The following is a 72,089-nucleotide window of genomic DNA, read 5'->3' as shown; positions in this document are numbered from 1 at the left end:
AGTTCTTCGAGCCACATCCAACCGAGAGAATTATCTTTTCGGAAATTTTGCTATTAGAATAAACTATAGGCTAGAACTTCTTTAGACTTCTTGTGTTTTCTGACCTATTTATCTAAAAAGTTTTAATTTATTAGGAACATTATGTAACTCTCCCTATTTAATGAATGATGATTTTAAAATTGTTTGGGGTTTGGATGATATTGTAATGGGTAGAACACACTCGGGATGGTGAAGGATAGTAAGGGAAACTTGAACCAACGCCCCATGCACAAAAACAGAGCCTCCCGACAATTTTTCTTCGTTACAGCAAGTTCGGCACGGGCTGTGCCCAGCCAACACGGCCCCGTGCTGAACAATCTGCAGGAAATCGCCCAGTTCAGGTAACTGGACATGGGGCGTGTTCGCTGAACACGCCCCCGTTCACAGGCTTCTGTTACTTTCTTATAATTTCTGTTACTGACAACCTGAACACGGGGCCGTGCCCGGACACCACGGGACCGTGTCCAGCTGCCCAGTAACATAAAAAATTGTTTTTAACACACCTTTTACACATTCAATTAACCTAAAAACTTATTTTTGGAACACATTGAGGACAACATGTAATTTAAGTGTGGGGGGGGGGATGCTAAAACCTTGAATTCTGCAAGTCCTAATTACAAGCCTTACACAAAACTCTATTGGAACCGCTAAACACCCCAAATTTTTTCAAAAACTTTTCATTTTTTTACTTGTCTTGGTTTAATTTGGGAATTACAAGTTCTAAGAAGGTTATATTTTTACAAATTTACAACCGATAGCATCATGATAAAAAGAACTAACATAAGAAAATTATGAAAAGGCATGACAAATCTAGTTAAAATTTGATTATATATACTTGATCACATTAAAAACCCATTCCCACAAAAAGTGAGTTTTGAGCCTTTATTGAGCATACAAATACACATCTTTAAAACTAAATGCTCATTTTTCGTTTCTTGTGTGAATAGCCGCTTGGTTCCTTACGACTCGAGAACTTGCCATAACGATACATTCCCGGTCCTTACCAACTTAAACCCAAGTAAGTAAATGATGGAGGCATTCGGACTAACCCTTTTTCTTTCAACACCATTATTATTCTTTTTTTTTACCACATACCCAAAATCCCCCTAGTTAACCCATTTGAGCCTAAGCCTTTTCATTTCTAAACCCACAAAACAAACACCATTTACCCACCAAAACCCTTTTTCATTTGAAACCTTTTATTTTAGTAAGAAGCTCGGTTTTTCATATGACGTTCCTTATCAAAAAAGAAAAAAATAAAATAAATTTGATGATGAAGCCAAGAAATAAACAAACAAGTTCATCAAAAAGAACTTTGTTTAAAGAATTGCTTCATTAGAATAAAAAGTCATAAAAATAAAAAGTCTTACGAAAACCGACGCTTTTTACGCCTTTCGCCCTTTCTACTAACCACTAACCCAACCACCTACCTTTAACCCAAGCCTAACCCTCCCCAAAGTCCTCTTGATATTTACAAAGATGTATAGTTAAAAAGGAGGAGGATTGATTGCTTGGCAAGCATATGGTAGAAGTAAGTTCCATGCCGCTCTCGAGTGTTTCACAAAAATACATCTTCGGCCGAGTGTTGAGTGATCTCCCGTGAGGTATGTGAACTTGTATATAAATGGAATTTTAAAGAGGCATTTTATGCCCAAATAAGTAATTTTTCTTATGTAATATTCTAAATAAATCATGACGAATAGGATTGTAAATAACATAAAATAAAACCTAATAAAAATCTTGGAATCCCGACACTCAAGACAAGCCCAAAACCTTCTCTTCTACCCATTCCATTAGGGAGTGTAAGCCACATTATAAAGAGTTTTGCTTGAGAACAAGCAAAGATTCAAGTGTGGGGGTATTTGATGTGTGTAAAATGCAACATATAAATTACATCAAATGTGGCATAAAACTAACCCTTTTTTAGTACTAATGTTGGAAAAGTGTGCTTTTGCCTTCCTTTTGTATTTTCAGGATTAAATGAGGTCAAATGAACAAAAGAAGCAAAAATGCAGCCAAATCCAACAATAATACAAGGAAAGGAATAAACGTAGCATGCCCGACCCCTCGACATCATCTTCCCAAGCAAAAACAAGAGAACATAAGGCTGAACACGCCCCGTGCTCAATGAGCACGGGGGCGTGCCCAAGTGTTTGCAGAAAAGAAAAAGTTGTAGAAGCTTCTATCACCCAACACCGGGGAGTGTCCAGCGGACACGGGGCCATGGTCAAAGCTAAGATTCGCAGAATCCAAGCAAATCTTGATAGTACATATACGCTTCTGCACACGGGGTCGTGCCGAGCGGACACGGGGGCGTGCCGAGCGGACACGGGGGCGTGGTCAACTAATGCAAACAAACTGCATTTAATGAAGAAAGAGAAGATGGGTGGACACGGGGCCATGCCCAATGGACACGGGGCCGTGTCCGAGCTTCTGTGCATGCTATAAATAGGGGTGCTTGGCTCACTTGCAACTCATCCCTTGACAAACCACCTCTCTCACACTTCACCTACCCACCACCACCATCACAACCCACATCCACCACCATCATCCATCATCCACCATAGAGTGTGTGTAGTAGTCTCGGGATCCAAGATTGATAGTAAGAGTTCTTGACAATCAAAGGCCATGTTTGCCTAAGTCTCTTACATCACTTGGTGAAGACAAGCATTTAGTGTAATACTTTTTATTTTTAATTTTTTCGCACTTTTTATTTGGTTATGTATTAATGACTTTAATAACTAGTTTCTTATGTTGAAGGTGAATCATCCTTATCATTTGTTCGTGGTGTCTTGGCGTTATTTTACTGTCTATATAAAATAAAAGATTTACACCATTCATAAATCCACGGTCTATAAGGAGATATGTTGGCTACCTGGTCGGGGGTTAAGGGAATAGTTTGGTAAGAGTCTTGTCTTGTTTAGTGTATAGATCCTGCAAGGACCTAGGTCAAGCTTGGTAGGATCTCCTTCAATACCCACTGGTATTGGATGGCGGGGGTCCGAATTTCTTGATCCCCTCATATGTAAACTACTACTAAAACATTAACCCGGCTACTTAGAATTATATCCCTGCTGACTCAAACTACTTAGCCGAGGGTAACATCACCTTCAAAAGAGGGGCCTACCACATTACGCATTAATAACTTAATTAATTATCTTTCAATAATCCAACCCTTTAGGATTGTATCCTTGCTGACTCAAACTACTGGGTTGAGGGCAACGTTACCTTCAAAAGAGGGGCCTACTACTATAACTAAGATAATCTCTTAAATAGTGCAAAAGTGCGGGAATAATCAAAGGTTACACTAAAGGCGTTGGATCCAAGTGATTCATCTAGTCTACCTGTTTTTATTTTTATTTTTATTTTCAGTATTTTTAGTTTTTATTTTTATGTTTAAACCTTTTTCTAAAATTTTGATTTGATTAGACGTTGAGGATAAACCAGTACTAAAAGCTCTTGTGTCCTTGGAGGACCTCGGTATCTTACCAACACTATACTACGCTCACGATGGGTGCACTTGCCCATATGTGTGTTTGGTGTTAGTAAAATATCGTGTTTTATAAATTTAAAACTTGACTAAAGTGTAAAAGGGGCTAAAAATATACATAAAAAGATATTACACCGCACGCACATCAAGTTTTTGGCGCCGTTGCCAGGGACACAAGGATTTTAAGAAAGTTAGGAATCAACGGCCTAATCGTTTTTTCTTATTTTTCTGTTTTTTTAGTATTTTTCTTAATTTTTCAGCTTCTGCAGAACTCAGCACGGGCCGTGCCCGCTGAACACGCCCCGTGCCCAATCTTTGGTACTAGCAATCCTGTTTTAAGTCAGACAGTAGCTGAACACGGGGCCGCGCCCAACCAACACGCCCCGTGCCCAAGTATCAGATACTGAAAACAGAACCGTAAGATCCTGACGGTTGGTAATTTCTGACACAAACATGAGCGATACTGATTTTTTTTTACTATAGGCCCTCTTATGGTACGTGGTGTCAAATATGTGGTTGCAATCATAAAGATTTAGAATGTTATTTTTTAAATTATAAGCCCCACTATATAGACCCATTGTTTTCCTATGGCCTTCAGAGGGGCGAAAGTAAAAATAATCCTTATCTCTCCCTCGAATGCTCTCAATCGACCCTTCCAGGAGACATGCTTCTTAATGAATTATTTCAAATGGAAGATCTAATTCTTAATTGGGTAAAAGAACTTGAGATGGATATCATTAATTCATCTCAAGACGATACCCAAGAAGAATTATTGAGATCGCATTCGAATAAAAAAAACTTCGTTGTTCCCGATATCACCTCCAACTCTGGCGAAGACTTTAGCGATAGTCATCCCTGTGTCGATTGTGCCGTGACGGACTCCCTCATCGACTTCTTTCGATGCATACATAGACCTGAGCAATTCGATATACACGTTCTTTAACGAGAGCCCGGGAAAGGGTTGGACTTGTCCACCTACATTTAGCATAGGGATCACCCTCACCGATAACCTCTTGCGTTCTCGTCTAAATCTAGAGCAATTAAGGTATCTCAGGCACTTCGGTGTTGTTTCGTCCAGTAAGGAACCACCCGATCCAGATAAATTCCTTAAAGATAGACGGAACTTCATAAACAACCTCTAGACACGGGGCCGTGTCCAGGTCAGCACGCCCCCGTGTCCACCAAAAGATTCCCGTCTGACTTTTTGTCAGAATATGGACAAAATGTGTCAGGCTCTTCTCTGCACATGGGGCCGTTTCCAGCCGACACGGGGCCGTGTGCAGCTTGCTGTCGTTTTCTATAAATGCAACCAAGATTCCTACACATTTGGACCACTCCAAAAGACAGAGATTTTGTGGATCTTCACACATACCATCCTAGGTATACTCTAAAGAAGGTTCCCAACAACCATCTTGTCTTTTCTACTTTTGTCTATTGCCTTCTTCTTCATTTTTACCTCAAAACACCTCCATTAAAGCTTGCAATCAACATGGTCTCAAACTTTATTGTGATGTTTGTTAGATTTTTATTCAAGGAATCTAGTTAAAAATAAGTGCTACAACATTGTTTTAAGTTATTTCTTCTTAAAAATGATTTAACAATCAGAAAAATAATTTAAAACTCCAAGATTCCTTATTCCAAAAATCTGTAGACAGGTGAACACGGGGCCGTGCTCATTGAGCACGGGGCCATGTCTGAGGTTACTGTTTCATTAAAATAAACTCTTTTCAGTTTATTTTCGTAGAATGTCGAGCCAAAACAGTAGAACTTCGTCAGCACATTCCAGAAACAGTCGAAGAGAACGGAGGTCCTCAATCGAAGCAACTCTCGTACGCTACGTGATGGCATTACGTGAAGCTCTTGATGAGATGACATCGGTAGAGGAGGTCGTGATAGAAATGGCATTACACCGCACGCACATCATTTGAACTTTGAAGTTTTCGTTGTAGCATTCTGAAAAATGTGAAATGTTCCTAAATGTCAGGTCATCCGGACGGATGACCATTCGATCGGATGGCTATTCGTTTGAAACTAATATTCCTTGAAGTTTTGTAAAATAGTTTAAGTGTTGAAGTTACCAATCACTTGGTCGAATAGCCGTTCGATCGGATGGTCATTCGATCGGAGGGCGATTCGATCGAGCAACTGATTCTTTTGAAAACTTTTAAAATTAGTTAAGTTGAAAAGTTGCGTTTAACCGAGACGGTATGAAGATGTGTTAAACAATGGAAACCACACCAAGTTTAGCTCATCCGCTCAGACGGGAATCACCCCATTCGGTCAGACTTAACTGTTCAAGATGAAGTTTCATGTTCAACCCGTGAATCGGTCGTCTTCTTCAATAGTAATACGTTCTCAGACCGACACTTTACTAGGGAATGAGTAGAAGGCCCGAACGAGTTCATATTCTAACGATTTTGAGTTGAAAAGTTAGGAATGTTGAAGAAAAGTTTGAAAACGGTTGTTAGATGTTTAGATTCAGCTGAAATCAGTGTAAAATCATATGGAAATCTTTTAGATCCGAACGGTTCTTGATGAGATGAGGCCACAGTTCAGTGTTCATACGAACCCCATGATGATGTCACCTTATAACAGCCCAAATCGAAGGATTTCACGGTGAGATTGTGAGATTTGTTGGAGAAGATGATGAGAAAGTGTGTAATGAGTGTGAAAGTACAAGATTTAGAGTGAAAACTTACAAAAATCTCAAGGAAACGAGAGAAAAGTGGCTGAGAGTGCACTGGTCGGAGGGAGCTGTCACATCAATGAACAGTGATGTGACAGGAGGGGTATTTATAGTGTGAGAGGTGGAGAGGCGGTGGAGGTTTAAGTGGGTCGGACGGCCTTTCGATCGGATGGTCATCCGATCGGATGTCGGATGACCATTCGATCGAATGGTCGTTCGATCGGACGGCGCGAGGGGTTAGTTTTCTGAGTTTCGTTTCGTGCGTTGGGCGTTGCATTTAAGCGAGTTGCGATTAAGCGATGCGATGGTATTAAACAATAGTTACACAACTAACATAACTCCTAATAATTATAAAAGTAAATCTTAAATTTTGAGTTCGCGATGAGATCGCGTTGCGATAGAGTTGCGATTGCGTTTGTGATTAACATTTAGTAGATTACCACATAATAACACACACACATAGAGCAATGCCAATAACTGCGATTCGAGTTGTGATAGCGATGTGATTAGCATTTACTAGATTAGCGTTTAGTTACGTTTATTGCTTTGTTACTTCTCATATTACAATCGTAGCATAAAATAGCGTCAACTAAAGTATCGATTATCGAGGTTCGAGAGTACAAGCAATAATTAAGTAAGAAATGACAGATCTGAATAGCAATCTGATCTTCCTTTGACTTTGACTTGTACTTTGACTTTAAAAGTCGGGTTGTTACATGTACTAACATGCCCCGTGGTGTCATAGCACGGCCTCGTGGTTAGTGTACATGTTGTACTATCACAGATTCTGCGAATCCTAGAATTGACCATGGCCCCATTTTGGTTTGTCTTTTGTTGTTGTCTTTTTCTGCAGGGAATCTTGACTGGGCACGGCCCCCATGCCTGGTGGGCACGGCCCCGGGCCTAAGCTTCTGTTTTTTTGTTATTTTTTTGTTTTGGATGTGGATGGGGGTTTAGCAGGTCGTGTCAATCCTTCTTCTACGTATTTGTGTTGGTTTCTACTGTTAATTTGTTTATTTTATTCGTTTAAGCTCTTTTGATCCTATAAATTAAAAGTAAACAAAGAAACATGTTTTTCCAACATTAGTACCGAAAAAGGGTCGATTTTATGCCATGTTTGATGTAATGTACATGTTGCATTTTGCGCACATCAAAGACCCCCACACATGAATCTTTGTTTGTCCTCACGCAAAACTCTATAATTTGGCTTACACACCCAAATGAAATTGTTAGAAGAGAAGTTTTGGGTTTATCTTTAGAGTGTCGGGAATCCAAGTTCTAAATTTTGTTGGTGCATCCGTCTGTCGACTACGTCTTGTATCGAGTCTTGTGGTGTATAGGTTAGAACAGGGCACGAAATCCAAGAAACATATGTTAGTTAGTGATTTCGCCCATGTGTCAAGCTAGGGTTTCGCTTATATGTCAAGTGATAGGTTTCGCTTATATGTTAAGAGATAGGTTTGCTCATATGTCATGTACGTAAGAGCGAAACCTGATCTCCTATATATAGGTTGTAAGAGCGAAATCACAACATAGTTGTAGGTGTTGTCTTCCAGTGAGCCACGAAGTGCTGCCGAAGTGTTGTCAGAGCTTGTAATCGTTATCAAGATCAATACAACAACAGTTTAAAGTGAATCCAGCTGAAATAGCACCAAAGCATTAGTTTCCGCCTCTTGTTTTGGATAGGAATTCTTCTGATCGACTCAATCAGGGCCAAAAACGATCCTACAAGTGGTATCAGAGCTCAGGAGGAAGAGTTCTTGCCATTTCAGCTGCTTATTCTGATTTTCTACACCTTCTTTGTCATTTTGGAAAAATTTTCACGGTAAAACCAGCTCAATTTCACACACAGCACTCGTTATCAAGTATTAATAAACCCTTGAAAGTTTCACAATTAAAATCGACTTAAAATTCAGTATTTTTAGGGTTTCGCTTTTAGTGACTCGTACAAAAAGTGACGTCATCAGTTGATTTCGCTCATAGGACACTGGTTGATTTCGCTCTTGAGGACCACTAAACTTGAGGTTTCGCTCCAGTGACATTTGAGGTTTCGCTCTTGTGACAACTCAGGGTTTCGCTTATTGTGACAACTCAGGGTTTCGCTTTTTGTGACAACTCAGGGTTTCGCTTATTGTGACAACTCAGGGTTTCGCTTTTTGTGACAACTAGGGTTTCGCTCATTGTGACATTTAGTGTTTCGCTCTAAGGAACAAGTCTGATTTCGCCTTTGTGGAACTTTGGGATTTCGCTCCAAGGATCAATTTTGCCTAAGCTTGGAAATTTGTGAACTTGTGAATTTTGAACAATGGACACTGAATTCTATAACGCTTTTGCTAGCCCGATTACAATTACACAAAATGCTTTACTTGAAAATGAAACCGGGACATCTCAGAAACCACCTAAGCTCATGGATATTGATGATTACAATGCGTGGTCCGAACGGTTTGGAAACTGGGTGGAGGCTTATCACTTGGATGTGTGGGAACACACTGAAGAACCATATGTTAGACCCACAAAGAATAATGCTCAGTTAACACTTAGAGAAATGAGTACTGAAGATAAAAAGAAATATAGAGATGAGAAATTGATGGTGAGTCTGCTTCAGCAAGCGATAAAAGAAGACATTTTGATACTTCAACATGATGGAACTGCTTATTCAATTTGGACAGAATTGGAAGCAAAATTTGTTGGAAGTGATGATATGCTCAAAAATAAAATGTCTCTCATGAAGAAAGAATTTGATCTGTTTCGTGGTTTGAAATCTGAGAACACCAAGCAAATTATCGAAAGATATTGTAACCATAGTGAGAAATATGACGAAACTTGGTATTAAGAAAGATACTAATGAATTGATTGAAAAACTTGCAGATGCACTACCACACGAAACATGGGGAACGTTTCTGATGATGCTGAGATCCAACAGAAAGGATTATAAAAATTTGACACTGGGAGACTTCATTAAACATCTGGAAGCTCAAGAGATGGAGCAGAGAAAGATTGCCAGGATGAAGAACTATGATGGAGAACAGGACATTAGCTTGTACTACAAGAGTGGTGTTACTGGAACAACAAATCTTTCTCCAAAAGTTGAAACTGCTTACAGTGCAAAAGATTCGTCTGAAAAGAAATCATCTCAGGGATCAAGCAGCACAAGATTCTCATCATTTGATCCAAACATTTCAGTAACAAAGAATGGAAGAAAACTTCAGTGCAATATTTTTCTAAGTCTTGAAAATGATCAAGATTATACTGAAGAGGTTGCTAAAAATCAAATGTCTTTGTTGGGAATGATTTTAGAATCCTATAGTAGTTTTGTGGCCGGAAAGATCGGTAATCCAATGCTCACGAAAGAGGATTACGATCAAATAGATGCTGAGGAAATGGAATTGATGGACATTAAATGGTGCATGGCTAGTGTGTTGAGACGAGCTGAGAAGTTTAAACAAATTACGGGAAGAGATGATTTTCGTGATGCAAATGTTTCAACTTTAGGCTTTGATAAATCTAAAGTTACATGTTTTCGTTGCAGTGAAAAGGGGCATTTCAAGAGGGAGTGCAAAAATCGTGAAGCTAGTGGAGCCCAGAATCCTTTTGGAAACAACGATTATCACAAAAAGGCGATTTATCATCAAGTCACACCACCAGCACCGCATCAGGCACAAACTGCACACGGAAGAGATGTGATTGAAGGATCAAAAAGAGCATGTCTAGTTAATCAGGGAAAATATGATAATTTTACCTGGGATAAATATCTTCCAACAAACAGCAAAGTGTGTTTGGCAGAACAAGGTGATGAAAAGTTGGCTGAAGGTTTCTGTTGGGACAATTTTTGCCCAGATCAAGAACTCATGGCCAAAGAGATGTCCAAAAACACTTCAAATGTTAACGCTTTCATTGCAAATGCCTACGATTTGAAATGTGCCGAAAAGTGCAGAAAAGTAATGGAAGCTGCTGAAGCAAGACGGAGAAAGCTTGAAGAAGAAGAAGAAGAAGAAGAAGAAGAAGAGGAAGAGAGATTAAAGCTGAAGCTGAAGCCGAGAAAAAGAGAAGAGCTGAATTTTTACGATCAAACAGAACAGTCAAGGATGTTCCGGAATTTGAAGTCAAAGTTGATGCAGAACCTGTCAAAGTTCCGAAAAAGTGCATGAACTGTGATTCTTTAATCAAGCAGAACAATGAGTTGCTGCACAATATAAACAGATTGAAAGAATCCTATCATACAATGAACAGAGAAATCAACAAGTATACTGATTCAAACGGTGAACAAGTTGTTGCAATGAATACACTGAAGAGAGTTTACATAGGACAGCTTGATAATGTCAATTTTCACATAAAGAAGTGTGCTGAGCTGGAATTAAAACTGGAAACACAAAGAATCGAAACTGAAAGAGTCAACAAGTTATTAGAAAGTTACTCATGTTCTACTTTTGTTGTTGACAGGATTTATCCAATTGTGGAGGAATTGAAGACTTTTGAAGAAGTAAAGATTTCAAAAGAAGAGAAATCTGTGATAAAAGACGAAGATAAAGTGAAGATTTCTGGTAAGAAACCAAGTGTGGCCTACAATAGATGTCCGCCCCCGGTCGAAAATGGATATTCACCTCGAAATCCAAATTCCGAAAGAGTCGAAAAGGCAATAAACTTACAATGGGAGTCTGGGCCATCGGATAACTTGCCAGAAAATATTGATGTCACATACACGTCATCCGACACTGATCATGAGTCAAAGTTGATAAAAAGTGTGGTCGATCAGGTGTTAGATAAAGATGACAGTGAGAAGTCAAATATGGAGTCCAAACCCGAGTCAAAGTCTGAGTCCGATGCGTCAAAGCCAACAATCAAAAAGGACAAACGGGTTTATGACAAACAATTTTTGTTATCAAAATCAAATTTGAATGATGAATCGGTCAAAGTAGCATATACTTTGAAAGGTTCTGACAAATTATATTCTGATGAGAGTTTTCCAATAAGAAGTGTCAGACTTGAAATGATTCAAAAGGTTTTCAAAATTACAGAAATTAATATTTCTGAAATAAAAGATTTAAATCTTATCAGAAAACCTAAACAATACACTTCAAGAGAACAACAAAGAATTAACAAGAAAATGGGTTACAATTGTGGTTACAGTTTCCAAAAGAAACCAACCCATAATCATAATTTCAAAAAGAAAGGATTAGGTTTTGTTCCACCGAAAAACTATAAAAATGAAAAAATATATAAACAAAAAACTATGTTTGTTTCAGGAAAAACATCTGAGGCTGAGAAAGAACAAATGTTCAGAAAGCAGACAAATCGAGAATTCCTTGCCAAGAAGCAAGAAGATTTGATGAAGAATGATTTTCAGAAAAAGATTGAAAAGAGAACCTGTTTTCAGTGTAAAACTGTTGGTCATGTTGCTAGGGAGTGTCCGAAGACATTCAAACCAAAACAGGAAGTCTCTGGTAAACTGAAAGAGAAAGTTGTTGAGAACACTGAACTGAAAACCCGAAAGTTTACAGGCTTTGAAAATTCAACTTTTGAAAAAGGAGAATGTTCAAAGAGTGCTTTGAAAAGAAAAGAAAAAGTAACAAATCAAAAATGGGTTGTGAAAGGTTCAGGTAACAGTTCTGGTGATGAATCTGATTCCACAAATCCAGAGGAGACACGTGTTGAGAAAAAGTTTGAAAAATCAGTTCCAACTCTGAATGATAAAAATTTTCAACCTTTGCGTGCTGAAAATTTTATGAAGAAAGTTGGAAAAGTTGAAATTTCAAATCAATTTTATTCTGACAAGAAGAAATTCGATGTTGAAAAGACTTTCAACGGAAATGTGAAACGTATTTTTGGACAAATGGTCAATGGTAAGGCCAAAAGTGTCAAAGAATTTTATGCTTCTAAAAGACGTGTTCACAAGTCTGTCGAAAGTGAAGATGAAAAAGATCAGGATGATACACCTAAGGAAGGTCAGGCTTGGGTGGATATATTTTTCAAACAATAAAAACCTGACTTGCCGGAGATCTCAAGTTGGTAATCGCGGATCATGAATCGGCATCTTTCTTAAACTATGTTTGAGTAGTTGCAGGACTTGCCGGAACTCCCATGTTTGTAAGCGAGGAGTAGGAATCGGCACCTTGAGAATTCAACCAACAGATGGTAATTGGTTGAAAAACAGGTTTGAAATGCTTAATTGTTAATCCTACAAGTGGTATGTATGATTGTTGTTTTCACAAATGGTTCAGAATTTGATCCAGATGGATTCTTACAAGAGGTTAAATCAAGGTCATTAAATTGAACTTGACTTAATTATCATTCATAAAGATTGGTAAAACAAAGTGATGATTTAATCCCCAATTTTACAAGTGGTAAAATCAACAAAACTTATTTTCCGGAAAAACCATTCTGATTAAAACAAACTTAAGTGTTTTGAAATCATTATGGGAAAATAGTTTGTTGTGAGGGGGAGTTCTGATTGTTTATGCCAAGCGGATGGAGAATTGAAGCGATTCGATATCAGTTGTCATGTTATTTATAGTTTGTTTTCAATTTCTTTAAATGTTTTTTAATTTTAGGGGGAGTAAGAAATTTTCAGAAAATCCAAAAACATTAGAAAATTCGAAAAAGCCAAAAACATGATAAAATGGAAAATGAGTTTTGGTTGCATAAAAGAGGAAATGATAGTACATCAGTGGACTATCACAGCATGCTAAAGAAATGTAAAGTCAAAATGTGATAAATAATCTCACTGCGGATGTGTCAGTAGGTTTTTACACATTGAGTAAACTGTAATGAGATATAAACCTAAATTCAAACTTGCTTATTCTGTGGGTTAACAACATCTTGGATATATAGGTAACCTCTGAAATCTTGTTTGAAAGGTCCCTTATTCTGAGATACTAGGTCTTTATGCTCAGTGATATCTGGGGTATTATCCCAGGACTTCTGATGTATGGAAGTACTAACCTAGTCCCCGGATAATGCTTTCCACAAATGCTTGAAACATAGCATCGCCCTCAGCAAGCTGATGAAACAATAAAATTGATAGTCGCTGCTGTTGTAATCAAAAGATCCTCTAAAGGGGACACACCAAAAGTCGAAGCCGTCATCTCTTTGCGTATATGGAAGTATCGACCTGAGCTCTCACGGCCCTCGCACATAACCCCTTTACAGATATCATCTGTGGTATACTCACCTGTAAGACTGAATATTGGGATCTGGATACGGGAGTATATTCAAGTGGTGGGACACACGAATAAGTCTAAGTAATTAAAACACTAATTGCGTATCTCGAAACAGTTGAACTTTGTGTGAGAATTTAAGTGGACAAACATACTGACAATCTAGGTGAATTGTTTAGAACTTAAAATGAAATCAAGCTTAATGGTGTTGGTGGTATGTCTCAGAAACTGATATGATCCTCTTGCACGAACTCACAAAAATATTGTTTGTAAATATTTCGTTTTTGCATTTACTTTCTTTCAGAAAATTCAAAAAGATTTTAGTGTGTTTTAGCATAAATTTTTGAAAAATTCAAAAAAGATTTTCGACAGCTGATGTTGAGAAGCTGATTTTCGAAATTTCAAGTGCTAAACATGAAGAACAGGTTTGGGAGAGAGTGTGAAAATGTTTTGTATCTACAAGTGGTTTTTAGAGATCAAATCTTTTATAAAATGTCTGACATAGTTTCTAAATTGTTAAAAGATTTAATCTTTAAAGAAACTTATGTGCGGGTAGAGATTGTGCAGGTAAACGTGTGCCAGGTGATGATCCTGAACCAGATGAGAGCCTGATCACGATCTTAGAATGAAGGAGAGAATTCCAGACTACGATCCCAGCAGATTGAAAGGGGGAGTCTGAAGACACCATGATATTCAACATTTGAGAGAGAGGAGTTTGTTGAAGTTAAAGATAGAGAATGAGGATTCTTGCAATGACAAATACTTCAGAGGAAGATCGAAGACAGATAAAGACTGTAGGTTGACAATCGAAGACTAGACACTGAAGACTCCGTCAACATCCGAGGGGGAGTTTGTTGGTGCATCCGTCTGTCGACTACGTCTTGTATCGTGTCTTGTGGTGTATAGGTTAGAACAGGGCACGAAATCCAAGAAACATATGTTAGTTAGTGATTTCGCCCATGTGTCAAGCTAGGGTTTCGCTTATATGTCAAGTGATAGGTTTCGCTTATATGTCAAGAGATAGGCTCGCTCATATGTCATGTACGTAAGAGCGAAACCTGATCTCCTATATATAGGCTGTAAGAGCGAAATCACAACATAATTATAGGTGTTGTCTTCCGGTGAGCCACGAAGTGCTGCCAAAGTGTTGTCAGAGCTTGTAATCGTTATCAAGATCAATACAACAACAGTTTAAAGTGAATCCAGCTGAAATAGCACCGAAGCATTAGTTTCCGCCTCTTGTTTTGGATAGGAATTCTTCTGATCGACTCAATCAGGGCCGAAAACGATACTACAAATTTATTTTGTTTTTATTTTATTTACAATCTTATTCGTCATGATTTATTTAAAACACATTTTAAGAAAAATTATCGGTTTTTGGGCATAACATGCCTTTCTAAAATTCTATTTAGTTATATACAAATTTACACACCTCACAAGTGGTCACTCAACACTCGACCGAAGATGTTTAACTGAAATTGCTTGGAACCGGTGTAGGGCTTACTCCTACTATAGGGTTGACAAACAATCAAACCTCCTTCTTTTTGGCGTTTAATCCACGTAAATATCAAGAGGGCTTTTAAAAGGGGTAGGTTTTGGCTAGGGTAGGTGTTTTAGGTAAAATGGTGAAAAGCGTAAAAATGTTGGTTTTTCGAGGAATCTTGTTTTGTGGCTTAGAAAAAAAAAACTTTAGCCAATGTTTTTTTTAATTTTTTTAACCAAATTTGAAACTAAGCCATACTTGTAATTTTATAACCGAACTTTTTACAAAAATAAAGGGTGTAAAAAAAAATTATGTGGATGTGGGTGGTTGTTTTTGTAAAAGTTTATATTTTTACGGGTTTACAAACGAAAGGGTTAAGGCTCAAACAGGTTTAACTAAGGGGATATTTGTCGTAAGGGATGAAAAGAAAAACAAAGGTTTAAAATGAAAAATGTGTTATAGTCCTAATGCCTCCATCATTTACTTACTTGGATTATGTTGGTAAGGATTGTGAAAGTATTGTTTTGGCAAGTTCTAGATTTGTAAGAACCAAATGGTCTATTCACACAAGAAACGAAAAACTGAGCAATTAGTATAGATATGTATTTGTATGCTCATTAAAGGCTCAAAACTCACTTTTGTGGGAAAAAGGGTATAGCGTAAAAGTGTATATATAATCAAATTTTACAAAGATTTGTTGTACCCGTTTTATAATTACTTAATTGGTTCTTTTTATCATGACGCTGTCAGATGTAAACTAGTAAAAACATAATGTTTAGAACTTATTTTTCCCAAACTAAACCAAGATAAGTAAAACAAAAAAAAAGTAACAAAATTATTTGGGGTGATTAGCGGTTTTCCAAGGCGAGTTTTGTGTAATGCTTGTTTTTAGGACAAAAGATTCAAGGTTTTAACACCCCCTCCCCCCACACTTAAATTACACATTGTCCTCAATGTGTCCCAAATAGGACTTGCTTTGATTAAATGTGCAAAAAGTGGGGTAAAAATAACATTTTTTGGGTTACTGGTCACTAGGCACGGGGGCGTGCCTGGTGGCTATGGCCCCGTTGCCAAAGTGCTAGTAACAAGGTTTTTGAAAAGCTTACAGAGGGTTGGGCACGGGGGCGTGGGCTACGGCCACGACCCCGTGGTAGATGTCTGTGAGAGTTAAGAATGGGTTTCGTTGTTTGGCTTCTGTTTTCTGGGCTTGGGTACCACTATGCTTAGTGTGTCCAAGCCTCCAATGGTACCTGTGAGCTATAATCCTACCACAATACAGTAATCCAACACAAAATAACAAGCATTCCTCAATTATGAAGGTTTACTTGTTCAACCACCATCATACGAAAAGAAAGAAAATACAAGAAGTAAATTGTTTAAGAAGCAAATTGTTCATCAGGACGCAGCCTGAAAAGTACCAAATTGTTTAAGGGTTAAAGAGAGATAACCTGAAGGGTAGATACATCGCCCACCACCATCATTGCCTAATCCGAATCCATGTCATCGCCTTCCTCCTCCTCGTCTTGATACGCCATGTGCTCTCGGATGTATGTAATATCGTTCTGCATGTAATGATATTGCGCTCCATGCTCCAAATCCGGCTGCTTGAGCTCTGTCCCAAGCTATAGGAGTTCTTAGACACTTGGAGTGTTTCCTGCATAATATTGTATAAATTCTGAAGGTTAGGAAATTCTCCTCCTCCTTGAGAGGATGATCCCGGGGCGTATCCGGGATATCAAGAACGGTCGGGGTTGTCTTCGATTGCAAGGACCTCGTCCGGGCCGTTTCGGTTCCACACCCGGCCATGTGCATTTTTAAAGCACATGAGGCTATTTTCGCAATCGAAGATAAGACCCAAGCTTCAGCACAAGGGTAGGTCGGCCCGTGTCACACCCACTCCTTTGTGGAATCCACTCGGAGTGCGCCTAACAAAGTTCTTGAATAGCTTGGCGATCCATCCTCCGAAAATTATCGGTGTTCGAGCGTTGGCGGTGGCACTGGAGGCCATGTTCCTTAAAAACATGTGGGCGACATCAAGGGGTTGGTGATTCAGGATGCAATATAGGCAAGTAAGCTCCCGGAGGTTCACCACCCAACCACTATCATTCCTTTGGCACAGAGAGCCACCAAGGACCCGTTGAATGTATCGGATTAGAGGGTCCCTTATTTTTGTGCTGTTTGTAAAACTTATATTATAATGGCCCTCCCTAATTAGTGCCCAGACAGCTTGTCTTAAGTTATTTGGGAGTTCACGGACACCTTCCGTGAAGTTTGGCTCTGCTGTGTCTTCTTCAGTGTATATCCCAATATTCACGCCGAACTGAGCCACGGAAATGCTATACCATTCTCCCCCACATCTGAACTGAACTACATTAGACTCAAATAGATCCTGCTCATTTTTGTCGAAAATAAGCGTGCTTAAGAATTCCATGTTGTATTCATGGATTGATCTGAGTTGGGTGTCTAAAAAGGTACATAGCGGACCAGTAATCAGAGCGCCGTATCTCTCTCTTTGCCCCACAGTCTCAAGTGTAGTATAACACACTTTTCGCGGTGATTCCTCGTGCCTTGATTGTAGTTCTTCAAACCGGTTTTAATACTCAAGTTCAGCACTTTTGAATCGCAAGAACTTATGCGGTGCCATTCCTGCAAGAAAGAACCAGTAAGATAATCAGCGTGCCAAAAGTTGAGCAAAAATTGAAATTAGTGGGTCTGGACACGGCCTCGTGCCTTCTAGGCAAGACCCCGTGTCTGGTATCTGGGGCACCCACAGCACCGTGGTCAGTGGGCACGACTCCATGGTGAACCTTCTGTTAACCCAAAATTAAGGTTTTCCAGCCGACTTTGAAAAATTCAAAATTTTTGGTTCATGATATGCGGTTTACCCTGAAAATCAAACCCCAAGCGTCAATTTTGCACAAAATGCTTGTTTATCCCTTCGATTTTAACCTTTTTCGGTTATGAACGAGGGTTTATGGAGAACTACTTGAACAATCTGGTTTCTCTGAAAATTTTTAGTTATTTACTTCTCAAAACACTTCTACTTGCTAGTGACAATTTCTAAGCAAAAATTTGGGATTAGTGTAAGGCCATATAATAGTGTAGGTTTACGCCTATCTATATCAAACATAATTATAGGATATTGGGCTTAGCCTTGTAGTGGGTTAGAAAATGTTAGAATAAGCCATGTGGGCTAATTAAGGGATTTGGGCTTATTTAGTTAATTATTTGTGCATGTGGGCCTGGCCCAGTCTGTAACTAGGTCACCCTATGTAACTATAAATAGGGTGAACCTAGTTCATTATTAGGTTAGACATTTTTTAGAGGTTCTTCATTATTATTTTCGAATTCTTTGTGTGTGTACCAGACGGTTCTCTAGAAATCGTGTGCACTTTGGTTATAATCGATTGATTGTTCTTGTTCTTAACACTTTTCTCAGTATTCCGCGCTTTGATTAGTGTTTGATATCCGATTGTGTAGTGTTCCTGGACTTACAATTGGTATCACAGCCTAAGTAGTCTCACGAAGGCTCGGTTTTAATCGGATATTGTTTGAAGATCAAAGAACGAAGAAATTGTTGAAGATTCGAAGAACACATTTGAAGATTGATAAAACAGTTCAAAATTCGTGTTTTGATTCTGTTTTGAGAAGAATTAAAGGTGTTTGCACACTTTTAGGAAAGTTTGGTGGAAAGAATAAGGAAATAGAATTTCAATTCATATCTTTGATTCTCGGGATTTATTTGCTGACTCTATTCACAAGGAAAGTGTTAAATATTTGAAGTGGGGGATTTGAATTAAATTGGCTGGATACAATTCAAATTGTGCGATTGTATCAACATTCAGCAAAACTAAATTCTTCTTGTGCGATTGGAAAGTCAAAGTGTGCAACAACTTTCACTTGTGCGATTTGAACATTCTTGTGCGACAAACTTGTGCGATCAGAATCATCACTTGTGCGACTAAAGATATTTTGTGCGATTGGAACGTTCTTGTGTGATTCAACAATTCTTGTGTGACTACGATCTTATGCGATCCAGCAGTCATCATCAACAAACAAACAACAGTCATTCATCATCAGTTTAAACCGCCGCAACATTGTCACCTCCGTTAACCGTCGTAAACCATCTCCGACCACTGAACACAACCACTGAACACCTCCATCTTCTACGTTGCTCACCACCTTCTTTGAAATCTTCGACGACCACCGTGCTACTTACGATCACCGTTAACTAACCGCCGTCTCCGACCACCCGTCTCACATCACAGTCATCGTATCTGGCTGCCGTATCTTCTCACTTCATCATCAAGACCACCCGAACATCACCTCCAATCTCCGCCGTACCGACTCCGAACCCGCACACCGGTTCGAGTTCGAAGTCGAGTTTACACCGCCATATCTTCTGTTCATCACCGGGAATCAACATCACAGTTAACCACCTCTGGTCATCATCATACCACCACTGCCATTAAATCACAATAACGTTTTCTATTTATCATCTCCGGCCGATCATCTACACTTCCACTGACAACCAACGATACCACCGCACATCCACTGTTCTTACCGTTAACCTGCAACCACCACCGTCTTCATCGGCTGCTCTGTTCCATCATCATCTCCGACGACTGATTTTTTTGAAATAGGGTTTTGGGGGATCGGTGTTAGAGCATTCACATCCAAGGAATCTAAATATGTGTGTGTTGTTTTTGAAGTATAGAGTATAAAAAGTGGTTGTGAGTGGAGGAGAGAGAAAATGTTACTGTTCATCTGTATATTTGTGGGGACACTGTTCACCCCCTATAATTTTTTAATAGATTTTGAAAGTGGTTGTGAGTGAAGGAGAGAGAAAAGGTAATGATAAAGGTATAAAAAGTATTATTTAATTGAAGAGGAAAGATAAAATGTAGTGTTTTTTTAGTGTAATTTAGGGTGAAAATATGATGGATTGGATGTGAATGCTCTTACAAAGAAGACATACGAAACTGATTAGTTTTGTTTAATATATTATATTAATAATAATAGTTTTAATAATAATATTCATAATCATAACTTAATCATTACTTAATCATTGTGCTTTTATAATTAAGTTAATAATAATAATAATAATAATATTAATTATAATAATTATTAGTTTTTTCTTTTATATAAATAATATTATATTTTATTAAAATAAAAAAGGGGGTTCGTTATTATTTGATAAGTTTTGACAGGTTTGGAGGCGCGGTACAGAAAGTTGATTCGTGCGTGTGTTAAAGGGTTTCTGTTAAGCGAACACATATTCGGGGGATCATACTTTCGGGGGATCACAGTTAAAAATCTTAAAAATGTCTTCTAAGAGAGAGGTGCTTGAGCAAGAACTTCAAGGATTCAGATACTCATATGGTGAATCTATAGAAGCACTTACAGGCCGGTTTGCTGAATTGCTCTCTGAAATGGAGAAGGCTGAATTGAGGTGTCTAATCGCACGAGCAACAGAAAGCTTCTGGATGCTATAAAAATGATTCCAGATCAGGCAAACTGTAGTTGGTTTAGTAATGTTAATCAGATAATTGTGACTACCGACTGCTACTGTTACAAAATGAAGTCGGATGAGCTGATCTCACTCATCAAATCATATAACAACACTGACAAGCAGTCTACTCAAGCAGTTTGCTCACCCACTCCTATTTCTACTGCTCGATTGCCTGTTGCAGTTTGCTCATCCACTTCTGCTGATTCATTACAAAATTCAGAATCAGGTCGCTGTTCAGGTATTCAAATTCATGACTTCACTCCCACAATCCAAGAGGTATGTGTAGATGATGTTTGTTGTACTGTAAAATGTAGAGAGAAAGTAAAAGGTTTTAAAGAACAGGCCCAATCACTTAATATGCAACTTCAATGTACCAGATCCAGTAGCTACGAAGTTAAAAAGAAACTGGATGGGTATAAGGAAATGGTAGAGGCTTAAAAACGTGACATTCGAAAGTTGCATAGTGATCTAAGCGAAGCAAAATGTCGATATCTCCACTTCAAAGAGTTTTCTGAAAAATTAACTGTTGAACTTAATGATTTAAAATCAACTTTTGAAAACACAGAGTTCAATTTTAAAAAGTTTGATGAATCAAGCGAGAAGGTTGAAAAAATGATTAATCAACAGTTAAAATATAGTAAAAAGGAAGTCAGGAATAAAGGATTGGGATTTGTATGCATACCTCCACCATACAATCACAATTACACCTCACTTCCCATGACTGAAGAGGAGATAGATAATCTGCCTGAATTGGAATATGGGAAGCCCGGGGATAGGAAGGTTGAGCCTGTTAATCCAAAGAAAGTTAAAATCACAAGGCCTGATAAAACCGAAATTATTCTAGAAAAACAGGCGTTTAACAAAACTTTTGTGAAACCTGCTGAAGTTTCAAACCACACTGAGACTCTAAGTTTTGAGAAAAATGCTGATGTTGATAAGCATTTTCAAGTGTTAGATAATACTGAATCAACATTTTCTCAAAATTCACCTGAAGTACAACAACAAGAGAAAGAGTCTAAAACAAAATTTCTCAATTTTGAGTTTGCTATGTTGAATGAGTTTGTTGAATGGTCTCACAAACAAACTAAGTCAACTGCTTCATCTGATTCGTCATGTGACTCCTCAGAGACAGCTAACTGTGAAAAGTCAGAGTTAGCTGATTCAGCCGAGTCTAGTAACGAATCACCTGAAATAGTTGAATCAGAACGAACAATAGTAGCATCTGAGCCACCTGCTCCATCTGACTCCAAATGTGAATCACCTGAAGCAATTGATTCTGAAAAATTGGAATCAGTTGAATCTAGTTAATCTAGCTATGAGTCTTCTGAAGCAGCTGACTCAGCAGCAGAGGATTCAACAGAGCCACTACAAAAGGAATGTAACTCAGGTGGTTCAGCTGAATCAACCAGTGAAACAGTGACTGAGCCCACAACGTCTGAGATTGAAACAACAAGGCCAGTCCCTGATTTAAATTGTGTGAACGTTACTGATACTTCTACTTCATGTGCAGATGAAGTAATAGTAGAGGATTGGGTTGAGGAGGATGATATTTTTTGTCAAAAAGCTGACGAAGTTTGTCCAAAAACATCAAATTTGTCTGCTGATGCTCCTCCTTATGTGAGAAAGGATGCTTCTGAGGCAACTTTGAGAGGCCCTACAAATAAATATGTGCCTCCAAAGCCAACAGTTAGAAATGAAAATGCTAACCCTAAAAGTGAATGTGCTAACTGTTGCAGACAGGGACATAAGAAGCAGGGTAGAAAGGTTGAAAAGTCTGCAAACAAATCATCCAACAAGTCTTATAATACAAATCCAGCATCAGTTGGATGGAATGGATCGGGATATGCCCCTTATGTAAAGAAGCAGACTTGCTACAACTGCGGCATACCCGGTCACATTGCAAGAAACTGCATACATCGTCCCTACGTGCCATACTATACACAACATCAGAAGGTTACACCAAGGGACAGATCTTATTCTAAGCCAATGAAGGTTAAAAAGCCTAAGGCAATGATGAATAAGGGTCCCAAGGTTAAACCATCTGATGGGGACTGGAATGCTGCAAAAGCTAAACGAAAACAAGCTTTGAAACCTAAACAAGTTTTGAAAAACAAAAAGGTTGAAAAGCAGAATGTTTTACCCAAGGCACCTAAGAAATTAGAAAAGCCTAAATAAGTTTGGAAGGCAAAACATAAAGCAGCAACATCACCAGTCCTTGAATCAAAAGGAGGCATGTGCTTTCAAGAAGTGTCTTATATTGATGCTTCAGGAACACCCAGGACCACGATGGCCTGGGTACCAATGTCTTACTAATCTCCTTATTTTTCAGGGACAACCAAGGAGGAGCTGTTGATAATCCTTGGATGTTGATAGCGGTTGTTCCAGAGACATAACTGGTAACATTTCACTGTTTCAAAATGTACATTTCTTTACAGTTGATATGTTTCATTTGAAGGAGATAAGAGAGGTAAGACAAGATCAGAAAAAAGGTACAAATTTGAATTTCGATTTCATATTTTGATATTGATTAGTCTTAAATTTTATGATGGAACGGTTAAACAAAAACGACAAAAATATTTTCATTTTCTTGTGTGTTTCTCTTTGTACATACGATTTCGTTGTTAGGTAAATTTGTGCGTAAGATTTACGCACAAATTTAGGGGGATATCCAATGATATCTGTAAATAGAGAAAATGAGAAAAATACAAAAACATTCGAAAAACTGAAAAAAAATCAAAATATTTTGTTGCATATATGGGAAATGAAATAATTTCATTATGTGGATTAAGGCTGACTCATGTAAGACCAATATTGAAATGGTCTGACTCTAGAGCGATATGTTGGTAGGCTTTATCCTGATGGTTGGATTCTTTGAATGGTTCTGTGCAGAACACTAATATTATTCTATGACCTCAGGAAAGAACGTCACTTGGAATTAGGACATGGCTATTTGAATGCTTGTGTGACGTCCCGATACACACATTTTCGTTCTAGTTCTGAAATCTTTTCTGTCCAACTCGTGTATCTCCTCTGTTTTGCGTGAGCAAAGACCTGGAGGTGCTAGGCAACATCAGCTTCTGCTGCATCCAGATACATGCTGACCTAGCTGTACGTTGTCGCGCTATAGATCAATTACACCCGAAAGAGGCCCTCTAGTGCCCAAAAGAAACCCGAAAAAAACCTATATCAAACTGAGAAAACTCATTTGATCTGTATATTATATCCATCTCTGCAAATGATCTATTCTTTTCTTTTCTCAATCTAGTCCCAGTCAAGGTTTCAAAATCCTAGAACGGGCTTGTGAAATATGTGGTAGGGAAACTGCATGTATGATAGCGTCTTCTGATTAAAAACTCCAGGATTTGATTGTGATCAAATTGAGTGTTCATATTAATTTAAATTGGAAAACATGATAAATCAGTTGCAGACCATTACTTGAGAAAGGCCTAGGGAGATAAGTTTAAGGGGACAAACATACTGGCAATCGCTCGGATCACCCAAAGTAAATTAGTGTTGATAAGTGTAGTCTGGCCTGAAACACTGTGATTTGATCCCATTGCAAATCGTAATTGTATATTAGTTTCTTTGTTTATTGGTGTTTTAGTTTATATTGTTAGTTTTTATAAAATCAAAAATCCAAAAATAGAGTGCTTATTTGTTTTATTAAAAATATTAACCGTTCTTGAAGATTTTATTGATCATCATAAACTGAATGAAATTTGAATTGTGAAATCCAAGTACAAATACTTGGATGTACTGTGTGTTCATGTGGTACTTTCCCTCTATTGTTTAGAAATGTTGCTTATGAATTTCTGAGCATGTGCAGAATTAGTTCTAAATCAAGAAACACGGGTTATTGAAGAATGAGATGCTGTTGGCTGCTGATAAAGCATGAAGCATCACAACAACAAGATGTGCCTGAGTCAGAAGAACCAGATACAAGTCATCATCTGACAGTGATAGTGCATTTGAAGAAGTACCTGTGAACCTGCTTGAAATTGAAGACATTGACAAAGAAAAGAGTTGCTGAGAATCCTCTACATGCATTCCTTTCAACAATTTTTTCAACCAAAGCTGATCGTGTTTAAGAAGAACAAAGAGCCCAAGTTTGAAGATTAAAAGATGAAGTATCTTCCCACAGAGACATGATATTGACAACAGTTTGATAACGACAGCATAAACCTAGGGGGATATTGTAAGGCCATATAATAGTGTAGGTTTACGCCTATCTTTATCAAATATAATTATAGGATATTGGGCTTAGCCTTGCAGTGGGTTAGAAAATGTTAGAATAAGCCATGTGGGCTAATTAAGGGATTTGGGCTTATTTAGTTAATTATTTGTGCATGTGGGCCTAGCCCAGTCTGTAACTAGGTCACCCTATGTAACTATAAATAGGGTGAACCTAGTTTATTATTAGGTTAGACATTTTTGAGAGGTTCTTCATTATTATTTTCAAATTCTTTGTGTGTGTACCAGACGGTTCTCTAGAAACCGTGTGCACTTTGGTTATAATCGATTGATTGTTCTTGTTCTTAACACTTTTCTCAGTATTCCGCGCTTTGATTAGTGTTTGATATCCGATTGTGTAGTGTTCCTGGACTTACAGTTAGCACGGGTCTAGTTCAAGAACCCTAGGTTTTCCCAAATTTTTGATGTTAAACTACATGCAAAGTGCTAATCTAACTAAACATGATGTTAGAATCATACCTTGTTGATAAATTTGGGTAAAGAATTGTCAAAATTGGCAAACGAAGGGCAGGAACCGGTTGCTTCAGAGAAACGGGTCGTGGTTTTGTGTTGAAAAAGTGAAGAAAAAGGGGTTATAAACCTTGTCTACACATTTGCCACAGCCCCGTGGCCAAAATTTATTGTTTTATATTTTTTATAGTGCGTGTGTGCGTGACTGTTTCTCTAAGGGTTCCCCTTTTGGTTTGCGTCCAATCTTTTTTCTTAAGGATGATGCTCCCCAAATGTACCTACAAGATAATTAAAAAGAAAAATTTACATATTTACAATCAACATTTGGTTGTTCTTTGATCACTTATATACTTCTTGGAGTGTTATTTCAACTTCCTCTTACTCAAGAAAGCCTCTGTAAAGCTTAAGCCTTTGTCCGTTGACCTTGAAAGGTTCACCGTCCGGAGGCTTAATTTCTATGGCACCATGTGGAAAGATTTGGGTAATGGAAAAAGGTCCTGGCCACCTAGACTTGAGTTTTCTGGGAAACAACCGAAGTCTTGAGTTAAACAAGAGCAATTGATCCCGCTCCAGAAATTCTTTAGGTTTTCTTATTTTATCATGTAGGTTTTTCATACCCAAGGTAAAGCAAACAGTGGAATATGTGACGAATAAAACACTATTTTTGGATTTTTTTTTTAATTTTTTATCTATTTTACTAAAAACTTAACACTAAACACTTTGCGCACGCCTCCCCGGCAACGGCGCCATTTTGATGTCTGTCGTCAGTGACTTGCAAAAACCGAAATAAACTAGTAGCTAGAGTAAGTCGGATATCGAACCAGAGGAGGATTGCGGAAAGTGTCGTAATGAAAAGTTTCAGTTAACTACTACAGAATTGGAAAATCAGTTTGTTTGATTGTGAGAAATAGCTAAATTAACGAGTAAAAGTGTGATGTAAATCAATAGGAGAAAAGATGGTTCCTCCAGATTTCAGGTTTGCAAACAAGTTCAGTTATGTGTTTAATCAAAACATTCACATAGACATAAATGTTTAACCTAATTAACCAATTGTGATAACCAACGACTAAGTACTCCGGTCAATACATAACGGGAGGTTATCGAATGATTATCAATTACAATTACAAACCCTAACCCCATGTCAAATATATCCCAATTAGTAGAACCCTTGGGAACTGAATGCTTAGAAATTAAGGTTTAAATAAATGCAACCAGTTACAATCAGTCAATTAAATCCATGGTGAAAAGCATCGAATGCTTAGATCACCAAGTTACAATGATTAAAAACACATAAAAGTACCTAATTACACAAACCCTCCATTCGAAGGAAACCACAGAAAGACTAGCTGCTCATGTCGGTAATGATGGATCCTTGAAAGCCCTCCTTTTTTCTTCCGTCTACTCAGCCGATCTCTATCCTCGTGTCCCCTCCTTTCTGCCGTCGAAGATAATCATGTTGTGTGTTTCATATTCGGCCCAATCCAAAGAGTCCACAACTCTCGGCCCACTTAAACAACTTGATTTGTGGAGGATGTATAAAAGCCCACTATTGATGATGATTCTTTTTTTAGAAAACATAGCCTCCAATATCGATAATGATGGATGATGATGTTTGTGTCATCAACAGGTGTCTTATGTTTCCTTCACGTGAGTTGTGATTCCAAATCGCGGGCCCCCAATTTACGAATAATATTGTGATGTGATCTTGATGTGTGCCGCCAAAAGCCCAAGTCTGCATGTGTTGATCTTCTTGTCCAGCATGTGCGTGTATATCATTGGGCTTCCCAATGAAACCAAAATGTCGGCCCACTTCCCTCTATTCACATGATGATATATGATGATGAGTAATATCGTCCAAATATGTATATGGCTGCCAATCTCAAGTCCACGTGAGGTTTAATTAATAGAGTTTGACTATTTTGTCCCTCCAATATTCCCCTTCTCGGCTGTGTGTAGAGGATGATTTTAAATTGTGATTATGACACAATTAGGGTCCAATCAAAAGTCTTGCATGTCTGCGCCAAAAGAAATGATTTGATGTTGTGAGGTTGTCGATAATACTCCTCCACGTGATGATAGATTCTATAGAATGGTCCAATGAATAAAATCCTTCAATCCATGCGTGTGCCATATAATCACCACCATAGCCTACGGTTAAAGAACCGTAGATTACGATCCATACATTCTGTTGTACTCAATTACTTCTGCCCGTAGGTTACGCTCTTAAGCCGTAGCTTACGTCAAACCTTGAACTTCCAATTCCTTTCACAACATAACTTTCATTGAATGACAATTAGCCCCCTAGACTCTATTCTTTCACATTTTTCTTGTATATTCACGTTATTTCTCGATCCAAACAAGTCCGAATGATATGATATATCTTGGTTATCACCCATGGTCGTTCCACTTCATCACTAAACTCTCCAACTTTACCGAATTACGTGATTAACCTATAAAACCATAAAAGCTCGTAGTTATCACATTCAAAACATATAACCGCATAAAACGCATTAAATCACACAAGATAACACACTTAAAGCTCATGTTTCACACTCTCCATCACATCCCCATTCTTAGCATTGATTGTCCTCAATCAACCATCACAAACATTACTCATCTTATTAACAAATCACCATTAAATCACTTACCAACTTAGCAATTTAAGGTCCCAAGTCATACCCATCCCATAGACTGACACAATCGAGATTGACAATCTGACAAATAAATGATACGCATTTAAAACAATGTAAGACTTGCCTAACTAAAACTAACATGCTTATGATACTATACACATGCCACACGCCCCTCACAATGATCACTCCTCTCGGTTTAATCAAGACTAGCGTGTAATGTGCTAGTATATAATTCACTCAAAACCAAATACGCTACCTTGTAATCATAAGCTTGTATAGCAATCATACCTCCACTGTATCAAATAACGTAACACATATCAAAAGGACTTTTCGGGTTTTGGGGTAAAGGGTAAAGGTAGGTAAATATTTTTGGATTTTTATGGTAATATGGCGAACACAACAAATATACCAAACCATGACAACTTATTCACAATACTACTAACACTTTGGGATATTTTCGACCCACCTATTTAACACGAACATCACAATGATTTTTGTTTTTGTTTTTCTTTCTCTTTTTCTCTTTTTTTTTTCTTTTCATTTCCTTTTTTTTCTTTTTTTTTTTTAACAAATATCTCACACACAATTGTCATTCATGGTTGGTAATCAAACGGGTCAAACAAGGTGTTACAAACGAAAGGTATAAGGCTCAACATGGTTAACTAAGGTGGGTTGGATAAACAATCTACAGATAACACAATGGAAGGGATCCTAATGCCTTTATCATTTATGTGCATACGCTAGAGCACAGTCTTGGTACGTATCAAACCACACAAGTTCTAACACAAAGCAACATATGGCCTACACTCATCAATTGAACATTTATTGCAATTCAACTAACAATCTAGTAGGCTCAAATATCTCACTGAATAAAAGGAAATTGGGTTGCCGACACGTAGCATGTGTAATTCCTAAAGCATGTTACCCCTAGTTAGGCATCTCTTCTCAACTATTCTCTAAAAACATGTCAGAAATACTCTCATGAAACTTAAAGGGACAACCATGACTAGGGATCTAAGTTAGTTTAATATCAGCAAGGAACCCATTAGCATTTGAAAATGTTGGTTTTCATGTAGTTCAAGCATTCTTGAGAAACAATTTTTTTTTAAATTTTCAATTTTTTCCAATTTCAACCAATTTTAGCATTTAAGATCAACAATCATACCAACCATCTATCGAGTTACCGCATCCCCACACTTGGGATACATTGTCCCCAATGTATGGTCCAATTTATAGTCATAACCCGAGAGATACCACCTAGCAAACCATGAACGGCTAATAACTAGACGACTCAACACATAACACCATTCCCAACACAAAAATTTCACACCACCAAGTACACAAAAACAAACAAAATAAAGGATAGAGAGACACATTGACCCGATCGGTAAATCAGCAAGTGTCTGTAGCGGTGTAGCTGCTGTGATCAGACAGGGACGTAAACATCTCTTGGATTCTCTGACATCTCATCGGGGATGTTGCCAAACATCCCCACACTTGAATTATTGCATCCGCGAGAATTGAAACGTAGTAACCTGCCAAAACACAACACACACCAAAACAAAACAAAACAAAACAAAACAAAACAAAACAAAACAATACTCTACATCCTCGGGCTGCCTCCCGAGAGCGCTAAGTTTTAGGTCTTCAGCCAGACCGTACCTAGTTTCCGTTATGGTGGTCGAATCGAACACTTTCCTACCGAGTTCCCAATGTAGACTCGATAGTTAACAAGCCACATCAAGCTTTGTTTAACGATGTGCGGCATGCTCTGTAAGAATGATATGCTATTGTGGGCCCATTGCTTGATAAATTGCCCGATGTCTTGCAAACCCACCTTTCGACTCCTAGACCTTGAGCGATCATTCCTAGCTTTTTTGGTTGCAGTAACTAATATGGAAGGAGGATCAAGATATACTTCGATTACCTCAGTTTGTGGTCCTGTGCGAAGCGCTAAGCATTCAACTTCATGTGTCGAGGCACTTGTAACTTCTTCCTTCACTTCACTCTCAACAACAATAAACTTTTTCATGTGTGGTTCTTCATCAAATGAGGAAATCATTGTGGTAGTAGTCTCCACAACCTCCTCACCATCTTGAAAACGGTTTTTGATATCATCGGGTAATGGTGAGATGGACTCTTCTACTCGTATCTTCATAGATAATACATCACACTTCATGCTCAAATAGTCAATTCGTTGTTGCTTTGAAAGGCTGGGTGCTGATAATAATTCGTCGATCTTGGATAACATCGATTCTGCTCGAGCAAGTTGTTCATCCTCCTTCCTCATCTCTATACGTGCATCCCCACACTTATTTTGTGGAATATCTTCTTTCACCTCATCACCTTCAACAATTTTCTCCACATCTGACTGTTCAACAATTGAGAGAATCACCGGTGTGGTATTAACCTCCACAACCTCATCCCTTACTTGAGAATGAGACATCTGTAGAGACACCCATCTATCCCTGGCTTGGCATTTTTCCATTTGAGTCATTCTTGGCCCATCATCCTTCACTTCAGCCATCAAAAGGTCATACTTCGTAATCCATATCTCCAACTAGTCCTCTATTGACAGGTCAGGTTTCGCCAATTCCTTTTCAATGTACGCCAGCTCTCTTTGTCTCATATATTCCATAAGACTTCCAAATTGGGGTGATTGATAGTAACTAGGTGACTGGGGTGCACATTCAGACTCATCCTGATCAACTGTATACTGGGTATGATAGGCATCCTGATAGTGTACCGGATGGTCTTCATAAGAAAGTCGAGAGTATTTATCATAACAATGGTCATACTCCTCTTGGTAATAATGTTGCTCATTGTAGTAATCCAGATCTTCTTGACAATAATATTGAGAACCCTGTGAAGGTGAATTAAAGGACGGGTAATATGGTTGAATATCATCATAATAAACATCTAATTCATATAACTCCCTCTGTGTGTCCTCACACATTTTCCAGAACACAGGACAATCATCACGCGTGTGACATGGACTACCACAACCTCAACATGACCAGTAAGCACTTTCCATAATAAGATCTGCAATGAATCTGCACAGACAAAACTAGTATACCCAAGGTAAAGCAAACAGTGGAATATGTGACGAATAAAACACTATTTTTGGATTTTTTTTTTTTTGAATTTTTTTTATCTATTTTACTAAAAACTTCACAATAAACACTTTGCGCACGCCTCCCCGGCAACGGCGCCATTTTGATGTATGTCGTTAGTGACATGCAAAAACCGAAATAAACTAGTAGCTAGAGTAAGTCGGATATCGAACCAGAGGAGGATTGTGGAAAGTGTCGTAATGAAAAGTTTCAATTAACTACTACAAAATTGGAAAATCAGTTTGTTGATTGTGAGAAATAGCTAAATTAACGAGTAAAAGTGTGATGTAAATCAATAGGAGAAAAGATGGTTCCTCCAGATTTCAGGTTTGCAAACAAGTTTAGTTATGTGTTTAATCAAAACATTCACATAGACATAAATGTTTAACCTAATTAACCAATTGTGATAACCAACGACTAAGTACTCCGGTCAATACATAACGGGAGGTTATCGAATGATTATCAATTACAATTACAAACCCTAACCCCATGTCAAATATATCCCAATTACTAGAACTCTCGGGAACAGAATGCTTAGAAATTAAGGTTTAAATAAATGCAACCAGTTACAATCAGTCAATTAAATCCATGGTGAAAAGCATCGAATGCTTAGATCACCTAGTTACAATGATTAAAAACACATAAAAGTACCTAATTACACAAACCCTCCATCCGAAGGAAACCACAGAAAGACTAGCCGCTCATGTCGGTAATGATGGATCCTTGAACGCCCTCCTTTTTTCTTCCGTCTACTCAGCCGATCTCTATCCTCGTGTCCCCTCCTTTCTGCCGTCGAAGATGATCATGCTGTGTGTTTCATATTCGGCCCAATCCAAAGAGTCCACAACTCTCGGCCCACTTAAACAACTTGATTTGTGGATGATGTATAAAAGCCCACTATTGATGACGATTCTTTTTTTTTTTAGAAAACACAGCCTCCAATATCGATAATGATGGATGATGATGTTTGTGTCATCAACAGGTGTCTTATGTTTCCTTCACGTGACTTGTGATTCCAAATCGGGGGCCCCCAATTTACGAATAATATTGTGATGTGATCTTGATATGTGCCGCCAAAAGCCCAAGTCTGCATGTGTTGATCTTCTTGTCCAGCATGTGCGTGTATATCATTGGGCTTCCCAATGAAACCAAAATGTCGGCCCACTTCCCTCTATTCACATGATGATATATGATGATGAGTAATGTTGCCCAAATATGTATATGGCTGCTAATCTCAAGTCCACGTGAGGTTTAATTAATAGAGTTTGACTATTTTGCCCCTCCAATATTCCCCTTCTCGGCTGTGTGTATAGGATGATTTTAAATTGTGATTATGACACAATTAGGGTCCAATCAAAAGTCTTGCATGTCTGCGCCAAAAGAAATGATTTGATGTTGTGAGGTTGTCGATAATACTCCTCCACGTGATGATAGATTCTATAGAATGGTCCAATGAATAAAATCCTTCAATCCATGCGTGTGCCATATAATCACCACCGTAGCCTACGGTTAAAGAACCGTAGGTTACGATCCATACATTCTGTTGTACTCAATTACTTCTGCCCGTAGGTTACGCTCTTAAGCCGTAGCTTACGTTAAACCTTGAACTTCCAATTCCTTTCACAACATAACTTTCATTGAATGACAATTAGCCCCCTAGACTTTATTCTTTCACATTTTTCTTGTATATTCACGTTATTTCTCGATCCGAACAAGTCCGAATGATATGATATATCTTGGTTATCACCCATGGTCGTTCCATTTCATCACTAAACTCTCCAACTTTACCGAATTACGCGATTAACCTGTAAAATCATAAAAGCTCGTAGTTATCACATTCAAAACATATAACCGCATAAAACGCATTAAATCACACAAGATAACACACTTAAAGCTCATGTTTCACACTCTCCATCAGTTGTCATTGCTAATTGGATATTTCTTTGATTGGTCAAGATTCATGTACCTTTTGTCGGCCCCTAATGTAAGCGGTAGGTTGTTTTTCATCCGGTTGACTAAGGTTTGATGGGTTTTTACAAACGGTTGTCACAACACGAGTGGGGCATCATCTAGGATGATAAAGTTGGTTGGTACTATGGTTTGATTTTTGAATTAAGACATCCTCAATTATTCCCGTAGCTTTTATCATTTTTCGGTTAGAGAGAAAAATAGGTATTTTAAGAAGAGAAAAATAACTAGTACCCAATTTTTCAAAAATGTAGTTTGGCATTATGTTAACACAAAGATCTTTATCAATTAACATGTTACTAATGAAGATGTTTTGAAAAAAAACATGGTACAGGTTTTATGTTTAATTCATGGTGTTCATCTTGTATTAGCGAAGTTTGATCATTTTTTAAGTTAATGCTAACTATTTTTTCGATTTTAGTAGTAGTGTTTAGCTCTTTCAAAAACTTGGCATGAGAAGATACCAAACAATGATTTACAAAAGAACGTTGTAAAATGTGAATTTCTTGAAAATTTTATTGTATTTCGAACTCATCATTTTTAGACTTACCTTATTTGTGGTTTGGTTCATGTGTGATTTTTTCGTTTTGTGGTTCTGTTAGGATCGGTTTTCACTACGAACGATTGCGAAACGAACGTGTGACGTGCGGAATCCGTACACGAACGAGACCAAACACACGAGACGTAATATAAATCGGTGATTCTATTGATGATATGAAACGTACAAAGAACCGTGAATCACCTTGCCACTTTCTCTCTCTAGACTCTCTCTCTAACCTTGAAAGCTCCAAGTCTCAAATGTGGCAAAAGTCTATAATGAAAACCCTAAAGCTCCTATATATAGCCCAAGGCTTATAAGAGATTCCCTCTTATTTACAATATTGCCACCTTGCCTTTTTCTTACAAATTACAATATAAAGCTTTGTTTTCTTCTGATTCTGCTACGAACTGGATTGACGGAGGCAATAGACATTATTGCACTAACAGACTCCCCCTTGGATATTGCCGCAGTCAATCTCGTAGCGTCTTGTCTTTTCTCTCTCTCTCTCTTTGAGTCTTATTGAAACTTTGACGGTATCAGCAACCATAGACTCCCTCTTTCTCGAACAGAATCCCCGTGGATCTGTTTTTTTCTTCAGTTGCTTCTCCTTTCGAATAGACTCCTTTTCTTCAGGCTCCCGCTTTCGTCAAGCTTCCGTGCTTTTGGGATCGACACCTGGCTTTCTGGATACAAGCTCCTCCAGGATAGTTACCTGGCTCCTTGAATGCGCGCTCCTTCTTGCGTTGAGCTTGTCTTCAGACTCCCCCTTAGACTCTGCTATCGGGATCGTAATCTGGTACAACATCTGTAATATCTCAAACATCTATAAGTAAAACATTTTGAACCTCCAGGATTTATGACCTGGCTTTCTCAACATATACTAAAAATATTTTTATAGTGAAAGCATTTTCAGTTGTCCAGGAACCATAACCTGGTACTTTTTAAAAAAAAAATTCAACTTCCCCTATCAAGAAACTTCATAGATTTGACGATTTAAGCGACCAAGATTGGAACATAGCTCTTTAATCTGATTTTAACAATTAAGAATCCAAATCCCTCACAGTAAATAATCATGTTTAGCACTTGGAACGTTGAAAATCAGCTCTCCAACATCAGTTGTAGAAAATCTTTTTGGTTTTTCAAATATTTATGCAAAAAAAACAATATTTTTGGATTTTCGTTTTTTAACGCAAAGCAGAAAAGAAATATTTACAAACAATATTTTTGTGAGTCTGTGTAAGAGGATCATATCAGTTTTTGAGACATATCATCAACACCGTTGATCTTGATTAATCATTAAACCTTAAACAAATTCACTTCTGATTGTCAGTATTGTTGTCCACTTAAACTTCTACACAAGGTTCAATTGATTCGAGATACGAATTAGTGTTTTAAGAACTAACTTACTCATGTGTTCCACCTCAGAATATACTCCTGTATCAAAATTCCCTAGATTCAGTCTTACAGGTGAGTATACCAATCTGATATCTGTATTCGGGTTAGTGCGAGACCTTGAGAGCTCAGGTACGAACTACCGTTCGATCAAAGAGATGAAGGCTCGACTTTCGGTGTGTTCCCTCTAGGGAATCTTTTCTTCAACCGCTATTGATTCATATCTTTCGATATTTTCTCAATTTTTTGCAGAGGGAGAGCTTTCAAAGCGCATTAAAGTATTATACGAGGACTAGGCTATTGCTTCCGCAAAATCAGAAGACCAAGTATAATACCCCAGATATCAAACAGTATAAAGACCTAGTATCTCAGAATCAGGCAATCTCACAAACAAGATTTCGGGGGTTACCCATATATCCGAGAGATGTTCCCCACGAGATAAGCAAGTTTTGATATTTAGGTTTATATCTTGAAAGCAATTTACTAACTATGTGAAGCCTACTGGCACATCATTAGTGAGACTTTTTTTAAAATCATTTTGACTTTACATTTCTTTAGCATGTTGTGATAGTCCACTGATGTACTATCATTTCCTCTTTTTACAACAAAACTTGTTTTTATTTTTTCAATGTTTTTGGCTTTTGAGAATTTATCATGTTTTTGTATTTTTCGAATTTTCAACGTTTCTAAAAATTTTCTTACTCCCCCTAAAATCAAAATATGTTTCAATTTTGATTTTCCGAGAAAATTTAAAAACAATAGGCTGTACAAATAACATGACAAACTGATAAGAATTGCCTCAAATCGCCATCCACTTGGCATAAACAATAAGAACTCCCCCTGACAACAAACTATTTTCTCATTTAGATTTCAAAACACTTAAGTTTGTTTTAATCAAAATGATTTTTCCGAAAAATAAGATTTGTTTGTCTTTTCACAATCTTGGGGTTCTTTCATCATATTGTTCTTTTATTACCACTTAAAAATTTAACATTTTTAGGATCTATCAACAATACCACTTGAAAGATAGTTTTCTCAAGTACAACTTAATGTCCTTGATTAACCACTTGTAAGTCGAAATTGTAAGTCCCCTTTAACCGGATCTTTCAATGATATCAAACAATCACCAAGTTTGTGCGGAATCCAAACTTGATGTGATTCAAGAACAAACACATAAATCAGAAAATACGAAGAACAAAGAACAATACCGAATCACCTTTAAACACTTGCACATGATTCTATTACTATGAATTAGCAAAACCGTCTAGTACAAGTGCTCACGACTACCAATCAATCGCCTCCCTCTCTAGAGAAATTGTAACAATGACGTTCAAAACCTAAAACAAGTTGAAAACTTGTTTATATACATAGACAAGCCCACCTTCCTACATGGGCTTCTCTTGGGCCAAGCTGGCCCACATGGCCTAAAGCTTGGCCCAAGTGACCTATAAAGGTCCACAACCTAATACAAACTAACCCGGTAAAGCCCAGATCGTAACCATAGCCCGTTATATTAATTTGATGCGTCAGTCTCACACTTTAGGGTCTAACAATCTCCCCCTAGACTGATGCCATCAAATTGTCTTCATAACATGAATTCAGCAACGTCTTCAACGAAGCCTATGGTTGTTCTTGACTTCTGAACTCTCAGCACTGGGTCTCTGTCTTCAGCTCTTGTGGTTAGCTTCATATCAGAATCACGATCAGCATTTGCTTGAAAATCTTGTCAAAAAGAATGTGAGAGAAGGATTCTCAACAGCTCTTTTCTTCTTCAGTCTTTGTCTTTCAAGCAGGTTCACGGTACTTCCTCAAATATACTTTCACTGTCAGACGACGTTTCGTATCCGGTTCTTCTAACTCAGGTACAACTTGTTGTTGTGCTGCTTCAGGCTTCTTCAGCAACTAACAGCATCTCAGTCTTCCTCAACCCCTGTTCTTGATTGAAATCAAGTTCTGCACATGCTCACAAACTCATAAGCAAACATTTCTTATGCAACAGAGGAACGTACCACATGAACACTAGGTACATCCAAGTATTTGTACTCAGATTTCACAATTTAAATTCTTTCAACTTTTGATGATCAGTCAAATCTTCAAGAACGGTTACATTTTTAATTTTAAGAAAAACAAATAAGCACTCTATTTTTGGGTTTTTTTTTTTTTTTTTGATTTTATAGAAAAACAAGACACTATTTTTGTATTTTTGAAATTTTCTATTTTTTTAATTTTTTAATTTTAAGAGCCAGAAACAAATAAGAACTCAAGATATAAACAACTACCATAAAATACAATTACAATTGCAGTGGGATCAAAATTCGTTCTCAGGCAGACTAAGGAACACTTTTCAGTACGAGCCTAATCAAACTAGTCTATGCTATTGCCAATATATTTGTCCACTTAAACTTTAACGCTCAACTTTGTGATATGCTTAAGGTAATATTATACTATTATACCCGTGTGTCCCATTCCAAGGCATACCCCCACGATCAAGGTAAGCACAACGATTCATCGTAGCAGGTGAGTATACTGATGTCATCCTTTAAGATATCCCGACTATGTCTAGGTCTGCGTATAATCTGTTTTATCATGTTTTGATTTCTTAACAATGAACACCCAAATAAATACTAATCAAATCCTGGAAATATAAACAGCACACTCTATCATGCAAGTATCTTCCCTACCACATATTTCACAAGTCCAATCTAGATTTCTGAAATCTTAACTGGGAATAGGTTGAGAAGAGAACAGAATAGATCTTTTGCAGAGATGATATAATATACAGATCAAATGAGTTTTTCTCAATTTGATATAGGTTTCTTGGGGTTTCTTTTGGGCACTAGAGGGCCTCTTTCGGGTGTATTAGATCTATAGCGCGACAACGTACAGCTTGGTCAACATGTATCTGGATGCAGCAGAAGCTGTCGTTGCCTAGCACCTCCAGGTCAGCAGATATCTGGATGCAGCAGAGGAGGTAGACGACTTTTTTCAGAGAAGATTTCAGAATCAGATCAAAATTATGTGTATCGGGACAACATACATACATTCAAATAGAAATGAGCTAATTCCAAGTGACTTTCTTTCCTGGGGTCATGTACAATTTTAGTTCTGAACAGAAGGACAGCCAAGATATCCCCAGATGATTCAACAATATAAAGACCCGAAACCTCAGATGTTGGCTATCTATCAACGCAAGATTTAAGACCATAAAATCATACGCCGTTGGTATGTTACCCACATGGTACATAGTTCATTATGTTTATATCACTTAGTATCTTTTATCATTTTGAGCGTCAAGCCTATCGACATATCGCAGTAGATCCTAGTTTTTTCAGCTAAGACACCTTACATGTGTTAGTCAAACCCTTTAACACGAACATTTGTTTCACTTCCCATATCATGCAATCTTTCTTTTTGGCTTTTTCATTTTTCAAATGTTTTTGTATTTTTCTCATTTTCTCCCCCTAAAACAATGCATATTTACAGCAAACTCTTTTTGTATTTTATGAGTTTTCTCCTCCTAAACTCTATATCTTTCTATATGTTCCTCTCCCCCCCTAAATTTGTGCATAAATCTAGTATTTTTGCGCAAATTTACCATTTACTAGAGAAAGGACACTTTATATACAAAATCATAAACTAAGAAAAAGAGAGAAAAATATTTTTGCTTAACCGTTCTGTCATCAGATTGAAGACTAATCAAATTCAAATCAAAGTACTGAATTTAAATGGTACCTTTTGCTGATCATTTCTTACTTCTCTTATCTCCTCCAAAGGAAACATATCATTTGTAAAAAAAAATTGAACTTTTTGCAACAGTGAAATGTTACCCGTTTTTATCTCTGGAACAACCGCTATCAACATTCCAGAGATTGTCAATAGCTCCTCCTTAGTTGTTCCTGAAAACTAAGGAGATTAGTAAGACATGGGTACCCAGGCCATCGTGGTCCTGGGATTACCTGAAGCATCAAAGTAAGACACTTCTTTCAAACACAGGTCCCCTTTCGTTTCAAGGATTGGAGACGTTGCTGCCTTGGATTTGGGTTTCCAAATCTGTTTTGGGTTAACAAACGTGTTTGTTGCCTTCGGTTGAGCAACTTTAGCTGTTTCAGGTTTGTTAGTTTTAGAAAAACGTTTTTGTTCTTGAACAGCCTTGCGTTTGTTTTTAGCAGCGTTCCAATCCCCATCAGAAGGTTTAACCTTGGGATTCACATTCTTCATTGCCTTAGGTGAAGATACCTTCATTGGCTTGGAATGATTGTTATCCTTTGATGTAACCCTCTGATTTTGCATACAGTTGGGTACGCAGGGACGCCTTGTGCAGTTTCTAGCAATATGACCCGCAATGCCACAGTTGTAGCATGTTTGTCTTTTCACCGAAAAGACGTTTTGAGCAGCATGATTCGCTCTAGCAGGTCCTGAAGGACAAACCGGTCCTTTTTGCGCTGGATGCGCCTGCACATTTCTCTTAGACAAAGATGAATTTGGATGCTTGTAGTAGCTGTTTGCAAAAGTCTTGTTGCTCTGAGCACCATTCTTCGTCTTTTCTCCCTGATTGGAACTTTTCATCACCTTGTCACGAGCCTTACGAGATTGTGATTGTTCTTGATGAGCAGACTTCTTATATCCCTGATTTTGATCTTCTCGTTTTGGCTCCTTTTGTGTGTTGTGAACCGGCTCACAAACACCAGCACTAGAGTGAGTATTGGCATTTTGCTGCACTTTTGGACGATGAACACAATTTCTAGCAATGTGTCCAGGAATTCCACAGTGGAAACATGTCTGTCGTTTCAAAGTATGGAGATTCTAATAGCTAGCAGCAATAGCTGATCTGGTGGGTCTAGATGATTGAGTTTGCGTTGCCTGTGTTCCATGTGCCTTTTCTGAGTTCTTCTGTACTTGTTGATCAGAACTAGCATAAGCATGAGATTCAGATGGATGATGTTTTTCGTCTTTTATAATTTTATCAGGATCATTTTGAAAAGACGATTCAGTTTCTGTTTTAATTTCCTTTTCAGAAACATTTTCTTGTGACTGTTCATTGATTATGACCACCTCTTCCTTTACAAAATTAGATCCAGTTTTAATTTCTAAAGATGCAGAAGTTTCATCAACACATGTTTCTTCAACATATGTATCATGTGAATCTTCTTGAGATTTGCTTTCAACCACGGTTTCCAACGGGGTCCCACTAGATTCAACATTAGGGACATCCACTTAGACCGATTCAGAAGAAGAATCAGAACACTGTTGATTTTCTTGAGAAGAAATTTCAGTGGTTTCACTGAATGCGTCCTGAGGGACCACATCTGCCACACTGTCATCAGCTGAAGAGTTAGAAACATTAGAATCACAATTATTATCAACTGAAAAAGAACCAAATAACGACTTAAAAAAGTTTGGTCCAAAAACAGATTCAGAAGCTGTTTCATTTATTGAGTTTTTAGAAAAATTTGAATTTGAATCTGGTTCATTCCCAAACATATCTCCCCGTCTTATTTCAGGTACTTCATCTGCACATGATGAAGAAGCGTTAGGATCAAAAGTACCCTTGGACACAAAACAAACTGGTTGAACCACCTGTTTTTCAACAGGTCTGACATCAGCTGATGACTTATTGTTTTTGGGACCATATGTCATTTTGCTTTCATTCATTATCTCCTCCTCAGTCATGGGCAAGTAAGTGTAATTGTCATTATACGGAGGAGGAGCCTGATTATAACCCAATCCCAACCCTTTCCTTTTATGGTATGCTAGCTGTTGATCACACAGGTTTTTGACTAATTTGCTAGAGGAATCAAACTTTTTAATATTTAGCTCATTTATTTGATATTTATCTTTGATATCCTCCAGTTCTTTAGTCACAATGCATAGTTTTTCGTTAACCATGAAAAGTTGGGTCGTAGCTACATTAACATCATCCTTGAGTTGAATGATGTCCTTTTGCTGAGCTTCGATTTTCTCCTTAAAATGTTTTTCGTTATTAGTCAAAGTGAAATTTTTTCTTTTAATGTCATTATAATCTTCAATTAGCTCAGCGTTGTGTATTTTATAGGCTTCAACCCTTTCTCGACACTCAAGAGTGCAAAAGACAGAAAGTGTATCTTCAACAGTCATTTTTTGAACCACGGGTTTATGAAATATGAATGCCATAATTTCAGCGGGTGGTTGATACTTTTGATCTTTCCCAAAAACACAAACCAAACGAGAACCCGTGTACTCGCTAACTCAAACCCTTTGCACGTGATCGAGCCCGCTTTCTGAACCACACCTCAAAAATCTGTCAAACCAATATCACAAACAAACAATTTTTTTTAAATTATAAAATAAACTCTTTTTATTATTATTTAATTAACATATAAGAAAACTATTTATTATTATTAAAAATCAATGATTAGATAATATCTCCGTCTTACGGGTAGTAGTTGTTGTGACTGCGGATGATCTTTTAAAATTAGGGTTTGTGAACTGGTTTGTCATGACGAAGAAGAAGACAGGAGTTCAGTTCTGTATTTGATTATAATAATAATAATAATAATAATAATAATAATAATAATAATAATAATAATAATAATAATAATAATAATAATAATAATAATAATAATAATAATAATAATAATATTAAAATCATTTGGTAATCATTATCTAATCATTGATTTTTATTAATAATAATAATAAATAGTTTTCTTATATATTAATTAAATAATAATAAAAAGGGTTTATTTTATAATTTAAAAAAAAAATTGTTTGTTTGTGATATCGGTTTGACAGATTTTTGAGGTGTGGTTAAGAAAGCGGGCTCGATCACGTGCAAAGGGTTTGAGTTAGCGAGTACACGGGTTCTCGTTTGGTTTGTGTTTTTGGGAAAGATCAAAAGTATCAACCACCCGCTGAAATTATGGCATTCATATTTCATAAACACGTGGTTCAAAAAATGACTGTTGAAGATACACTTTCTGTCTTTTGCACTCCTGAGTGTCGAGAAAGGGTTGAAGCCTATAGAATACACAACGCTGAGCTAATCGAAGATTATAATGACATTAAAAGGAAAAATTTCACTTTAACTAATAATGAAAAACTTTTTAAGGAGAAAATCGAAGCTCAGTGAAAGAACATCATTCAACTCAAGGATGATGTTAGTGTAGCAACGGCCCAACTTTTCATGGTTAAAGAAAAACTATGCGTTGTGACTAAAGAACTGGAGGATATCAAAGATAAATATCAAATAAATCAGCTAAATATTAAAAAGTTTGATTCCTCTAGCAAATTAGTCAAAAACCTGTGTGATCAACAGCTGGCATACCATAAAAGGAAAGGGTTGGGAATGGGTTATAATCAGGCTCCTCCTCCGTATAATGACAATTATACTTACTTACCTATGACTGAGGAGGAGATAATGAATGAAAGCAAAATGACTTATGGTCCCAAAAACAATAAGTCATCAGTTAATGTCATACCTGTTGAAAAACAAGTGGCTCAACCAGTTTGTTTTGTGTCCAAGGGTACTTTTGATCCTAACGCTTCTTCATCATGTGCAGATGAAGTACCTGAAGTAAGATGGGGAGACATGTTTGGGAATGAACCAGATTCAAATTCAGATTTTTCTAAAAACTCAATAAATGAACAGCTTCTAAATCTGTTTTAGGACCAAACTTTTTTAAGTCGTTATTTGGTTCTTTTTCAATTGATAATAATTGTGATTCTAATGTTTCTAACTCTTCAGCTGATGACAGTGTGGCAGGTGAGGTCCCTCAGGACGCATTCAGTGAAACCACTGAAATTTCTTCTCAAGAAAATCAACAGTGTTCTGATTCTTCTTCTGAATCGGTCTCAGTGGATGTCCCTAATGTTGAATCTAGTGGGACCCCATTGGAAACCGTGGCTGAAAGCAAATCTCAAGAAGATTCACGTGATACATATGTTGAAGAAACATGTGTTGATGAAACTTCTGCATCTTCAGAAATTAAAACTGGATCTGATTTTGTAAAGGAAGAGGTGGTCATAATCAATGAACAGTCACAAGAAAATGTTTCTGAAAAGGAAATTAAAACAGAAACTGAACCGTCTTTTCAAAATGATACTGGTAAAATTATAAAAGACGAAAAACATCATCCATCTGAATCTCATGCTTGTGCTAGTTCTGATCAACAGGTACAGAAGAACTCAGAAAAGGCACATGGAACACAGGCAACGCAAGCTCGATCATCTAGACCCACCAGATCAGCTATTGCTGCTAGCTATCAGAATCTCCATACTTTGAAACGACAGACGTGTTTCAACTGTGGAATTCCTGGACACATTGCTAGAAATTGTATTCATCGTCCAAAAGTGCAGCAAAATGCCAATACTCACTCTTGTGCTGGTGTTTGTGAGCCGGTTCACAACACACAAAAGGAGACAAAACGAGAAGATCAAAATCAGGGATATAAGAAGTCTGCTCATCAAGAACAATCACAATCTCGTAAGGCTCGTGACAAAGTGATGAAAAGTTCCAATCAGGGAAAAAAGACAAAGAATGGTGCTCAGAGCAACAAGACTTTTGCAAACAGCTACTACAAGCATCCAAATTCATCTTTGTCTAAGAGAAATGTGCAGGCGCATCCAGCGCAAAAAGGACCGGTTTGTCCTTCAGGACCTGCTAGAGCGAATCAAGCTGCTCAAAACTTGCTACAACTGTGGCATTGCGGGTCATATTGCTAGAAACTGCACAAGGCGTCCCTGCATACCCTACTGTATGCAAAATCAGAGGGTTACATCAAAGGATAACAATCATTCCAAGCCAATGAAGGTATCTTCACCAAAGGCAATGGAGAATGTGAATCCCAAGGTTAAACCTTCTGATGGGGATTGGAACGCTGCTAAAAACAAATGCAAGGCTGTTCAAGAACAAAAACGTTTTTCTAAAACTAACAAACTTGAAACAGCTAAAGTTGCTCAACTGAAGGCAACAAACACGTTTGTTAAACCAAAACAGATTTGGAAACCCAAATCCAAGGCAGCAACGTCTCCAATCCTTGAAACGAAAGGGGACCTGTGTTTGAAAGAAGTGTCTTACTTTGATGCTTCAGGTAATCCCAGGACCACGATGGCCTGGGTACCCATGTCTTACTAATCTCCTTAGTTTTCAGGAACAACCAAGGAGGAGCTGTTGACAATCTCTGGAATGTTGATAGCGGTTGTTCCAGAGATAAAAACGGGTAACATTTCACTGTTGCAAAAAGTTCAAATTTTTTTTTACAGATGATATGTTTCCTTTGGAGGAGATAAGAGAAGTAAGATAAGATCAGCAAAAGGTACCGTTTAAATTCAGTACTTTGATTCGATTTTGATTAGTCTTCAATCTGATGATAGAACGGTTAAACAAAATATTTTCTCTCTTTCTTAGTTTTTTTTACTTTGTACATAAAGTGTCCTTTCTCTAGTAAATGGTAAATTTGCGCAAAAATACAAGATTTATGCACAAATTTAGGGGGGGAGAGGAACATATAGATAGATATATAGTTTAGGAGGAGAAAACTGACAAAATACAAAAAGAGTTTGCTATAAATATGTATTGTTTTAGGGGGAGAAAATGAGAAAAGTACAAAAACATTAGAAAAATGAAAAAGCCAAAAAGATAAATTGCATGATATGGGAAGTGAAATAAATGTTCATGTTAAAGGGTTTGACTAACACATGTAAGGTGCCATAGCTGAAGAGACTAGGATCTACTGTGATATGTCGATAGGCTTGACGCTCAAAATGATAAAAGATACTAAGTGATATAAACATAACGAACTATGTACCATGTGGGTAACATACCAACGGCGTATGATTTTATGGTCTTAAATCTTGCTTTGATAGATAGCCAACATCTGAGGTTTCGGGTCTTTATATTGTTGAATCATCCGGGGATATCTTGGCTGTCCTTCTGTTCAGAACTAAAATTGTACATGACCCCAGGAAAGAAAGTCACTTGGAATTAGCTCATTTCTATTTGAATGTCTGTATGTTGTCCCGATACACACAATTTTGATCTGATTCTGAAATCTTCTCTGAAAAAGTCGTGTACCTCCTCTACTGCATCCAGATACATGTTGACCTGGAGGTGCTAGGCAACGACAGCTTCTGCTGCATCCGGATACATGCTGACCTAGCTGTACGTTGTCGCGCTATAGATCTAATACACCCGAAAGAGGCCCTCTAGTGCCCAAAAGAAACCCCAAGAAACCTATATCAAATTGAGAAAAACTCATTTGATTTGTATATTATACCATCTCTGCAAAAGATCTATTCTGTTCTCTTCTCAAGCTACTCCCAGTTAAGATTTCAGAAATCTGGATTGGACTTGTGAAATATGTGGTAGGGAAGATACTTGCATGATAGAGTGTGTTGTTTACATTTCCAGGATTTGATTAGTATTTATTTGGGTGTTCATTGTTAAGAAATCAAAACATGATAAAACAGATTATATGCAGACCTAGACACAGTCAGGATATCTTAAAGGATGACATCAGTATACTCACCTGCTACGATGAATCGTTGTGCTTACCTTGATCGTGGGGGTATGCCTTGGAATGGGACACACGGGTATAATAGTATAATATTACCTTAAGCATATCACGAAGTTGAAAAATTGAAAGTTGAGCGTTAAAGTTTAAGTGGACAAACATGTTGGCAATCGCATAGACCAGTTTGATTAGGCTCGTACTGAAAAGTGTTCCTTAGTCTGCCTGAGAACGAATTTTGATCCCATTGCAAATGTAATTGTATATTATGGTAGTTGTTTATATTTTGAGTTTTTATTTATTTTTAGTTCTTAAAAATTAAAAATTAAAAAAAATAGAAATATTCAAAAATACAAAAATAGTGTCTTGTTTTTCTATAAAACCAAAAATCCAAAAATAGAGTGTTTATTTGTTTTCTTAAAAATTAAAAATGTAACCTTTCTTGAAGATTTGGCTGATCATCAAAAGTAGAAAGAATTTAAATTGTGAAATCCGAGTACAAGTACTTGGATGTACCTAGTGTTCATTTGGTACTCTCCCTGTTGGATAAGAAATGTTTGCTTATGAGTTTGTGAGCATGTGCAGAACTTGATTTTAATCAAGAACAGGGGTTGTTGAAGACTGAGATGCTGTTAGCTGCTGACGAAGCACGGAGCATCACACCAACAAGATGTACCTGAGTCAGAAAAACCGGATACGAAGCGCCGCCTGACAGTGAAAGTACATTTAAAGAAGTACCTGTGAAGCTGCTTGAAAGAAAAAGACTGAAGAAGAAAGAGCTGTTGAGAATCCTCCTCTCACATTCTTTTTGACAAGATTTTCAAGCAAATGCTGATCGTGATCCTGATATGAAGCTAACCACAAAATCTGAAGAAAGAGACCCAGTGCTGAGAGTTCAGAAGTCAAGAGCTTCCACAACATCCGCAGCATAGCGACAACCATAGACTTTGTTGAAGACGTTGTTGAATTCATGTTATGAAGATAATTTGATGGCATCAGTCTTGGGGGAGATTGTTAGGCCCTAAAGTGTGAGACTGACGCATCAAATTAACACAACGGGCTATGGTTACGAACTGGGCTTTACCGGGTTAGTTAGTATTAGGTTTTGGACCTTTAGAGGTCACTTGGGCCAAGCTTTAGGCCATGTGGGCCAAGCAGGCCCAAGGGGAGCCCATGTAGGGACTTGGGCTTGAGTTAGTATATAAACAAGTTTCTAACTTGTTTTAGGGTTTGAACTTCATAGTTACAGAATTTCTACAGAGAGAGAGAGGCGATTTGATTGTGAAGAACACTTGTACTAGACGGTTTTGCTTATTCAAGTAATAGAATCGTGTGCAAGTGTTGAAAGTAATTCGGTGTGTTTTTCGTATTTGGTTTGTATTTTCATATTTTTCGATTTATTCTTGAATCACATCAAGTTTGGATTCCGTACAAACTTGGTGTTGTTTGATATCATTGAAAGATCCGGTTAAACGGGACTTAAAAGTGGTATCAGAGCCTTTAGAACCTATTTATAGGCTCGGTTTAATATCAAAGATTCAAGATTTTCGTTATTTTTGGGCTGGTGTTCTTCGCGTTCTCCGTGTTCATGGTAAATGTTCATCCGAATTTTATCAAAAGTCGCTATATTTTGGTATTTTGATCGTATTGGAAGTTGTTAAAGGATTGGGGATATTGCTTTATCTTTTGAAAAGATTTGAAATTAAAAAATTGATTTGAAAATTCCCTTATTTTCGAACCGTTTCGTAATCAATCATTTTAAAAGGTTTTCAACTATTTCCTAATTAAAATTTTTTTTTGACAACTGTTTCCATTATTTTCTGGATTTTGTTCACTGTACCGAGTTGCAACCAACACATCATCTTCTGTGGTCTCGACTTTTCACCTTAACAAGGTTTCGAGTCCCATCTTTCTAGAAGGTCTCGAGTCCCATCTTTCTAGAAGGTCTCGAGTCATCATCTCTCTGGTTTCAAGTCACCTTCTAACCACACGGTTTTGAGTTCTCAACTTCCTCGTTCTCGACTCAACAACCTTCACAAAGGTCTCGAGTCATCACTGATAACGGTTTCGACTCTTCACGACATTCTGGTCTCGACTCGATATCATCACGGTCTCGAGTCTTGAACATCACTTTAAGGTCTCGAGTCACTCACATTGGTTTCAAGTCCGACGTTTATGAGTCGCAACAACTGTTCTGACTCACTGCTCACAGAAGGTCTCGAGTCGCAACAACGGTCTCTCGGGTTTCGACTTCACAACTTCACCGTTTCGTGTAATTGATTTCTTGGTTCCGAGTCGCAACCATTTCTCACTGTTTCGAGTTCGAGTTTTCAAGTTCCCGTTTCGAGTTATCAGCAGATTTCGACTCCGGTTTCGATTTTATCATCATCTTCGTGAACCCGACGTGAACCTGCAACCATCTCTCAACGTTTCCGAGTCTCCCCGTTCACCATCCTCTGTTAACTGCTTTCTCCGTGTCAACCTTCGTCACCGGTAACTGAACATCACCAAACAACCACCACCTCCGTCCATCATTACTTCCATCACCGTTCACCGACGAAACATCCACCCTTCACATCTAATCACCATCTACGTGTATCATCTAATCATCTCCGTCTTACGGGTAGTAGTTGTTGTGACTGCGGATGATCTTTTAAAATTAGGGTTTTTGAACTGGTTTGTTATGACGAAGAAGAAGACAGGAGTTCAGTTCTGTATTTGATTATAATAATAATAATAATAATAATAATAATAATAATAATAATAATAATAAAAATCAATGATTAGATAATGATTACCAAATGATTTTAATAATAATAATAATAATATTATTATTATTATTATTATAATCAAATACAGGACTGAACTCCTGTCTTCTTCTTCGTCGTAACAAACCAGTTCACAAACCCTAATTTTAAAAGATCATCCGCAGTCACAACAACTATTACCCGTAAGACGGAGATGATTAGATGATACACGTAGCTGGTGATTAGATGTGAAGGGTGGATGTTTCGTCGGTGAACGATGATGGAAGTAATGATGGACGGAGGTGGTGGTTGTTTGGTGATGTTCAGTTACCGGTGACGAAGGTTGACACGGAGAAAGCAGTTAACAGAGGATGGTGAACGGAGAGACTCGGAAACGTTGAGAGATGGTTGCAGGTTCACGTCGGGTTCACGAAGATGATGATAAAATCAAAACCGAAGTCGAAATCTGCTGATAACTCGAAACGGGAACTTGAAAACTCGAACTCGAAACAGTGAGAAATGGTTGCGACTCGGAACCAAGAAATCAATTACACGAAACGGTGAAATTGTGAAGTCGAAACCCGAGACCGTTGTTGCGACTCGAGACCTTCTGTGAGAAGTGAGTCGAAACAGTTGTTGCGACTCGTAAAGACTCGAAACCAGTGTGAGTGACTCGAGACCTTGAAGTGATGTTCAAGACTCGAGACCGTGATGATATCGAGTCGAGACCAGAATGTCGTGAAGAGTCAAAACCGTTATGAGTGATGACTCGAGACCTTTGTGAAGGTTGTTGAGTCGAGAACGAGGAAGTTGAGAACTCGAAACCGTGTGGTTAGAAGGTGACTTGAAACCAGAGAGATGATGACTCGAGACCTTCTAGAAAGATGGGACTCGAGACCTTCTAGAAAGATGGGACTCGAAGCCTTGTTAAGGTGAAGAGTCGAGACCACAGAAGATGACGTGTTGGTTGCAACTAGGTACAGTGAACAAAATCCAGAAAATAATGGAAACAGTTGTCAAAAAAAAATTTTAATTAGGAAATAGTTGAAAACCTTTTAAAATGACTGATTACGAAACGGTTCGAAAATAATGGAATTTTGAAATCAATTTTTTAATTTCAAATCTTTTCAAAAGATAAAGCAATATCCCCAATCCTTTAACAACTTCCAATACGATCAAAATACCAAAATATAGCGATTTTTGATAAAATTCGGATGAACATTTACCAAGAACGCGAAGAACACCAGCCCAAAAATAACGAAAATCTTGAATCTTTGATATCAAACCGAGCCTAGAAATAGGTTCTAAAGGCTCTGATACCACTTGTAAGTCCCCTTTAACCGGATCTTTCAATGATATCAAACAATCACCAAGTTTATGCGGAATCTAAACTTGATGTGATTCAAGAACAAACACGAAAATCAGAAAATACGAAGAACAAAGAACAATACCGAATCACCTTTAAACACTTGCACACGATTCTGTTACTATGAATTAGCAAAACCGTCTAGTACAAGTGCTCACGACTACCAATCAATCGCCTCCCTCTCTAGAAAAATTGTAACAATGAGGTTCAAAACCTAAAACAAGTTGAAAACTTGTTTATATACATAGACAAGCCCACCTTCCTACATGGGCTTCTCTTGGGCCTGCTTGGCCCACATGGCCTAAAGCTTGGCCCAAGTGACCTATAAAGGTCCACAACCTAATATAAACTAACCCGGTAAAGCCCAGTTCGTAACCATAGCCCGTTATATTAATTTGATGCGTCAGTCTCACACTTTAGGGTCTAATAGAAATATCACCAAAGTGAATTTCTCAAGAGAGATGCCGATTCCTACTCCCCGCTTACCGACCTGGGAGTTCCCGCAAGTCAGGTTTTTTTATTTAAAGAGATTCACCCAAGCCTGACGAACCTTGGGTGATTCCAAATTTGCAGTCCGTAATGATGGAACATTATCATTATCCATTGACGGGACTGACTTCTCATTTTTTAACTCAACTTGTGGCTCCTCTGATTTTGATGAATCAGATTCATTGCCCGAACGTGGCTCTTTTGCTTCCGAAGAAACAATTTCATTGCCAGAAGATGGCTCTTTTGTTTTCGCAGAAACAAATTCATCGCCATTCTTTATTGGAACCCAATCCTTACAAGATTTAGGTTTTCCAAATTCATCAACCTGTGATATGAACGCCCTTTCACAGTTTCTTTTATCTGAATCACTAGTTGTACCAGAGGACAAAATCTTTTCAAGATACTCCCTCGCTTTCTTTCTTTTCTTTCTTAGTCTGTCTTTCTCCCCTTGTGAAAGTTTCACTTTTTGTTCTTTCTCTTTCTTTTCTTTGGGCTTTTCTTTGACTTTGACTGATTTCTTCATTTGTCCATGAGATTCAGCCCTCGATCTTCCCTTTGATCTCATTGGACAATCTCTTGCAATATGACCTTTGATTTGACATTCATAGCATCTTCTCGTCTCAAATTTCTGACTCTGGCAGTTAACAACAATGTGTCCTTGAAAACCACATTTGTAACACACTCTGTTATCGTACCATTCTCCTCTTTCAAACCACACACTCAAATCATAACACTGTTTGGCCTTGTGGTAATCATAACTCCTCTTGTATGCTTGATTTGACTTTGGAGCACTGTGGTCAAACCTGCACCACTTATTACCAACGTTTTGTGAGTTTTGATTTTCATATTTTTGTGATTTTTGATTGGATGTTTGAACTGATGATCTTTAATTTTTGTTTTGAAAATTTTTCAAATTTTTAACAATTTATTTTTGTTCTACATTCTTCTTAAGAGGTTTTTGCTTTGAGCATTCACCTTTTTCAGTAGGTGTAAAACAGTTTCTTGAAATTTTTCTTTTAATTTCAAAAATATTTTCTGTTTTTCATTTTCATCATTAGTTTTATCATCACAATCCTCAATTATGACTTTGTCATAATTTGTGACATTGTCACTTATTGGAATTTCATTGATCAGTTTTGGACATAATTGATCAAACATCGCTGATGAGGTATCAAAACCTTTCAATTTCTTCTCTAAATCATCAATTTTAGAGTTAATTGCCCGGATGGTCCCTGTGGTTTCACGTTTTTTCACGTTTAGTCCCCATCTTTTGAAGATAGCAGGTATACTCCCTATGGTTTGTTATTTTGTTACTCGGATAGTCCCCTGAGTAGATGCCGTTAGTTTAGAAATAGCAGGTATGCTCCCTATGGTTTGACATTTGTTACTCGGATTGTCCCCTGAGTAAATGTCAGGGGACTATCCGAGTAACAAAATGACAAACCATAGGGAGCATACCTGCTATTTCCAAAAGGTGGGGACTAAACATGAAAAAACGTGAAACCACAGGGACCATCCGGGCAATTAACTCTCAATTTTATTTCTAGCAAAATCAACTTCTTTCTCAAGTTGAGTGATTTTCTCAAGACGAGAATTTATTGCCTTTTCATTTGCAATTTTATTTTCTTCAAAAACAGATTTTTCATTTTGTAAAACTTTTATTTGATTTTGAAAATCTGTTTCTTTTTCTTTTAAAACTTTATTTTCTAATTTCATCCAAGAAATGTCTTTATTTTCAATTTTAATCTTTTCAAAATCTTTTTCAATTTTCAATTTTTCATTTTCAAAAACTGTTATTTTATTTTGAAAATCTTTTTCATTTTCTTTTAAATTTTTGTTTTCCAATGTCAAACTCTCCACATCTTTCAAGAGTTTGACATTGTCTGCTTCTGATTTTTCACATTTTGAGCACACAAGTTCAGATCTTGCAGTTTCATCTTTCTTGGATTCTTCATTCTTTGAAATTTCCTCTGTCTTTGTCTTGTATGTGCCTGCACAAAAAATTTTAACAAAATCAGGAGGATTCATATTTTCATCAATATAACAACCCCTCTTAATATCATATTTCATAGTATTTTTTGCTGCAAGACACATATCGACTCTTCTTTTCATATCATAAATCACATCCAAATTCAATTTTTCTAAATTCTTTTCCATTTCATTCATCAAATCTTTCTTTTTCTTATTCTTGTCATAATTGTGCGATTTGAGCTTACTGATGAATTCCTTTAAACCGAGATTGGAAAACCTAGAATCCTTTCTCAGATTATTCAAAAATATATTCCACTCTGCAGGTAACGTGTCTGCAAATTTTGATATCTGTTCATCTTTTGACATTCTTATCTTATGATTTTTTTAAAATGTCAATTAAGCTTTCAAATCGTTATTCCAACTCATTAACTGTTCCATTTTTCTTACACAAGAAACATTCAAATCTTTCAACCCAACTTTCCTTTTTCACATCAATATAACTACTATCCCAATATCCACAATACCAATTATTTAATTTTTCAAGTTTAACGTTTTCTTTTTCATCAAACATTTTAACCACAATTTCTTTGTTATATGACTTGGTTTTATTTTTATTTTTTTAGCTCAAAATCCACAAAATTTCAACTTCTTTATATTTGCACCTTGTAAATCACCTCGAATCACCTGCAAACAATCAAACAAACGATCAATTTAAAAATTATCAAACAACTTGAATCGGACGGGAGGTTGATCGATCGAACAGAATGCTGGTCGATCGGACAGGTTGTTGTTCGATCGGACAGGGTGCTGTTTGATCGGACAGGGGTGCTGTTCGATCAGACAGGAGTGTTGTTCGATCGGGTGGAGTTACTGTTCGATCGGTTGGGATGTGTGACACGAATTGCCGGTTGATCGGTCAGCGATGCTAGCCAATCAGCTAGCTGTCCGATCGGTTAGGTCAACAAAGTCAAACTTTAATGAAATATTAATGTGATGCAATGATACGGCTTGCTGACTGATCGATTGGCAAGTCAACAATAGTCAACAACTTTAAATGAAATGCAAAGTATGGTGCAGTGGATCGGACAGGTGTCCGATCGGTTGGGACGCTGTTCGAGGGAATTATCAGTCAAAGTACCTCCAAACTGTGAATATCACTTTATCACATGCACACACAACAATCAATTAATTTCTAAATGGCCGACAATATATGATACAATTGTATTGCAATTGGACCAAAGTTAAACACAGTAGCCAACGATCTCAATTAATGTTCAATATGATTTTTTTAAAAAAATTCTCACATGCAAACTGAATCTACTATGTTTCAATTGGACCTCAAAGACATTGTGAACTGTTAATATTGTTTCTAATATTTTGATTGGGCCAAGAGAATATATATCACGTGATTGTTCAGAGATCAAATTAACATGATTGGGCCTCACAATTGTTGGACCGTTCTATGACCCTAAATAGTCAGTTAAGGCAGTTCATCTTTGTGTACAAAGGCGGAATCAGTGTAGACAAAGTAACAACAGCTTTTTCTTTCAATTTCCTTTTCTATTACTTAAATCTGAGTCGTTTACAAGAATTCTGACAAAAATCCGGCAGCACCTCGACTCTGATTTCGCTCCAAACGTTACAAATGAAGATCACACATGAGGTATTTATAGATGTGCTGATTTCGCTCCAAACTGCCAGGAGCGAAACCCCATGTGATCGAATGAGCAAAATCACCAGCATAACCATAGGAGCAAAATCACTACAATGACCTAGGAGCGAAATATCATGACTAACAGATTTCGCTCCAAATGACACAGATGTCATTTGGGGCGAAATTAACCTCTAACTATACAAAACCTGTTTTTCGACTCCGTACAACCTATCTAGACCTAAGACTCGATACAAACGTAGTTAACAGACATTCAGTGCACCAACAGACTCCCCCTTGAATGTTGACGAAGTCTTTAGCTCCGAGTCTTCAGTCTTGGTCTATTCTCCAACTCTGTCTTTTCATCGTAAAAACTCTATCTTCACAGGTTCAGAATCACTTCTTGGCTCTATCTTCAAACTTTCCTTTTGACTGTTGATCTAGATTTCCCCTTTCACAGACTCCCCCTCTCAGTATGCTAGAATCTGAGGTCTTGATCTGGTTCAAGCTTTGACAATTAGCTCCCGTGGGAATGATGAAGTCCAAAACCTGTGACTCAAACATCAAACATTACACTCTATCTTCTCACAAAAACAAACATTCAATCAGTTCTAGAAATCCACTCAAGTATTCAGGTCCAAGTTAATGACCCTGATTACTCAATTAATCTACCACGTTCAACTTAATGACCTTGGTTGATCTTTTGACAACACAGACTGATTTTGTTTAACATTTTCAAAACATTTTCTGAAAATAACAAGCATCAAATTAATGAACTTGTTTAAACTTGTAAATAACTCAGACTATGTCAAAATAAGCTCTCCTCTTTCTTCAGCTCAGAACTTTTCCTGTATCTGCTTCAATCTTCGAGAATCTAACGATTAACTCTCCACTTTGGTTTGTCAAAAATAAAGAAGAAATGAAAAATCTTTTTGGATTTTAATAAAGTGTTCTAAACTAAGAAATGAAATAAAGAAACTTAAATTTCAGAAAGTAAAGAAATTAAACTATTTACAAACTTATTTTTGGTGAGCGTGTCAGGGAATCATATCAGCTTTTCAGACAAATTACAAGTACCGTTAAGCTTCATTTCATACTCAGACTTAAACAATTCACTTCGATTGTCGATATACTGATCCATCTTAAATTCTCACACAAATTTCAATTTACTCGGGATACGATTTATATGTTTTAAGAACTTAGCTCATTCATGTGTCCCACCTCTTGAATATACTCCCGTATCCAGAATCCCAAATATTCAGTCTTACAGGTGAGTATACCACAGATGATATCTGTCAGGGGTTAAATGCGAGGGCCGTGAGAGCTCAGGTCGATACTTCCGTATACGCAGAGAGATGACGGCTTCGACTTTTCGGTGTGTCCCCTTTTGAGGATCTTTTAATTACAACAGCACACAATTAGCATTTTGCAATGTTTCATCGTTTTTTTTTTATGCTGAGGCTGGTGCTATATTTCAAGCAATGCGGAAAGTATTATTCTGGGACTAGGTCAGAACTTCCATTCAGCAGAAGTCCCGGAATAATACCCCAGATATCACTGAGTATAAAGACCTAGTATCTCAGAATAAGGGATCTTTCAAACAAGATTTCAGGGGTTACCTATATATCCAAGTAGTGTTCCCCACGAATTACGCAAGTTTGAAATTTTAGGTTTATATCCCGAATAAATCTACTAAATGTGCGAAAACCTATCGACACATCATCAGTGAGACTGTTTAACTCATTTTAAACTTTACAATTCTTTAGCATACTGTAACTATCTAGCCAATGTACTATCATTTTCCCTTTTTACACAAACTCTTTTTCAGTTTTCTATTGTTTTTGGATTTTGAAAATTTATCATGTTTTTGTATTTTTGAATTTTTTACTGTTTTTGTATTTTCTGAAAATATACTATTTACATCTACTCCCCCTAAATACCAAAACAAGTAAAAAATCGACAAACCATTGCAGATTGTTTCTCATCTTCATCCGTAACAGTACTCTCATCAATGCCAATAATGCCATCCGACACCGAAAGAAGCTTCATACCATTCAGTTTTAACAAATATTTAAATCGTGTTTTATCAAAAGCTTTGGTATGTAAATCAGCTTTCTGTTCGTCAGTGTGGATTTTCTCAATTCGTATCAACTTTTTCTCGAAACAATCGCGAATAAAGTGATGACGAATTTCTATATGTTTAGTTTTAGCGTGATGTACTGGATTCTTTGTTATATTTATTGCGACCTCATTATCAACAAAAAGAGGTGTGTTAAGAAACTGCAAACCATAGTCGCGCATCTGTTGCTGTATCCACAGGATCTGAGAGCAGCAACTACTAGTTGAAACATACTCCGCTTCACATGTAGATAGCGCCACAGACGTTTGTTTCTTACACTGCTAGGTAACCAATCTAGGTCCAAAAAACTGGCATCCTGCAGTTGTTGATTTTGAATTGACTTTGCAGCATCCGAAATCCGAGTCGGAATACCCTTCGAGCGTAAAGTCGCCTTTCTTATGATACCACAACCCCAATGAAGGAGTTCCTGTCAGGTAGCGTAATATCCTCTTCACAATAATCATGTGCGAAGCTCTCGAGTTAGATTGATATCTTGCTGCGAGGCACGTTGGGTACATGACAGGACGTGAAGCAGTTAAGTACATAAATGAACCTATCATGGAACGATAGAACGTCTCATCAGCCCTGTCTCCGGTGAGATCTGGGTGAATCCCATGATTTGTTGCAAGTGGGGTAGCAGCTGGAGTAGAACTTGACATTCCAAATTTCTCTAGAATATCATGCACGTACTTCGTCTGGTGAATGAAAATTCCCTCAGGTAGTTGTTCAACTTGTAGTCCCAGAAAGAATTTCATCTCCCCCATTGATAACATTTCAAATTTTTGCTTCATCACTGATTCGAAATCTTTGCACAGATTCTCATTCGTCGACCCAAAGATTATATCGTCCACATAAATCTGAACTATCAGAAGATGTCCGTCGACCTCTTTAGTGAAGAGAGTGGCATCCACTTTTCCACGTATGAAGCTATTGGCTAGTAGGTGTTGAGACAAAGTCTCGTACCAAGCTCTCGGGGCCTGGTGTAAACCATACAGCGCTTTGTCCAATAAGTAAACCTTGTTTTTGTGGATTGGGTCGATAAAGCCCGGCGGCTGACCGACATAAACCTCCTCTTTGACCTTCCCATAAAGAAACGCCGATTTTACATCTAACTGATATACTTTGAAGTTCTTCCAAGACGCAAATGCAAGGAAAATTCTGATTGCCTCTAGTCGTGCCACAGGAGCATAGACTTCAGTAAAATCAATCCCCTCCTGTTGACTAAAGCCCTGAACAACGAGTCGAGCTTTGTTCCTTACAACAACTCCTCTGTCGTCTCTCTTACATTTAAATACCCATTTCGTATTGATTCTTCTGTGACCATCCGGCAAATCCACTAGCTTCCACACTCCCAACTTTTCAAACTGACTTAACTCTTCTTGCATCGCAATGACCCAAGAGTCTTCAGTAAGCGCCTCTTTGTAAGTTCGCGGTTCGATCTGCGATATAACAACTTAATGAAAATTCAGTTTGTAAAGGTGCTACTGTAGAATAAAAAATGTAAGGCCCTGGTCAATTTGACATCTCGTGTGAACGCCTGATTGCAATTCTCCTATGATCAACTCCTCTGGATGAGATGAAAGAGTTCGCGGCATTACTTCACTTGGAACATCCACATCACCTTGCAGATTAGTAACATTTTGATCTGCACCTTGTTCACCAATTTGGTTTGTTTGACTTAAATCTTGAATCTGCTCCCCCTCAGAATCTGAATCTCCATGATCAAAGATCGGCATGTTCTCAGATTCTTGATTATCATTCTGATCGGACTGATTATCTTGAGCAACTTCATTTTGTTGGACATCATCGTGTTCACTAGCATTACTCGGACCTGCTTCATCGTCATTTGAAGTTTCTCGTGGTCGCCTTGAATACTCAGCTGGGAACCTTTGCTGTGACTCGTACTCACGCAAAATATCCAACTCGTCATAGAAATCTTCTTCTTCCTCTTGTTCTTCTAACATGTCAAATGATTCCCACAACTTGTCATAATGATATACCCTCAATGCACTTCGGACCAAACTTTCCATAAGGCTCTAGAACAGTACAGGGTGACCCGAACGGTTCAAGATACTTCAAATTTGGTTTGCGGTTATTGATTAGCTCAAAGCATGTTTTGTTGAACTTCTTGACAGTGAGAACTCTGTTGAGCGTATAGCATGCGGCGAAAACAGCTTCAGCCCAAAAATTAATCGGTAACTTTGAATCTGCGAGCATCATTTTAGCCGTCTCGATTAGTGTCCGATTTTTGCGTTCTGCGACTCCATTCTGCTGTGGAGTGTACGGAGCACTAAACTCATGCAAAATACCTCTTTCATCACAAAATTCTTCCATCTTGCTGTTCTTGAATTCAGTACCATTATCACTTCGAATTCTTTTGATACGCCTTTGGTACAGATTCTCAATTCTTTTGAACAACGCCATCAGACTGTTAAATGTTTCGTCTTTCGTCTTTAAAAATGAAACCCACGAAAATCTGGAATAATCATCAGTAACCACAAGACAATATTTGTCTCCTGTAATACTCTTGACATTCACCAGACCAAACAAATCCATGTGAAGTCTCTCCAGGGGTCTTGAGACTGAATTGACTTGCTTTGTAGGGTGTGACTTTTTCTTCTACTTGCCTTTAACACAACTAATGCACTCCCCTTCCAGATGAAAACCTTTGACATGAACTCAAGTAACCAAATCATTGTGCACCAAATGATTCATTTTTCTAAGATGTATATGTCCCATCTTTCGGTGCCACAATCTCGATTCTTTTTCAGTTGCTCTGGACACAAAACAATGAGCCTGACCCGTGGTTGTAGTAGCTACGCTCATATCCAACACGTACACATCATTAACTCTTGGTGCCCTCATGATAATCCATTCCTCAGGGATAACAAATCCTGGTTTCAAGATCAAACATTCTTTATCAGTGAAGTGAGTAGTATACATCCTGTCACAGATCTGCGAGATACTCAGCAGATTGTTCTCCAGCTCAGCAATGTAGTTAACTCTTTCAAACGTCACAATCCCGTTGGATAACGTTCCTTCACCAATAATCCTTCCTCCTTGATTACCCGCAAAACCAACATAACCTCCATTGATATTCTTCACATCATATAACAATGCAGTCTTCCCTGTCATTTGTCAAGACGCTCCACTGTCCATAATCCAGCGTGAGACTAATCTCGGAAGATCCTGCACATATCACAAAAATGATTCAAACACTTCAATAAAGATGCCGATTCATGCTTCGCGATCAAGGAAGCTCCGGCAATTCAAACTGCTTAGTCAAACATGGTGTCCACCCAGGCCTCATCAGCCTTGGGTGTAACCTTGACACTTTTAACTCTCGCAATTTGAATTTTAAAGTTTTCAGCCTTCAGATGTGGAAAATTTGCATCATAATCAATCGGAATTGAATCCTCAGAAGGTGAAATCTTTTTCTCAGTTTTAGGCTTCCAAACTTGTTGAGATAATGCTACCCATTTGTAAAACTTGTCATTTTTAGTTACTACTTTCTTTACGGGTTCATTTTTCATTGTGGTGTTGTCATGTTTCACACTCTTTTTCTCAACAACCACTTGTGCTTTACCCTTCACCTCAACTTTCTTCTGTTGAATCTTCACAGTTCCAGTCTTAGGCTTCACGTTGGTACACTTTCATGCAATGTGACCAACTTGATTACATCTGAAGCATGTTCGAGTATCAACAACTCGACTTGTGCCTTCAGACTGAGATTGTGAAGCTCTTTCTCAAAGAACTCTTCATTCGATTTTGAAAAAATCACTTTCTCTTCATCAGCAAGTGAACTCGAACTGTTCACAAACACATCAACAAACCTCTTGTTTTTAACATTTCTTCTCTGATAATTCTTACCACCCTGATAACCTCCCGACCAATAGTTTCGATTTTTGTTATTATAAAAACGTGGTGGAACAACAGGTTTCATGTAGTATGATTTATCTTTTTCAAAATTCATTTGTCTCTTTATTTGACTCAAACTGTTCACTTCTGACAATTCAACTTCGACCAACTTGAAAACATTTGATAACTTTTTCACATTCACATTCTCAATGGGAAACTCAGAATCCGAATACAACTTATCAGATCCCGACATCTTGTACATGATAAGAGTAGGTTCATCATTTAAGTTGTTTTTGGATTTTTGTTTCGGAATGTATTTGTCCAGAAAACATCCATCATCTTCAGCTGAATCAGACATCAACACACTTTCAGCTGTGCTCTTAACAATCTCTGTCTGAACACTATCATCAGATGATGAAGAAAAAGTAGCATCAATGCTCTCCGGAAGTTTAACTTCATTTTCTTCCTCAGTATCAACCAACCCAGATTGCTTTTTCGTATAATTTTCAAGAATTGGCGGTGGAACTTGATGAAACCCCACCTCAGTTCCGTCTGAATACACATCTTCGCCCGCTTTGTTTTTCCCGATGGGTTTGGGAACAATGTGTTGCAAAACAAAGCTTGCGGAGTTGTAACTGTTAAGCTTCAACTTGATTCGCTCATTTTCAATTTCAGCCTCTTGAACTTTAAGTTTCAATTTAGCGATTTCATCCAGTTGTTGGTTGATCGATTCTTCTTTTAACCTCAGCACGGCTTTTAGTTGAACATTTTCTTTATAAGTTTTACCGTTTCGATCATCATTATCTTTCATTGTGGTTTTAAGTTTCTCAAACTTTTCAGTGATTTGACGGTTTTCAAGAACTAACTTTTCATTTTCTTGCCTAATCCTCTCATGATCAGTTTTATCATTTTTAATTTTGTTAGTTAATTCTTTTATCCGTTCAGTTGAAGCTTTAACCATCTTGTCACGATCAAGAATTTGATCCTCAACGTTTCTGACTGTCGCCGTCAGATCTTCAACCTTCTTACCGTTGAGATACGTGACCATATTACAAAATTTGCATTCCTTGATGCAATTTTTGCAATCAACATCCCCAATGACTTTCTTACCTGATTCAGTCGTTGAGGTGTTTGAACTGACCTGGCTTTTAGACTCAGAGACGGATTTAGAATCTACCTCAATCGCCTTAGCTGCCAGCACCTTGTCAGCCATCTTTCCAAGGTTTTCAGTGGTCAACTCCTGAGTAGTATCAATGATTCCAGTATCAACTTTCTTTGACTTCTCTTTATCTTCTTTCTCCTTCTTCTCTTTCTCTTCTTTCTCTTTCTCGTCTCCAGTTCCCCACCATTTATTCTGCCAATATTCATCATCATCTTTGAACTCTTTGATTATGGCTTCTATATCAAGAGTGTTGTGATCAACAGCAATGTTTCCATCTGGGTCAAGATAACACTCCCTGTCTGGATCCCATCTTCTTGCTCTTTTCGCTTCCAAATAGATACCAGATATTCTAATCATTCTGTTTTCAGCTAACATTCTTCTATATTTATACTTCTGTTCTTCAGTTCTATTGTCTTTCCACGGAATAGGTTCATTCTTTGCCATGAAAGCGTAACCAACCGCATCTTCCTCCTGTCACAGTTCACTCCAGTCATAACCCTCATCATCATAAATCACCGCAAGAGCTCTATATTTCTCTTTGTTCTCTTCAATCTGCTTTATTCTTGGCGGCTCTGATTTGTTTGATGATATATCGCCTTCTTGTAATAATCTTCCCTGAACGGGTTCTCAGACTCATCAGCATATGCGTTTCTGCATTCACGTTTGAAGTGACCTTTCTGCTTGCACTTGAAGCACGTCACCTTGGACTTGTCAAACCCCAACTTGGTAGATGGTCCACCATTTGACTTCCTGCCGGTTATCTCCATGAAACACTGAGCTCGACGAACAGCACTGGCCATGCACCACCTTATGTCAATTAGTTCCATTTCTTCAGAATCTATTTGATCGTAGTCCTCTTTTGTTAGGTTAGTGTTGCCAATCTTCCCAGCTACAAGGCTTTCATATGATTCCAATACCGACGCTAGGAAAACCATCTGCTGCTTGGCTGACTCCTCGCTGAAATTCTGAGCATTCTTCATGTCTATAGCGATGTTGCAATGAAACAAATTCTTTGCATCAGACTGGTTTGAATTTGATGAAGATCCACTGTGATAACCACTGTGATATTCACTGCTTTGACTTTCTTTGTTCGTTGTGGAGACATTCTCAGTAGAAAACGCAGTTTTGGGAGAATTGTTCTTTGGCATCATGCTCTTTGGATAATACAAATCCAAGTTCTGCTGGTACGATGAGTGATTGACTTTGTGTGTCTTCTTCAATTCCAACTCATGACTCTCGAGTTTCTCAATCAGCAAATCTACAGTTAACACTTCTGGCGCCTTGATAGTATTTTTCAGCACCAGCGCATAATATTGCCAATCCATCTCGTCTGGCAATGAATCGAACAATTTGTCAACTAGCTCATCTTCAGAATACTTAATTCCATGTCTAGCTAGTTCCAGCTTTAGATGCCCGAACCTCTCAATCATTTTACAAACTGACTCATTCTTTAGACAACCGAACAAATCAAACTCTTTCCTAAGAAGTTTCTTTTTGTTTTTCACAATTTCTGTACTTCCTAAGCATTTCTTTTCTAACTTTATCCAGAGATCTTTTGCACTAGAGTAATCGATCAAAGAGATTATGTCTTCTCGAACAGATTGGAATAACAATGCAACACATTTCTGCTCAGCCACAAACGATTCTATCTCCTCGGATGATGATAACGTTTCACCCTTTTTGCCTCCATTATCGTAGCCATTTTTAAGACTTTCCAGCTAGGGAACGCAAACGCCATTAACCAATCTTCGAATTTCTTTGCCCACCGACTATACTCCTCGATAGCCATCAACTTCGGTGGTTTGTTGTAAGTTCCGAACGCACTTTCAACTTCCAAAGCATCCGATAATTTCTTCTTTGCAGTTGGCGGGTTCTCATTGTTGTTGCTTGTAGATGTATCATCTCCCGAATTTCCAGCAAACGCATACATGTCACTAAACGGGTTCAAGAAAATATCATCCATCTTTAACGTACCTGAAAAATCAGCAAACACTTAGAAAGTTTGTTGGTGCACTTTGTGTCTGTACTTTGTCTATATTTTGTAATGTATAAAACGATGTCTTTTGTCGGTTGTGTTTACGTCCTTTATGTGTGTTTATGTATTGTAATGTGTTGTTTGACCAAGTCAACCATCCTCCTGGTTTGACTTGGCCAAACTTCAACACTTAGTATTTGAAAGATAGAGTGTCACGAAGGATGTCTTCGAAGGATGATGTTTATCCTTCGAAGACTTCGAAAGATGTCTTTCGGAGGATCTTTATGGACCTCGAAGGATACACTATCCTTCGAGGTATGTCTAGATCCTTCGAGATCTTTCGATAGGTTTTCTGGTCGACAGATGATCCTTCGACCAGGACATCTATCCTTCGTGCATGGGAATCTGTTTTGGGTATATATATCCATGAAGGGTTTCACTTTCACAGTTAGTTCTGATAGTTCTGTCCAAAGTGTGTGTTCATTGTAGAGAGCTTTTGTGTGTGAAACCCAGGTCTTTGTAAGAGTGTATTTTCAGTTTGGTCAAGGTCTGTAACCGTGTCCACTGAAATACAAGAGAAAACTTTGATACTTGCTTGTCTACTCTTTCTCTTGTTCACTTTGCTTTCATATAAACTCCGGTTTGCTTGCTAGCTTGGATTCCGCACTTGCTAGTGGGTTAAACATAACAAGGAATAGGTTAAACCTCAACCTCCGAGGGACCTACAAGTGGTATCAGAGCCGTGGCTCTTTTCCTTGTTAAAACCGGGTTTTTGTGCAAGACTTGGTAGTTTTTGGACAAAAAGTTTCTTGGTTTAGCACCCGTTTTTAGTGTGTTTTCTGGATATTTAACCATAAAAACGTGTTCTAAACTAACCGGGTGTGTTACGGGAAGGTTTGGGTAACTTAAAAATCATATCCGATAGTTTTTCTGTTTTCCGACCATTATTCCGGTCAAATTCCGGTTGCCTTGGTGAGGATAAGAAACTTCTATTTTGGGTGTTATTTTTGAAAGTCAAATCTGATTGTGAAAAGGTGTTGTCAGATCATACCCATTTGCCGAAAGTTGGTCACCTACCACATCAACTTTTCACCAACTTTTGTACCTTCTGTACTTGTGTCAGAACCGTCGAAAGATAACTTTCGAACTCGAAATATCATCTTTCGATCAAGGAGATTCGAAAGATAGCCATCCTTCGAACATCCTTCGAAGTCTGTAGGTTATCCTTCGAGTCAAGGAATCTTTTTGAAAGATCATCCTTCGAGTTACTGTACATTTCGAAAGATAAGGATCCTTCGTGAAGGTGAATCTTTCAAGGTTATCCTTCGAGGTCATCGTTCGAATCTCAACAGTGATCTTTCGACACTGTTGATCCTTCGAACAGGTGTGATCTTTCGTGGATCTTTCGAGTCTTAATTGTTTAGACTTAACAGTTTTTGAATTTCAGGTCTTTCGATCCTACATCCTTCGGCTGCTTGTTATCCTTCGAAACTTTTAACATAGTTTGTGAAAATCAACTTTTTATTAAGTTAATTTTCACAATATATATTAAAATATAAAATGGGTACAAACGGTCAATGGGATCCATCCGCATGGTCTTTGAATCCGCAATCATCTACGGCGCAATCATCTACTTCTCAATCTGATCAAGATTTCAAGAATGCTTGGATGCAGGCTATTACCCCACCCTCAGCTGCCATGATATCTGCACATCAGTGGGCCTTAGTTACTAATCAGAACAGCAGTATTCAGGCCATGATGCAAAATGACAATGAGACGGGTACAAACACAAAGCCTCCAAAGCTCAATCACATAAATGATTGGGGTTGGTGGAAAGAAAGATTGAGAACGTATGTTCAAGGACAAGGACAAGACTTATGGATGTGTTTCTTCACTCCATTCGAGAATGAGTTAGAAGTCGCAGGATCTAATCCTCAGACTTACAGCACAATGACCGAGGAAGATAAAAAGAAGTTCGAATTGGAGAAGAAAGCATTTATGATTCTCACACAAGCGCTTCATAGAGATATATATCATCAGTTTGTCTACTGTACAACTACAAAACAACTGTGGGATATGCTTACTATGAGATGTGAGGGAAATGCTCAATCAAGAAAGATCAAGCAGGAACTGCTTAAGAAAGAGTTTGAAGGTTTTACTTGCATGGAGAATGAGGGTCTAACAGAGTTGTCTACAAGATTTCACCATCTGTTGAGTGAAATGTTTGCTTTCAAAGTTCCCGCTACTCCACAAGAAATGGTTCAGAAATTTGCTGATAGTTTACCAGCAAAGTGGAGCGGTTATCTCGAGATCCTTAAGGAAAATGGTGTTTTAGATACAATCACCATTTATGAGCTGATTCAGAAGCTAGAAAACAAAGCCGTTGAAGAAAGGCTCAAGGCTAAAAGAACAATCGTTCCTCAGAATCCAGAAGTGTATTTTGGGATTGCAGGCGGTATTCAAGGAGATAAGCCAGCTCCTCAACATGCTAAGCTTCAAACTGCTTTTCTTTCTAACACCGGAGCGTCTACAGCAAATCAGTTTGATCCCTCAGCATATACTATGCTCTCAAGACCAGACTCTTCTTCTTCTCAACAACAACAGTATGTGCAACAGACAGCTCCTCAGTTCACTCCACCACCTTTCCTGGATCCAAGTAGAGCTCAACAACAACCACCACAACAACAAGGGTTCTATGGAAGTTCTTCAAGCTTTCAAGCTACTTCCAACCCTAACACTGTCAGATTGGATACTTCCAATTTCTCAAAAGTGAGTGTTGAGATTGCCAAGGAACATATGGAAATGCTGAATACTCTGGTCAGCGCTTATTGTGGGTTGGTTGCCGGTCAAATTGGAAATATCAACCTGACCAACGAAGATTATCAACAGGTTGATAAAGAAGAATTCGAGATGATGGATATAAAGTGGGCTCTTGCAAGTGCTATCCGGAGAGCTAAAGAGTTTATGGAGCGAACAGGTAGAACCAACTTGGAAAGCAACAACAATACCAAGTATGGTTTTGATAAAAATGCTGTCACCTGCTTCAACTGTGGTGAAAAAGGTCACTTCAAGCGGGAATGTCAGAAACCAGCCAAGCAAGGCAATCAGAATCCGTTTAGGAATCAACGACAGCCTCAGCAACAACAGAACAATTCTGACAGACAATTAGTTCCCGTGGGAGGAAATTCTTCTGGATCCACAAACTCTAATCCCCACAGAGGATTAGTGGTTCAAGCTGACGAGATTTGCAACTGGAATCTTCAGCTAGGTGAAGGAGGAAATGGTGGCACAGCTTGTTATGCCAAGGTTGTTGAAAAGGTTGAAGAACCCGTGCATGCTGGTGAATCTTCTGAGGATGAAGACAGTTCGGGTTATAGCGGAAGTTCGGATGGGGAATCACTCGATGTTAGTGATATATCATGTGAAGCTTTGGATCTGGAGGTTGATGAGTTATTGGCTGATGCTGAAGCCTTATGCAAAAGAAGATCTATTCTTTGTCAGAAAGCTGCTGGAACTTCTGAGAAGCTTTCTCAATTCTTTTCTGAAGATGGATCTTTCTCTTTTCATACAGCCTTTATGGCTCATGTTGAAGGACAAACCTCTCAGGTATGTGATCCTAAGCCTGAATCTATTTCTGCTAATGTTGAATGTGCTAAATGTAAAGAGTATGCAGAAAAGGAAAGTAAGCTTGAAATTACACTGCAACACAATCAACAATTGATTGTGGATCTTGCTAAAGCATCTGAGGCTAACTTCTTCTTAACCAAAAATGAAAAAGAGTTTAAAGAAACAATTAAGTCACTTAAGCATGATGTTTCTGAACTTCAAAAGGCTGTTTTAAGAAAACAATATGCTAATAACAACTTAATTGACACAATTGAGCAACAGATGGTTGAGCTGGCCACAGCAAAGTGTGAATGTGAAACAATCAAGCAGAAATTGGAAAGTTATTCCAATTCCCGCTATGTTTTAGATCACATTATTGATGTGCAAAAGAAGAAGAAGGATGAGAAATTCACTGGGGTAGGATTCAAATCATGTCCTCCTCCAATGAATCACAACTATTCCAAGATGCCTGATCACGAGGAGATGCCCCGGTTTGAACCTACAGTGCAACTAAATCTCGATGAGTTTGCAGTAGGCCTTGGGTTCAAAGCAGGTGCATCATCCTCGGGACAAACTGTGTCTGAAAAGGTGGAAACTTCATCGTTTGTTAAGGAACAGAGTTCTCCCATCATTGAGGATGCTGATTCTTCAGACGATGAAACTGAAGAAAATGAGAAACCACAGTCTAACTTGGTTGCACCTGAAATTCCAATTGAGAATCACATCTTGTGTGATCCCCCGGTGAAACCAAGTAAGATTGAAACACCAAAGGCAATGAAGCCAAATGTACCTAGCATTGAAAAGAATAACTTGTTGTATACGCTCAAGGGAGACAGTAAAATTTATTCTGACAAGGATTTTCCAATCAAAAACGTAAATCAAGAGTTAATTGAGAAAATTTTTGAAGGAAGAATTGACAAGTTTTTGGGAAACAAGGGTAACAAAATCACTGTCACTCAATGTGAACCCGTTCCGTGTGAAGTAATTAGAAAACAATACGGAAATCAAAAACTGTCAACTGAGCGAAAACAACAAGTGAATTCTGGAAAAGGTAAAGAGCAGGTACAGGAAAAGAAAGCTCAAAAGGCTCAAGCACCAAAAGTACAGCAGCTTAAAACTGCACAACCTAAGGTTCAACAACCTAAGGTTGAACAGTCTAAAGCTTCTCAACCCAAGGCTGCACAACCCAAAATTCTACAATCTAGGGTTGAGCAACCTAAGGTTCCTAGGGTGCAAAACAAAAGAGCTCCTGTCAAGAAAGGAGAACAGAAAATGAACTTTGTTGAATCAAAGGGTACGGACAAATTGGAAACATTTCAAAATAAATCTAACATTGAATTCATAAAACAAGTTAGAATTTTAAAGAGAAATGATGAAAACAATTATACCCAACACACAAACGGATGTGACTTAGGTCCTAGCACATCTAAACCACAAAGTTCAGTCTCTGGTTCTCAGTCAAGTCATCAACACAGTTCTCCGAGGTTTGTAGAGCGGAGAATGTGTTTTGAATGTGGAACAATTGGGCACATCATAAGATATTGCCCATATTTGAAAAAGTTGAAAGAAAAAGCAAGTGTTCCCCATGAAAACAATTACCAAAAACAACCGGTTTCCCCTAAACAAGACCCACGTGTCTTGAAAGAAAGGGAAAAGAAGGAGAAACAAAAGAACAAAAAGGTAATTGAAAAGGCCTTAAAATCTGAGGTCAAGGATGCAAAACCTGTGCAAGCTAAGTCTGCAAATGTAAAACCAGTAAATACAAAAATGTTTAATTCAAATACTGGTAAAGTGCCACAAGCTTGGAAACAAAAGCAGGTATTGAATTCAGGGGGAGCACCAGAGGTTTTATTTCCTAATCATCAAGTGATAGAGATCACTTTCCTTGATGATCAAGGACGACCCAAGTCAACAAAGGCTTGGGTCCCCCTCTCAATCTGATGTGTTAACTGTATGTGCAGGCGGCTCCAGGAGGAACTGTTAATAGTCTTTGGATTGTCGACAGTGGAGCTTCCAGGCACATGACTGGAGACTATCGTCTTCTGTTCGATGTGAGAAGTATCAGAGGCGGATATGTCGCATTTGCAGGTGACAAGGGAGGTTACATTACCGGCGAGGGAAGAATTTCTAATGGGATTGTGAGCTTTGACAAGATCAATTATGTACAACAATTGGATCACAATCTCTTGAGTGTCTCTCAAATCTGTGACAAGAAGTTCACCGTGCATTTTGATGATGCCGGTTGTTATGTGCTGAAGCCGGGTTTCAAGATCCCTCCTGAATGGATTCTCTTATCGGCTCCAAGGGTGAATGATTTATATGTCCTTGATATGAGCCAAGCTATTACTCAGTCCAAGCAAGTCACGTGTTTCATTTCAAAAGCCACTGAGAAGGAGACGATCTCTTGGCACAGACGAATGGGTCACATTCACCTCAGAAAAATGAATCACCTAGTTAAAAACAATTTGGTGAGAGGTGTTAATGTGAAGAACTTTCAGCTCCAAGATGTCTGTGTGCCATGTCAAAAGGGAAAGCAGACCAAGAAATCTCACCCACTGAAGAAAGTCAACACTGTCAACATGCCACTTGAACGTTTGCATATGGACCTTTTCGGCCCAGTCAAACACAAGAGTGTGCATGGAGAAGTCTTCTGCTTGGTAGTTACTGATGACTACTCAAGATATTCATGGGTTGATTTTATGGTTCACAAGAGTGAAACTCCTGAGATTCTGAAGAAATTGATCACCTTGTTAGAAAATCTGTATAATCTGAAGGTGAGAAGAATCCGAAGCGACAACGGTACCGAGTTCAAGAATAGAGTTATGGATGAATTTTGTGCTGCAAAAGGAATCCTTCACGAGTACAGCTCTCGGTATACGCCACAACAAAATGGGGTCGCTGAAAGAAAGAACAGAACCTTGATAGAGACTGCAAGAACCATGTTAGTCGAGTCTCAGCTTCCAGTTCGATTCTGGACTGAAGCTGTTGCCTCGGCTTGTTACACGTTGAACAGGGTTCTTACAGTGAAAAGACACGGGAAAACATGCTTCGAACTCCTTCACAAGAAGACTCCAGACTTGGAATATCTCGAACCTTTTGGTGCACCATGTACCATGATTGAACCTGATGGGAAATTCGGTGCCAAAGCTATCGAAGGTTATTTCCTTGGGTATGCTACTCCTAATCTGCGAGTATGGAACCTAACTACCAAAAGGATTGAAGAATGGGGTGAAGTAAGAGTCCAAAGATATTCTAATCCTCCGAAGCCTTCTGGTGATCCTTGGATGTTTGACTATGATGGTCTTTTCGACTCTTTTAATCTGCCGACATTTGACGATGATAATGCAATAGCTCAAATGTTGTCTGAAAGCGAGAACGCGACTGGCTCTCAGCTGGTTCGCCCAATCCTTGTTGACTCACAAGCAACATCTTCTGTCAACAATCTCGTTTCAAATGAGGTGTTTAATGATGCTGTCGACTACAATGTGTCGTCGGAAGATGAGGAGTTTGTTGATGCTAATGATGGTGAAACACGGGCTCCAGTGCAAGGTACTTCAGAAGCAACGGATCCAGTGTCTGCTCCTATTATTCAAGAAGAAAATGCATCATCTTCTACTTCTCACCAGCTTCACAATGATATCGGGAATTTGAATATCACTAACTTGAGGTCAAATGTTGAAGTTCCTCAAGTTACTGAAACCCGAATTCATAACATTCATCCTCAGCAGAATATAATAGGTGATGTTCTCAGTGGTGTAAGGACAAGAAATCAAATCAGAAACAACGAAAATGCTGGATTGTATGCTGAGATAAGAGAGTCGGGACAACAGAATCAATGGTCCTTTGCCTGCTACGTTAGCCAAGAAGAACCTAAATCTTGGAAAGAGGCTTTGAAGGATGATTCCTGGGTGGAAGCAATGCAAGAAGAACTTCAGCAGTTTGAGAAATTGGGCATATGGAAATTGGTTGATAGGCCCGATAACTACAAAAAGATCGGAACTCGCTGGGTGTTCAAGTGCAAAAAGGACGACCGTGGGATTGTTGTCCGAAACAAAGCAAGGTTGGTTGTCCAAGGCTTTAGTCAGATTGAAGGCATTGACTACAATGAAGTGTATGCTCCTGTTGCTCGTCTGGAGGCTATTAGAATCTTTCTAGCCTATGCATCTTTCAAGAAATTTAAGGTGTACCAGATGGATGTCAAGAGTGCTTTTCTACACGGAGTAGTCGAGGAGGAAGTATATGTCGAGCAACCACCGGGGTTTGAAGATCCATTACATCCTGACAGGGTTTTACTTCTCAACAAGGCGTTATATGGTCTTCATCAAGCACCTCGGGCTTGGTATGAAACGTTGTCTACCTATCTGCTCAACAATGGTTTTCGACGAGGTTTGATCGACTGTACCCTCTTCATCAAAGAAAATGGTGAAGATCTTCTGTTGGTACAAGTGTATGTCGACGACATTATCTTTGGTTCTACCGATGATAAGTTGTGTAAAGAATTTGAAAAGGTGATGCAAGATCGATTCGAGATGAGTGCGATGGGTGAAATGACGTTTTTCTTGGGTTTGCAAGTAAATCAATCCGAATCTGGAATTTTTATTCATCAAACCAAGTACGTCGGGGACATCTTGAGCCGGTTCCAGATGTCCGATTCGAAGCCAATTTCTACTCCTCTTCCTCAGAATCATGGAATTACTCCGGATGATGAAGGAGATGCTGTGGATTCTTCGCTCTATCGTGCTATGATTGGATCTTTAATGTATCTCACCGCATCAAGACCCGACATTATGTATCCAACTTGTCTTCTCGCTAGGTATCAAGCGAATCCGAAGGTCTCTCACTATGCTGCTGTCAAAAGGATCTTTCGTTATCTGAAGACTTACCCTGACACCGGGTTATGGTATCCTAAGGATGATAACTTCGATCTTAAAGCTTTCAGTGATTCTGATTTCGGCGGTTGCAAAAAGGATGGAAAATCAACTACAGCAGGATGTCAGTTTTTAGGCAATCGCCTAGTCACTTGGCAATGCAAGAAGCAGACATGTGTGGCTACGTCTACATGTGAAGCAGAATACATTGCTGCGTCTAGTTGCTGCTCCCAGGTTCTATGGATCCAACAACAGATGCGGGACTACGGTTTTGAATTCCTAACTACTCCTATTTATGTTGATAATGAGGCTGCCTTACAGATCACTAGAAATCCAGTACAGCACTCGAAAACGAAGCACATCGATATTAAATATCACTTCATACGTGATTGCTTTGAAAAGAGACTTATCGATGTGGTTCATATTCATACCGACCACCAACGTGCCGACCTTTTTACCAAAGCATTTGATAAATCAAGATTTGATTATTTACTTTTGGTAAACGGCATTAAGGTGAAGCAAGAGTAACCGACATCAGGAAATCGTTTTTGTAAATATTTTTCTAAAAACCAAAAATCCAAAAATATTTTTCATTTTCTTTATTTTTGAATTTTAGGGGGAGAAAGTTTCAAGAAAAATACAAAAACATTGAAAAACCACAAAAATACAAAAATATGTCTTTAATTTATTTACTTTCTGCATTTAAGGGGGAGAAAATTCAGAAAAACACAAAAACAATAGAAAAACAAAAATGAGTTTCTTGGCAATATAAGAGAAAGTGATATTACATCAGAGGTCGGTTGAAACATGTTTCCAGAAATCAAAAGAAAAAGAAAATGATAAGTAGCTCTACTAATGATGTACCGGTAGACTCACGATCATTTTAAAGTATGCAGGAGATATAAACATAACAGACTGAAAACCGCGTGGGAACCGTTCATTGGCATATGGTCTTGGTACCGAAATTTCGTTTGATAGATTGCCGAGGTTCTGAGATATTCGGGGTTTATGCTTTTTATCATCTGGGTATCATGGTTACTTCTATAAATAGACTAAGTCTAAGATCTTCCATGATACCATA

General features: G+C 38.1%; 1 protein-coding gene across 1 annotated transcript; it reads right to left on the bottom strand.

Annotated features, from left to right (window-relative positions):
* Window positions 1-30,258: 30,258 nt before the first annotated feature.
* On the bottom strand, window positions 30,259-40,826 carry LOC110943103. Its single transcript, XM_022184858.1, has 4 exons — window positions 39,995-40,826; window positions 39,573-39,925; window positions 38,949-39,491; window positions 30,259-30,561 (listed from the first exon to the last, which is right to left on the bottom strand). The coding sequence occupies exons 1-4, from the start codon at window positions 40,824-40,826 to the stop codon at window positions 30,259-30,261; spliced, it is 2,031 nt and encodes a 676-aa protein (XP_022040550.1).
* Between the last annotated feature and the right edge of the window lie 31,263 nt (window positions 40,827-72,089).

Source organism: Helianthus annuus, chromosome 5 (genome assembly GCF_002127325.2).
Source record: "Helianthus annuus cultivar XRQ/B chromosome 5, HanXRQr2.0-SUNRISE, whole genome shotgun sequence".
In the NCBI taxonomy this organism is placed as follows: domain Eukaryota; kingdom Viridiplantae; phylum Streptophyta; class Magnoliopsida; order Asterales; family Asteraceae; genus Helianthus; species Helianthus annuus.
This window is presented reverse-complemented; position numbering and strand designations above follow the sequence as displayed.

Bases quoted from the DNA above. Each gene is read 5' to 3' on its own strand.
- LOC110943103 (XM_022184858.1), bottom strand. From the start codon at position 40,826: ATGACTGTTGAAGATACACTTTCTGTCTTTTGCACTCTTGAGTGTCGA. The intron at 39,926-39,994 runs GTGAAACCACTG...AATCGGTCTAAG, and splicing joins GGTCCCTCAGGACGCATTCA to TGGATGTCCCTAATGTTGAA. The intron at 30,562-38,948 runs GTATCTTCACCT...TCACCTTCACAG, and splicing joins ATCATTCCAAGCCAATGAAG to GGTTCTCAATATTATTGTCA.